Source organism: Natrix helvetica (assembly GCF_964273705.1).
Source record: "Natrix helvetica genome assembly, chromosome: 3".
NCBI classification, from domain to species: Eukaryota; Metazoa; Chordata; class Lepidosauria; order Squamata; family Natricidae; genus Natrix; species Natrix helvetica.
Window position 1 is genome coordinate 92,505,080 of NC_138549.1, and position 57,187 is coordinate 92,562,266.

Here is a 57,187-nt window from a genome sequence, read left to right on the forward strand (position 1 = left end):
TTATATATCCCTAGAAAGCAAAAGATAGAAAGGTGTTACCTGGTGCAAACAAAGTTCACATAGAAAAAACCACATCCAATTTTCTGCATTGTTACAACCAAAAGAATTGCAAGATTTCTTATTTTATACAAGTATGGAAAACAGAGAATGGCTGGTTAATAATATTTTCCATGAAAATGATAGTTAAGATAATTATTATTTCTTATTACATGGAGGTGATTGAATTCTAGCTATAGATATCTAAGCCCTTAGTCTCTGTGAACTATTAACAAATTTCACTTCTTATGTAATAATTGTGCTTTTTTTTATCAATTCAGGGCCATAGCAAATATTTGTTTAGAAAAATGGAAGCTAATGAGTTAAAGTGGTTTCACAATGTAGCAAGCGAACCATCCATGTGACCAAAGCAAAACATTAATCACATTTTAAGGCTGCTTCCTTAAAAACAAGCTGATTAGAGTTCATTGAGACTTGTTTGCTTTTAAATGGATCCTTTTTCCCCACTGCTACTTTTCAATGGAGCTGTTGACAGTGCTTTATTTATAGCTTACAAATAAAGGTGGACTAGATCAGTGATGGTGAACCTATGACCCAGGTAAAAAGTAACACATCCAGGGGTGAAATTCAGCAGATTCTGATTTTGAGTAGTTTGGAGAAGCAGCAAATACCACCTCTGGCTGGCCCCAGAGTGGAGAGGGAATGGAGATTTTGCAATATCCATCCCCCAAGAGTGGGGAGGAAATTGGGATTTTGCAGTATCCTTCCCCCAAGAGTGGGGTGGGAATGGAGATTTTGCAGTATCCTTCTGCCACGCCCACCAAGCCACAGAACCGGTAGTAAAAAAAAATTGAATTTCACCACCGAACACATCACAATGTTTTGGGGGATAAACCAGTATTCACCAATATCTATTTTCAAAATCATATCTGTTCTCACAAATTATTTGCGGAGACTGTGCCGGCCATGCAAGACTGGGTTGTCTCTCACACGGTCTCTGGAAGTCATGTGAGAAAGCTATGCTCTTGCACAGTTTTTGCAGCCACCAAAAGACACAATAATGGGGTGTGTTTTCACACAATTTTCAGAAGCTGCGAAAGAACATTATCTGAAGCTGCTTCAAGAATAGAGGCCTTGTGGGACCTGAAACCAGCCTCGGGTAGTCTGCAGGGGCCTATCAACAGAAAGAGAGCACATCTGAAGATAAGTGGCATGTGGTAGACCCCTTGGAGAACAGCATAAGGTGGCCTTCTTGAGTGACAGTGGTGGAGCTAGGGCTGAAGCTGATGCCTATAGAAAATTATTTCTCTTGTTGCTGGGTAGTTTTGTATGTGTGAGAGAAATGCCAGAAAAGTCAAGTTAGGCCAAGCCGGAAAAAGTTATCTATCACTGGACAGATTGATAAAGTTCTCTCTGTTAGCAAAGAGGCTCTATTGTTTTCTAATAAATTTCCTCTTGTTCAAAAAAAAAATATGTGTAATCAAAATCTACCACTACTGTACAGCACTAGAAGGAGCCCATAGACATAAGATGAACCTCTGGGTTGCAGTTTAACTTCAGCGAAGATCTGAAATTAATCTGGATTGGAATGACAGCAACGGCATCAAGGTTTGCTTGTGAAGAAGTGTGACTTTCTACACAAACTGACCAAGTGGGGATTTCTTGGTACAGGACCTTACTGCCCAGAAATTGACGATTCTGTATGAAAGAATTCAGATAGAGTAGCTTTTCTCAATTGGGATTCCATGAGAGATGTGATTGAATAAAAATGAACATTGTATTTGAAAGTTCCATATCTACAATGGCAGTGTACTGTCTGGGAACAATCTCTTTTAAATACAAGTAACAGGCCTTATACATACAATAACTATAACTATTATTCTCAAAATCTATTCACCATAATCTTCACTTATCCTTATTAAACATTTTCCATTTTTTAATAAAACACACTGTTCAATTTTATCTATACTTGGTTAATGATATCAAGCATTATAAATCTCATATGAACACATTTGTAGCCATTATCCTCTAATTCTATTAATCATGTTTACTTATCCTGGTTATTCAATATTCATTATGTAATTACACATTTATTTCATCTTTATTTACATAACCTCCTCCATTCTAAGTTTCGAACTTCTGCTTCTATTTTCTAACCGTTGGAAGAATAGTTCCCAAGCTAAAAAGCATTCTGTTTCTCCCTTATCAGTATCATCTTTATTGTCATTGTACTTAAATACAATGAAATTGGTTTTAACCTCACTGGTGCAAAATTATAACAGAAACAAAAAAAGAAAGAAAAAGAAAAAAAACTAGCGTGTGCATGGAGTGATTGTGGTTGTATTTAAAAGTCTCACAGCCCAAGGATAGAAACTATCTTTAAACCTGTTTGTTCAGCTGGCTATACTTTGATGTCTTCTGCCTGATGGTAGAAGTGCAAAGAGACACTGACCAGGGTGTGAATCATCTCTGAGTATCTTCCTTACTCTGCTAAAGCAGCGAGATCTGGCGGTGTCACCCAGTGGTGTCAGAGGGCAACCAATGATTTCTTGTGCCGAATTGATCGCTCTCTGTAGTGCCTTCCTGTCCGCAGCTGTTAAACCAGTATACCATACTGTAATACAATATGTGAGGACACTTTCTATGGTGGACCGATAGAAAGAGGTCATCAGCCATTGTTCCATCTGATTTTTTCGCGGGACTCTAAGGAAATGAAGTCTCTGTTGGGCCTTTCCAATCACCAGAGACGTGTTGTTTTTCCAGGTGAGATCTTCACTAATAAGCACTTCCAAGAATTTAAAAGAGGAAATCCTCTCCACACAGCCCCCCTCGATATACAGTGGGACAGGTTCCTCTCTGTGCTTCTGGAAATCTAGCACCATCTCCTTTGTCTTACTAGTATTTAGATGTAAGTTGTTTCTTGAGCACCATGCGGATACCTTCTGGACTTCTTCCCTGTATGCTGATTCGTCCCCTCCAGTTATGAGACCCAGCACTGTTGTGTCGTCTGCAAACTTTATTATGATGTTGGATGAATCAGAGGATATGCAGTCATATGTATACAGCGAGTACAGGTATGGGCTGAGCACACAGCTCTGAGGGGAGCCTGTGTTGAGCTTCAGCATGGAAGGACCCTTACTGTTTGTGGACGATCCATCAGGAAGTCTTTGATCCATTCACAAGTGAGGGAAGGGAAATTCAGGTCAGTCAACTTTTCAATGAGAATTCCTGGTAAGATGGTGTTAAAGGCTGAGCTATAGTCTATAAAAAGCATTCTGACATAATTCCCAGATTTCTCAATATGTAGAGCAGTGGTGATGGCATCCCCTGTCGACCTGTTGCTTCTATAAGCAAATTGGTGTTGATCAAAATTTGGGGAAGACAGGACCTGAGGTGGTGTAGGACCAGTCTCTCAAAGCACTTCATCACTATAGACGTCAGTGCAATGGGTCTATAGCCATTCAAGCTTTTTATGGCTGCTTTCTTTGGAACTGGGATAATTGTGGCTGCTTTCAAGCATGATGGGACTATAGCCTGTTCCAGGGAGAGGTTAAAAAACCTTGTCAGGATCCCTGTTAATTGGTCAGCACTGGTTTTTACCACTTTCCCCAACACCCTGTCTGGACCTGCAGCTTTGTTGGGATTTACAGCCTTCAGCTCAGCTCTCACTTGATGTTCATCCAGGGTGAGTGGCTGGAGATCAGAGGGCCTTTGGGCTAGAGCCATAGAGACTGATCTTTTGACCTCAAAGCTGGTGGAGAAGCTATTTAGCTCTTCTACTAGCAGGGCATTAGCATTGACTATTTTTGTGTGTGTTGCCCTTATAGTTGGTTAGGTGTTGTAGCCCCTGCCACACCTGTCTTGAGTTATTATCTTCCAGATACTTCTCTACTTTTTGTTTGTATTTCTGTTTAGCCGCCTTAATGCCTCTTCTCAAGTTTGCCCTAGCTTCATTGTATTTGTCTTCGTTTCCTGCCTTGAAGGTGGACTTTTGGCCTCTCAGAAGTGATTGTACCTCTGCTGACATCCAGGGTTTACAATTACTGTAAACTCTGATGCGCTTATTCACTGTTACATTGTCTGTGCATGTTTTAATGCATGAGAGTACAGTGTCAGTGAATTCTTGCAGCTCCAAATGTTCAGTAAGTAAGTAAAACTTTATTACGGTCAAAGACCAGCAATACACATTAGTTTTTACAGTATGTTAAAAAGTACTGACATTAAGATATAATTAAAAAATATTGATGTTAAAAGTGGAAAATAACATACATGTTCTCAGATTGTTCGGATCACTCCAAATGTTCAAATATACTCCACCCGTTAGTCTCAAAGCAGTCCTGCAACTGGCAGAATGCTCCCTCTGGCCAGATTTTGACAGTTTTTAAGACTGGTCGTATCCTTTTTCTAAGGGGGATATACACTATATTGCCAAAATATTCGCTCACCCATCCACATAATCAGACTCAATTGTGAGCGAATATTTTTGGCAATATAGTGTACTTTGGGCACAGTAGCAGAGAGATGTGGTCAGACGTATCCATATGGGAGAGGGGGGTTGCTCTATATGCCTGTCTTAAGTTTGAGTACATGTGGTCTAGGGTATTCTTACCTCTGGTGGTACACTCCACAGACTGCACAAACTTAGGGAGAACAGACTTTAGACTGGCTTGATTAAAATCCCCAGCCACGATAAAAGCGCCCTCAGTGTAAGTTTGTTGCTGCCTCTCGATGGCGTCATGTAACTTAGAGAGCGCTGCTCTAACATTTGCATCAGGTGGAATATAGACAGCAGTGATAACTATAACAAATCTCTCTAGGTAAATAAAATGGCCGAAAAATGACAGTTAAGAATTCCACATCTGCAGAACAGTGAGTATAAGCAACTCTACTGTTAGTACACCAGTTATTATGTGTGTAAATACAAAGTCCTCCACCTTTGCTTTTACCAGAGTTGCTATCAAAGGGGGTATGGTGCGGTTAGTTATCTCTACTGACACATCCGGTACAAGTGGATGAAGCCAGGTCTCTGTGATGATTATCACACAGCAGTCATGAATGAGCTTATTCGCTGCCATCCATAGCTCTAGTTCATCAGTTTTGTGGACAAAGGATCTAGAGTTGGTTAGAAAAATGCTTGGTAATGCTGGTCTGTGAGGCTGCTTCCGTAACCGAACTAGTAAACCAGCTCTGCATCCCCGCTTTTGCTTTCGCTCTCTTCGCCGCCTCCTAGGCCCAACAACGATCCATGGAGAGAGACTGCTGGAAGTCGCTGGTAATATCTAGTCGACTAGAAGATCCAATCTTTAATAACTCCCTGTGGAGATAGACTAGTTTTTGCCTAACTCTACTGTGGCACCAGGAGCTCAAAGCCGCAGTGTCTAAGTGCACCGCCATCTTGGGGGGGGGACGACTTAATCCTTAATTTTCAATGTTAAGCTATCCATTTCAAAACATTCTAATATTTTCTTTATTACGTTTTCTTCTGTAGGTATATTATCATTTGTACTTCACCTGATCTTGATTCTATGCCTGTTTATTAAGCTTTAATTGTGAATTTGGCTATTGCATGCAACCATAAAATTGGTTTGCTTCTTTTGCAAGACCTACTACATCAGGGTTCCAATATTCTAACGAGTAGCACAAAGTTTTCTGAATTAATTTGCTGCCACCTAGCAGTGGCTCAAAATATTGCTAAAGATACTGGGTCAAGTAGCCCGGATGCTTTTTAAAGTCACCAGAATCTAGGTCCAGTTAAGTTTGTGATCCAAATGAAGGTGGCGATGGCAAAATTGGTTTAGACTTTATGTGAACCCCAAGTTATTTGGTCAATAATATATCAAAGTCAAGGCGCCTTTGTTACTTGTGAGCATGTATCACTTTTACTCTTTTCAAGCGGCGGGGATGTTTGTGTGGGAAAAAAAAATCCATGCAGGGTTCTCAAACGCTCGAAGCGAATAGAATTGGCCCATCCCACTTTCCATATTTCAGAGGTTGGCGGGGGAGGGGGGAGGAGGAGGAGGACAAGAATGAGCACCGTAACTTAAAAGACACCGATTCCAAGCGGCAAAGTCTCCTGGATGAAGCTGTTGCTAGGCGGCGGGGGCGCGCTCCTCTGCCTCGCGCTTCTCCTCCGCCATTGGCTCTTGGGCTCCAGCGCGTGCCCGTGCGAGCAACCTGCGCTTTGCGAACCTATCTCGAGTCAGTGCGACTTCGAGGTGCCCAGGCGGCGTGGTCTTCCCAAACGGGGCAACGGGGAATTTCAAGGGCAGGGTCGGGGAGATACGCGTTACTGCGATCGGTCCCTGTCCGGTCTTCCTTCTTAAGCTCGCTAAATAGGTTGCCTTGCACTCCGTTTAATGTTTTTGAGCGGTCCTTAAAAATGCCAACGTGCATCAAGCGGAGACCCCCGCAACTGCTGTGTCTCCCCGCCTTTTGGGGCACAGTAGCTAGGGGTGTTCTTAACAACGTAGGTAAAGTTAGTTAAGGATCTAGCATAGCAATCTGCTGAGCTTTGTTGGCACTAATCATGGTCAGGTATTTTGTGTTGTGGCTTAGTGAATCATGGGAACCTGGTTTCTTTGGTGGCTTCGTGGTTCCTGGCATTGTTTGAAGCTAAACAATGGTTTATCTAGCGTTCGGGTTGTTTATTTCAGAGGCGATCAGTGCTAAATCTCTAGACTTTGGGTAGGTGGAAAAATCACCATACTTGAAAACTGGCAAAGGATTGAACCTGAAACCTTCTGTATTCAAAATTAGGATTAGCAGTTCTTCAACTTCATTTAGGACTGATAGATTATGAAAGATTTAAGCGCCTTGGTTGGTGAGGAATGAAGGACAGAGGCACTCAATAATGCATTATATACAACTCATATATTCCACTTGTTAAATGGATAAAGCCTCATATAACAAAATGCTAGTGTGGTGGCAAAAGAAGTCATACCAAACACCCCTTAGAATCTTTGTTATTAAATAGCAACTTAAATCCATTTTAAAAGTTGCCACTCTATATTTTACGAATTGAAAAAGACAGTTTTATATTTGATCATGATTGTTTATTATGGAATGCATTAATTAAGGAATATGCCCACCATACCAGATCTAATTCTAATGCCAAAAAAATGAATATGGCAAGTTTAGAGAAAGAAAGGGAGATTATTATGTGTTTTTCTTTTTTGTTTTTGCTGTGCCTTTCTAGGTCTTTGTATTTGATGTTGGTGGGAAGACCTGGAAATTTTATGACTGGGCACAAATTACAACAGTGGCAACTTTTGGAGACTATGACCCCGAGCTAATATGTTATGCTCATTCAAAAGGATCCAGAGTTGTTTTAAAAGGTTTGTTTTATCCAGAATAACATAAATTGTTAACAATTACGTTTTATGCAGTTTGCTGGTATGGGTCCTTTGTACTGTAGGCTTCGGAAGTCAATTAACTTTATTCCTTGGGCATGTGCATAATTATAACCCATAATAATTATTCAAGAATGATGTTATCACATGTTTATAGTGACTGCCATCAGTTTCCAGATAGCTCATGTTCTCCATTATGTGAAGCTCCCCCCACCCCGCCTACCCCCATAAATGGAAGATATATTAACTGAAATGCCTTAGTTTAAGAATCTATTTTAAATAGAAACATATCCCACTAGTGTTTGAGTAGGTTTGTCAAATAGGTGTCGATTTAGGTTGGCTGTCACCAAGCCAGTCTCTTCATAAATAATATTAAACTGCTCAACTCAGCATGATAGTTTGAAACACGCCTAAAGTGAGGCCACATTTGGAATACTGTGTCCCAATTCTGTCATCCTGATACAAAAAAGATATTGAGATTCTGAAGAGTGCGGAAAGAAGAGCAACAAAAGTAATAAAAGTTAAATTATATGATGAATGGTTGAAACCTAGGTATGTCTTGCCTATCGAAGAGAAGGATCGGGGTGGACATGATAACTGTCTCTCCGTACTTGATGGTCTGTCAACAAAGAAGAGGAGATTGACTTATTCTCTAGGATGCCACAAGGCAGGACAAGGAGTAATGGGTGGAAGCTTGTCAAATAGAGGTATAAGTTACAATGTAGAAGTAAGGACAGTAAGAACAATTAATCAGTGCTAATTTAAATGAATTAAATATATATGGCTATTGGTGATATGCATATGGTAATGAGTATTACTATTTGGAACGTTATTGTTGATTATAACTGTAGTAGAAACACACTATTTATTTTGTTTCGAATCATTTCTTCCATGCTTTCCCCCACAAAAACAATTCCAGTAATTCATTTAGGCAGAAATGGAACTGAATTAATATAGCTACCCTGTTTCCCTGAAAATAAGATCTCCCCAGATAATAAGCCCAATCGGGCTTTTGAGCGCATGCGCTAAAATAAACCCCTCGAAAATAAGCTCTCCCCAAAAATATTGCAAAAAAACAGTAGCAGCCATAAGGTGACCATGCTTGCTGCCTCCTGCACCTCAAAAATAATAAGATCTCTCCGAAAATAAGGCCAAGCGCTTATTTCGGGGAAACATGGTATAATGTAAAACTCACAGTCCATGTCTATTCTACACCCCCCCCCCCCCCGGTGATCTTTTTTAAAAACTTTTTTAGTGGTGCAAACCTAGTGGCAACTAATTGTTATGTGTTGTTTAGGAAATATATCCGTGAAGAAAATTTTAAAACCTACTGTTCGAACAGCCTGGATAAAACAAAAAATCAGCTTGGCTAAAAAGCAATACATGGATGGAATCAATATAGACATTGAACAAAAAGTTAAAAAATCCTCAGCTGAATATTATGCATTAACTGCTTTAGTTAAGGAAACAACAGAAATGTTTCACAAAGAAATTCCTGGTTCTCAGGTAAACTAGAAGAAAAGATTATGCTTTACATTAAATTTTCCACTTAGTCAACCAGTCTTCTTAACACATGAGTTTCTTTTGACAGTATTTACTATTATGAGCACACATTTTAGTGCTGCATATTTGTTGATGCAAATATATTGTCAAAGCAGTATCAACACAACTAAGGGCTTTTCTTCACTGACATTATGGGAATCTCTTTTTTTACTATGTTGTCCTGACATTCCCCTTCATCTTCAAGTCGGCCCATATGTGAATCTTTTTAAAGATATTATATTTTTAAAAAATATTTTTAGCATTTCTAGTTGAAACAATATTTTCCCCTCAAGCAGACAATAACTGTAAGTTTTACCATGGGTATCATCTATTGTGCTTTGCCAGCCATTTTGTTGTTGGGATCACCATTGTGTCCCTCAGTACTCAAAGTTGGCTACAGACTGGAGTAAGGACATTTCATCTGTATCAAGCACTGGTCTCTGTCTTGCTTTCAGCAGCAAAAGAGACTGGTTCTTTCAAACCTGTCTTTCTCCCTATATCTGCCTGGTTTCAAGCTGTTCACTGGCTCAAGACCAACCATGGCTTTATAGTACAGTCCACCCATTAAACCTATTAGCCGTTGTTTGAAATTTTAAACATGGTCGCAGCTCTGCCTTAAATCCCACACTAGCAGCTGCCGGTATTCCAAATACACTCATTGTTAACCATAAGATGTGCTGCTAGATAACACCTTTAGCTGGTTTAAAAAACGGATCAAATCAATTCTGAGAAATCATGGTGATGCATGGCTACTAGCTTTGATGGCAATATAATTGTCTCAGACAGCCATCTGCTGGGAGACCAATGGGTATCATGCAGTTGGTTGACTGCAGTGAGAATAGACTGCTGGACTAGATGACCCAAGGATCCCATCCAGCAGGGGACCACTTAGGTTTTTATGACCCAGGCCTCTGAACTGGAGATTGCCTGTTGGATGAATTGTCTCCCTTCTCCCTGTCTGGTCAGTTGTTACACAAGAAAAAGGAGGTAGATAAAGCAGAAGCAAGTTTTGACAGATGGCTAAACTTGCAGGCATGTCTTAACTATCAGTGAAAACCATCAACAATCGCAATTGTGTTATGATTGACACGTTAATTTTCCACTGGTTTGGAAAAGGTGGGAGGGTAGAGACCAGTGCTACGTGGGAAATGTAGACATCCACCTAATGACTGAAACCCAGAACAAAGGAATTGGGGTTGGTAATAGGAACAGTACAAACTGTGCTGGTTTAGTTTTCTGCTGACTCATCAGGAGAGCGTTTTAATTGAGCCATGATGAAGAACGGAAAGGAGACTAATAATAGAGCTACACTAGAAACAAAATAATTATATTTGGGAAACCACAGGAATCTGAATTTTAATTTTCAAAATGAAATATCATTACACACAAGACATTTTACAAATAGTCATAAAATAAAATAAGATAGTCGCAGGAAAACAATGTAAATAACCCTGTTTTCATTAAAAATATAAAGGAAAAAGAATATTTTACATGGTACTTAAAATGTACAATTCAGATATATTAAACCTGTCCCTTCTTCTAATTCGGAATAACCAAGCTATAACTTGCTTTTTTGGCTATTCAGTGCTAATAAATCATGATGTAAGAATGGAATCTAATAAATTCACATATAGGTAGTCCTCAACATATGACTGGTCACCGAATGACCATTCAAAATTGCTTATTCACAGACAAATCTGTATAGCAATCTTGGGAAAAAATCCTAATATACAGTATAACAACTATAAAAAATAATTTTTCAAAGAGTAGGATGTTGTGATAAAGGAGAGGGCCACACATTCTGTGAAATATAGGTTGCAGATGGAGTGCCTATAAAGTTTAATTGGATATACATCTTTGAACTCTTCAAAGTTTAAGAAACATTTAGAGCATTGTGCTATAAGACATAGAATTTTATCACCAAGTGTTTCCAAATGAAATAGCATAACTTTATTATTTTTAAAATACAAGTAGTTTCCAATTTTTGGGCATAATTAGGATTAGAATTTCCATTGCTAAGCAAGGCAATTATTAAGTGTGTTGTGCCCTATTTTATGCTCTTTTTTTGCCACAGTTGCTAAGTGAATCACTGTGGCTAAGTGAATCATACAGTTATTAAGCAAATCTGACTAGTGTTTATATTGTTTATCAAGAGGCAGACTTGACTGAAAGGAAATTTTACCTAACTTTTTCTTTTTTGAATACATTAGAAATCATTAGCAAAAAAGAGAGATGTACTGCTTGTACTTTTTTAAAGACAGAACTGTGCCCATGTTGTGCTTTTCTTTCTCTGCAGGTAACTTTTGATGTACCTTGGTCTCCTAAATGTATAGACAGTAGATGTTACAACTATACTGGGATTGCTGACTCCTGTGATTTCCTGTTTGTGATGTCTTACGATGAACAGAGCCCATTGTGGTCCAGTTGCATAGCAAGGGCCAATGCCCCTTACAAACAAACTTTAATGGGTAGGAATCAGTTTCTTCAGAATATAAAGTATAATTATTTTATTAGTTTTTTAGTTGGGGGAAAAATAAAGACTAGGCCCTACAAACTCTCTGCAACCAATTTCCAAGCTGGAAGGCACATTTCACTTTTCCAAGTATTGGATCACACTGTACTGCAAAACCTGGATACAGATATTTTCAGGCTACTTGTATAGACATTTCATGGTGTTCTGGTCCTCTTTTTACCTCCCATATGTATCCTTTTGATTTTCAAACTTGTGGTAAACTTTTTGGATAGCCAGATTGTGTTTTTTTATGTTGGTTTTTCTCTTCTCTTCCCTCCCATCCTTTAATTGTTTGCAATTCTGCTTTAGTAGCTCCTGTTATAGGATTGCCCACCCATTCTCAGCACCCTTTTTGCCCCCTAATGCCTGCCATAAAATCATGCTTACCATTTCTATGATGTTATTGAAATCCAAGGTATATGCTGTATCACAAATAGTTTTAGCTTTCCTGAGTATCAAGAATTCCATCTCCCAAATTTTCCACTAATTCCACTAATTTGTATACTTCAAGCTTCCGGTTGATTGGATCAACTCAGGAGTGGCTTATGCCTACTTTTCCTCTCTAATACAATAGTTGGTTGTGGCAGGTGTTCCATTACAAAAACCCAGCTAATGCTTTGGGCAGGGAGGGCATGAAAAAAATGAAAACTCTCACCTTACTTCATAGGACAACCAGTTGTGATTTGGGGGATCTGAATGTTTTTTGCCCCTTTCTTGAGAGAATTGATTGTCAACTTTCTGTCCTTCATATAATTATCAGTTGAAGAGGAATTTTTATCTTATATTCACAGCTGCTAATTTGTTAAGTCTTGGTGAGGAATTTTGTCAAAGCCTTTTTGAAAATCAAAATGAACCTACCTGTTTTTAATTTATTTGTTTGTAGAATGCAAAGTACTATAATCCACTCTTTTGTAAGAGTTGGGAGGCAAAAGTTTAGTAAATGGATTAATAGGAATCATAATTGTGTACAATCATTCTCTGACATCTTTAAATCTATTAACATCTCTTCATGAATAAATATAACATAAAAATATTATATGTAAATTAAATATAAAACTCAAAAACAAAATGCTATATGAAAAAACCTTATTGGTTTAGTTTTACTTTAAACATCTATTTTAATGACTATTTGGGAGAGTCTGTTTGATATTACAAATGTAGATGCCTGAACGTAAATAAGCATATTGAGCATGAGAGTACATTTCTATATTAAATCAGGATATGATCATTATATTCGCATGGGCATTAATGCAAAGAAACTGGTGATGGGCGTTCCATGGTACGGCTATGATTATATATGCTCAAACTTACGTAAGGTAGGAGAAAAACAGTTCATTTCAATGGTTTTGTGGGCATGAATTTCACCCCAGGACTATAAGTTGAACAATGTTAATAACCAGTATGTTTTAGTTTCTCTCATTCTAAAATCTTCTTACAGGAGCTATTGTGTTTAAGCAGAAAACCACAAGAGAAAGCTCCAGAATTAATCAGTGGGGTGGAGTGGAAAAGAGAAATAAAATGTTAAAAGAAAAAAGAATGGTTAGGAGAGCGGCATGGATTTTTTCTCCTTCCTATTATATGTTCAATAAAAAGGGCCACTACTAAAAGAAAGAAATACTGTAAAATAAGAATTGTGGACTTCAGCTCCCGGCTGACTGGGGAATTCTGAGAGTTAGAGTCCACATATCTTAAAGTTGACAAGTTGGACAAATTCTAATCTAAAGTCATATGGGTTTTCGCCTAGAGAAAATAAGAGAAAAATCCCAGTGGTGCTGGTTATATTCACACTCAGGCCCCATAGAAATGATTCAAACACTGCCGAATAAAAGGCTAAAGTGATTGAAGGAACTTCATCAATATTTGAAACTCTGCTTAGGTTGCAGTCTGAAGCATGTGGTTTTGGAATCAGTAAAACCCATTTCTGGGGTAACATTGAAAGACTTGAAGTTCCCTTCTTATCTTAGATAATGATTATTCTTCAAAATACCGATTTTTTAAATAATAATGAACCCAAGCATAATCACCTAATTTTGGAAACTGCGATTTTCTCCTGCATGTGACAAATAAGAATTTATAAAGAGAAGGTTTGCAGTGCCCCTTATTTGACAAATGAATGTGTGTATGAATAACAGAACTCTCTTGAAGTTTACCATAACTACATAATGGAAGTTACCTCCTTTTTCAGGATCACATTTGCTTCTTTGCAAAGAATGTTTTCCCAGGGGCTCCATGCAATAATGTCTCAATGAGACAAGCCCCATACAGAATCATCATGACACTGGAGAAGACTTCTACTTCTGGGATCCTGTGGGATGAGAAACAAAAAGCTCCCTTTTTAGAATACAAGGTAAGTTGTTTTAAGGATGCCTTTGCACAGACAATACACATTTGTAAAAAACAACAACAACATTGAACAGCAAAAATGTATTAGTAGAAAATTTAATGTATTTTTCCTGCTGCAGCTGACTTTCTTTTGTACACTTCAAGTTTCTCTATTTAGATTTTAAAATTCCCACCAGTCTTATGGCTTTATATTTATACACTAAAAGGAAAAGTTACGTATAAATTATGAACAATAGATCACAACTCAGGAAAGAAAGAGAAAGATGGACGTGTAAATAATAAGAAATGGGTCATTTTTTAATTAAAAAAACATGGAGACAATATAGTCAAGATCTCCACAGTCTCTAGTATAACTACATCTTAATTCCTCTTACAGCCAATTTTATCAGTGGCCTTAATCAAAGGAGTTGAGGTTATTAGTGGAAAGAGTATTACTGCACCCTATTTTATACTTCCTGTTCAAAAACACATTCAGGTCCATATGCTTGGCTGAGTGAATTGGTTAACCAGAAAATGTATAAAAAATAACTTTCTGAGTTAATTAAAATTATATTGTTCTTCAGACTATAAACTGAAGCTATTGTTCATAAATTGTTTTAATAATTTATTGTATGATTTCAGAAACTTTCTTATACAGTAGTTTTGATTCAGCCTGCCTTCAAAATGAAACTATGAAGATGCCTATTATTTTCATTTTATAGAGAGCAAAATCAGACTGACGAAGTGATTGAATCTAAAGTAAAAGTATTGCATAAAATGATTCAATGAATCTGTGTCACTACAATCAAGACATTGTGTAGCAATTATCTCTCTTTTCATAGGAATATTAAAATGCAAGACATTCCCTTCCCAAGAAAGCTTTATTTTTCACAAATAATTTAAGCTGGCAAACTCTCCTTCCTCCTATTTCTCCTAATCCTGTGAATTGGATTGGGCTGCGAGAGAGTAAGTGACTGGCTCAACATTATACAGCCAGCTTTCATGCCTAAGGCAGAATCCATTAATTTCACAATAGAAACATGTCTGAAAGCTCTTTTGCTTAGCCTGACTTACCTTGCAGGATTCTTGAGTAAAACTGTGTGACAGTAGCCCTATCAGCTTCATTTTAGTATATTTGATGGATATGTCACAAAGTGGCATTTCTCGTTAGCAGCATTTCTTGACCTGGATAACCCGTTAACACTTTCTCCTTCTTTTGGCTTTTTGTAGGACTCAAAGGGTGCTTTTCACCAACTGTGGTTTGACAGTGTCAAGAGCATTTCTCTGAAAGCAGCCTATGCAAAAGAATATGGTCTGAAGGGCATTGGGATGTGGAATGCAAATTGCCTAGATTACTCAGCAAGTGTTGCAGCTCAACAGCAAACGGAAGCAATGTGGAAAGCCTTGAAAGGCGCATAATTTATGCAAGAGCCAGACTTGAATTCAGACAGCAGTGAACGGTTAATTAAGTTTTTAAATGGGCACAGTAAAAAGCTGTGAAGGCTACTTGCTGTACATTTACCTTGATCCATTATGAGATACGTGCCGCTTTCCTCAGGGTTGAGGTATTTTATTTCTCAATAAGAAAAAGAATTTACATCAACCATTCTAAGCATGCCCTCTAATTCCAGGAAAGGAAAGGGAAAACACATGTCATAAATACAGAAAATAAAGGTTTTTTTATAATTACATAAAAGCTTTTTGCTTAAAGCTTATGACTTATAAAATCAATAATTGGATAGGAAGAGAAGGGAATGAAAAATGGTTGCGTCAATGAACTGTTTTCAATTTACAGTTTGGTTCAGAATATGTTGCTCTGTATACCTAGTGAAGTAGAATGAATTTTTTTTTGAAGCAGCTTTTAATTTTTCAGATTATGTATAATTGTTTTCATTTAATTCTCAGTAATCGTGGCAATTGAAAATGGCAATTATTACTTTTAAAATCAATATATGTTGAGATGTAGGTAGTTCCTCAATAATGATATTGAACTGACCTGAAGCACTATAAATATATTAGAATTCCAGTGAAAATAGAATTATAGTAGTGTGAAATTTACATATAGATGGCTATAAAGTTACTCAAAATAGAAATACCAATTTTAGTTTGTACATTTTATACTTATGGCTTTCGTTTTAAGCTTGAATTGGTTGTTTCCCTTACAGACAATATACACTGCACACTTACATTGTTTTGCCTTTAAGGAGGCAAATAATTTCTGTGGGTTTACATAAGAATCAAAACTCAAACTGTTCATGGTTTGAAAGAAAATTTCAATTTCTTTAAAATATATATAAATACTTAAAGAAAATGTGTCAACTTTTTAAAGAAAAAAAAATTAAAATTTCAGCTTTGGATTTTTAAAAAAATTACAATTGATTTGGCCTTTCAAATATTTTAATGTATTGAGAGCTTATTTTTTATTGGTATTTTCAATCATTCATTAATAACATGAAGATTCTATCCTTTATCCATATTGTACTTCCTTACTCATAACAATACACTAATCGTACCCAGCTTTATGTCTCTTTTCTATCCCAAGCTGGAGGCTATCATAAGACAAAGCAAGCACAGGAGGAAGAACAGGAAGATGGAGGTGTTATTTGTTAAGGAATCCTTCAGGTTCCAGAATTCTCTCCATCTTTAGCTCTGGACAATGGTATTACCCTTGTATAGCAGGTGGAGCTTATGGCTTTACAGTGACAAATTATCTCATGCCTGGATTTCTGCAATTTGCTTCATATGGGACTGCCCCATAGGCTTCAGTTCAGTGGTGGGTTCTGGATTCCGGTTGGAACGGCCCTGACATTACCCACGTGGATGCGCGCAATGCACACGTGCAGCACGCTCATGCGTTGTACTTGCCTGTGACGCTCCAGCTGCTTGGTGGAGCGTCGCGCAGGTGCTGGACGTTTCATGCGCATGCACGGAAGCACCAAAAGCTTAAAGCACAGGTAAGGAGTGCAGGCGGGCGGGTAGGCTCTCCGGAGCACCGTACTGGAGCGGTACCCGGTGCTCTGGGCAGGATCCGGTACGCCCGTACCAGGGCATACCGCCTGCAACCTCCCACTGCTTCAGTTGGTCAAAAATGCAGTAGCCTACATGATGACTGCTAGAATAAAATCAATTTTATACGAGCTGCCCTTGGGTTCTTATGTTTATTCATATTTCTGCCTTTCCTTTAAAACCTCAAGGGGATATTGAAGTCATATATCACCACTATACCAGACTAGCCTTTCATTACCTTCATAATTTAAGATTAAAATAAACGCTCCCCACAATTATAGAGCTTCAACCTTCAATAAGAAATCCCTTATTGAAAGGATTTATTCATTTTAAAATATAGTATACACTAGTATTTAAAGTATTTGGAATGTAAAAGTCAAGTTCCTCTGGGAAGTGTTGTGAAATTTTAATATCCTCTTTATCTTCTTTTGCTCTAAGTAATTAGTACTTTATAAATAGCACATTGGCGCCTAATTCCTTGGTGTAAGGATAGGTTTATAACTTGTCTTTCAGGCTAAAGAACTTGAAGAAAGAGCTTGTCTAGGTTTACCACAATGAGATTTATATTCCAGAAACTTGTTCTCTAAGGAAAGAGATTCTCACAAGAAAAGGTCCCAAATCTAAGTGCCTATTTTTAAAGCAAGCTATTAAATATCCTGTACCTCTAGACTGCTTGGCCTTGTAAAATTGATCCTGTTTCAGTCTTTCCAAAGGAAAACACACTTGCTAATATGGAACAACCACAACAGATTCTGGAGCCAAGGAATATGTGTAGGCTAGTTCATAGTATCTGCCTCTTACAATCCTTCATCTCTTTGTCCTAAAGAACATTAAAGCATTTCCACACATCTATATGAACGAAGTGCCTCATCATTGACAATTGTGATAACACAAAACCCAGACCATTTCTGATACAATGTATGTCATGTTGTTTTTAACAGCAATAGCAGCTTTTGTATCTCTTCAATGTGCTGATGTTGTTTCTGATGTTATAATCACTAAGAAGCTCAAAGCAATGCTGCTGTTAGATGACATTTGCATTGGATGGTATTTTTACCTATTCATATATACAGTCAGTTATACCATTTTACGGTGAATTACGGCAGAGTGTCAATGATCATCTTGTGTTTTGGTAGTATTTCTGTAAAGCTTTGAGAGCTCACTGGACCATATCCCTCCTTCCCTCCCTTTTTCCTGTGACATGGTCACAACAATTCAGAAATAATAATAATAATAATAATAAATAAATATGTTTACCACTAGTTTATTGTTCAGCCCCGAGTCCCTTTGGGGAGAGGGGGCGGTCTAGAAATCAAATAAATTGAAATTGAATTGAAACTTGTTCCTATATCACTTTAATGATGTAATGATTATGTATTAGCCATTAATTTTATAAATCTGTTGCAGGAGGATATACCGTATTTTTCGGAGTACGTTTCCACCCCCAAAAAGAGGGTGAAAATCTGGGTGCGTCTTATACACCAAATACAGCATTTTTGGCCTCCTGAAACCCTGGCCCGTGCATCCCTTTTTTCACAAAAATGGACACAGAGGATTTGGGAAGCCTGCAAAATACTCCTGGAGGCCGGGGAGGGCACAAACGAGTGAAAAGTAGGCTCATTTTTTGAGGGGGGGATGTTTTTGCCCTTCCCAGCCCCCAGGAACACTTTACAGGCCTCCCAAACTCTCTGCATGCCCCATTTTTCACAAAAAATGGGGCGTGCAGAGGGTTTGGGAGGCTTGTAGAGTGCTCCTTGAGGCCGGGGAGGGCAAAAACTTTTTTTTTTAATTTACCTCTTCAAAATCTTGATGCGTCTTATACTTGGTGCATTCTATAGTCTGAAAAATACAGTAATTTTGTTAATTCAGGATTAGTAAAATCGTTGAGACTAGAACACACATTTATTAGTCAATTTTGAAACATCAAGGGAAAGCCCTAATTTTTCTGTTACAAGCAAAAACTTCAAACATTTTAATATTAGAATATAACTGAAGAAAAAAAATCATTTCTCTGGCTTCATTTTATAGTAGTTGGAAACTGGCAGTCTTGATTGTCTGAAAGTGCCTTTAACCCTGAGAGCACAAGAAGAAAAAATGTTTGGTATGAGATAAAAGCAATCAATTCTCTCTATACCAAACTGGCATCTGGATGGAGGAAATTAAATGTCGCCTTTCAAGAATCCAAATAGAATTTTGCTACCTACATTAAAAGTTCATGATCCCACTCTTACTACTTTGCAGGATAATCAGCACCTACACAAACATATATCGTATTTTTCAGAGTATAAAACGCACCGGAATATAAGACGCACCAAGATTTTGAAGAGGCAAATTAAAAAAAAATGTTTGCACTCTGCAGACCTCCCAAAAATGGCCTGTTTTTTTCAAAAAAGGGGCATGAATAGCTTTTAGGAGGCTTGTAGGGTGTTCCTGGGGGGTGCCCCCCCAAAACAAGCAAAAAATGGCCCACGGTTTTGCAAAAACAGGCCCATTTTTTGTCAAAAAAAGGGCATGCATAGCCTTTAGGAGGCTTATAGAGTGTTCCTGGGGGTGGGGGCAAAAATGAGCAAACGCGGCCTGTTTTCCAGTCATTTCTGCCCTCCCCAGCCCCCAGGAGCACCCTGGAAGCCTCCTAAAGGCTATGTACAGCCATTTTGGTGAAGGGGCGGGGTTTCGGGAGGCAAAACATGCTGTATTCAATGTATAAGGCGCACACAGATTTTCAGCCTCTCTTTTGAGGGAAAAAGATGAGTCTTATACTCTGAAAAATACAGTATGTAAAGGTCTATAAAAACAGGAGAGTTATGTTTGCCCAGGTCAACTTCCCATATTCACAGATTCTGAGTAGTTAACATTTGTTCATACAGCTATACCAGGAACCAAAACTGAAAACACACGTTTACTGTTTATAGTTATTGGTTTTTGTACAGTAATAAAAATGTATTGGTATACATGACAATTAATACAAGCATCAAATGAATGTGGTTTACAGTAAAAAAAAAAAAGCAAACAAAAAAACCTGAAACGAGATTGTGAATTAACAAAATTATTTATTTGCAAAACCTTAGATTTGCAATGAGAAGAAAAATACTCAGTAATAATTCTATCTTTGGATAGTTATTGTTCTCAACCCGGGTGTGCTATAGTTATAGCAAACTATTCTGTTAAATAGATAAAAGTCCTTCTACCCCAAGAGATGATAGACAATAGAGGATAAGGGCTTGAAATCAATCTAGGCATTCTTTACCATTTCCCAGGATGTACTCCTTCTAAATATTTAACTGTGAGGCTTTCTCCCTCCATCAACAATGCTGCTGCAATGGATGCAACTGGGGTTCTTCCCTCCGAGCTTGTTATTGCTGGTTTGCAGTACTATTGCCACATCAGAATAGAACCAATGTGTCAAGCCCGAATTGTATTTGGGTGTGGGATTATTGTACCTTTGGGTAGTCTAATTTGAATTCAGTTTGGCATAGTTTAGAGCTGAAGGGGGATAGTGCCTTCAGTCAAAACAGCATACAATAGTTAGCTGACACAATGAGTGAGTGGTTTAGCAGTGAATAGCTTTTCATTACATACAAGCTTTGTTATGTTTAATCAAAATTTAATCAAAACTAGGTTTTGAATAGTTGCAGACTGAAGAATTTCATTAAAAAGGTTAACTAAAATATTTGCTTTCCAGACAGAAATCTTAAAGATGACTGAACCTTCTTGTGCACCAGTTCTGCCTTCAGCGCTTGTAAATCAGAAGTTGCTTGTTTTTTCATCTACAAAAGATCCAGAGATTATGACAGGAAGAATTAAATTACAACTATTATTTTATAGATAACAGTCAACTTTTATGTGGTTTGACAAGTGCAATCTTGGTCTTCAAACTTTCTAGCCTAACCAGTTATAGTGCAATGCATTCTGAGACATGTTAATGCTTCAGGTGATGGTGGATCTTAATATACATAAGGCATCATGTTTGATTTAACATAAATGGGAAATTGGCTAAAGAAACATTAAATTATGATTATTATGATTATAAAGATTATAAAGATTATAAACATTAAATTATTATTATAAAGATGTTGTTATGACATGACGGGAATTCTGGGAGATGAAGTCCATACATCTTCAAGTTGCCACAGTTGAGAAACACTGCTGTAGATTGTACTACACATTTCCAATAGATTTCTATTCATATCATTTTTCTATCTATGGCAAATGCCTAAAATTATTATGATTGTATAATTTGTACAGTAGCATAAATGTGTAACATACTAAAAGAGAGTACAGAGAAGAGCAACAAAGATTAAGGGACTGGAGACTAAAACAAAGAACGGTTGCTGGAATTGGGTATGTCTAGTTTAATGAAAAGAAGGACTAGGGAATTACATGATAGCAATGTCCCAATATCTAAGGGGTTGCCATAAAAAGAGGGAGTCAGCCTAGTCTCCAAAGCACTTGAAGGCAACACAAGAAGTAATGGATGGAAACTAATCAAGGAAAGAAACCAACCTAAACTAAAGAGAAATTTCCCGACAGAACAATTAATCAGTGGAACGAATTCTGGATCTGCTCCAGAAGTGAGTGCTTCAACCCTGGGAGTTTTTAAGAGGAGATTGGAAATGGTGTAGGGTTTCCTGCCTGAGCAGTGGGTTGAACTAGGAGACTTCCAAAGTCCCTTCCAACTAGGGTTAGATGAAAATGTTCTGAGAACCAAAACAAAGTATCTAATGTGGAACAGTGATAAGTCACCTGAAGGATCATTGTTAAATGTAGCTAAAGAAGTATGCGTGTGCAGAGTCCATCACTTTGGTGATTTTGGTAACCAAAACAAACAAGCAACCCTCTCCCCCACAACTGTAATGAAGATTTCTTAACTGAACTGGAGTATGTATACCTTGGAAATCAGCCCATCCTTCATTCTCAAAATATGTGTCAACGACTACTACTATTTTCCTTGATTTCCAATTGTGTAACACTTGGCATATTAAAGGTCAGTGTTAAAAAAAAAACCTTTGATTTGTTACTGGCTTCACTGACTGTGTGTGTGTGTATATGTGTACAGGTGCAAGCACACATGTAATAAATTAGTACAGTACCTTGATTTCTATGACAAGCTTCATTTTGGCATTGTCTAACTTTCTCTTTAGCTGTTCAATTTCCCGCTCCAGGGTTGTAATCTGGATTATTACATTATTCTAGCAAACAAACAACCCCCCAAATTAATTTAGAATATAACTACATATATAAACAACACACTTATTCCGTGATATAACTGTTACTTAGTAATATAAGTTAAACTGATGCCTAGGGGATCTCCAGGAGTTTTTTTTTAAATATATATTAAGTTCTTTCGCACTGAACACCTGTATGTTATCTTTCTTCAGAAGAATATAACTACTATGATGGTATCTCACATAACTGGTCAGATGATGGATTGACCATAGAGCAGAGCAATGCTTTCACACATTGACTAGATCAGTATTTGAAAGTTTGTTTTGCTATTGCCAGCCTAGATTTACCCAGTTAAAAATGGATTTGACTGTCCCTTGTAAAATTGTCATTATTAAAAAAATTGAGAAAATAAGAGAAAATATAATCCTGCAAAGATGAGAACGCCCACTAATAATCTTACTGCCACATTCTATACCAGGTATAGCTTTTGAGTTGCGTCCAAAAACTGCCCCAAGTTGTGTGCATCCATCTGTGAAGTTCCCAAGAGATGACCTAATTAATTTACGAGCCTCGAGACAAAGTTGAAACAAAACACATTCATTTATTAGGATCAACATCTTGGCTTCATCTTCTGTGGAGCCTAAACTTAATCCCACTTAATGGCGTCTGAACTTTACCCCTGTGTCCCCTCCCCTGTGCCTGAAGTCATCAATCACATTTGCCAACAAGATGTTATGGCGGGGTTCTGGACATGCGCATTCACATCCCAGCTACAAGAATATGAGACTTTACTCTAGCCAAAAGTATGCATGGAATTCTCCTTCCTTCTCAAGTTGATAGTAGTCATCGAAACACTTAGACGTTGACACCAGCTAGGTGTTGGTTAAGGCATGAATTACTAACCCTAATGTTTTGGTGCAGATATGGATATAAAAGATGCGACAGCCAAGCTGGGCAAAGACAATCGTGCCCACAGCCTCTATTTTCTATTTAAGGAGAAGCTGTAGTCCAAGCAGACCTCAACTTGCACGCCGACATCTTTACAAGCAGCATAACTTCAATTAGGATAACCCCAAGATCAATGTTTCTAGAAATTAATTTTTATATAGCACTTTATTTAATCTGAGCTTAGTTTGCTCTTTCCAGACTGTAAGTCTCTAGATATCAATTTAAGCTTTCAATAATACCCATGGCTTGACCTGTGATGGCATCATCAGCATACTGATTACAACTCACTACAAACCAATAAATGATCTCCCCTCCCCAAATTCATATAGTTATTAAATAGAAAGGGGGAAAGCAGCCAATTCTGAGGAACCACAGAGTCAACCAAAGCCCTGAATGCTGCTCCCCCATATCTATAAATCGAAACTGTCCATTCAGGTAAAAGTGGAATCAACGCAAAACAGTTTCATTCTCCCAGCCTTCATAGGCAGTCTATAGTCAGTGCTATAGAAGGCCATTGAGAAGTTCTATTGTACCAGAGCAGGTACTTCCTTCATTGTTAGTTTCTGAGAATGCTATCAATTGGTGTGTCACAACTGAGTCTGAATCTTAACTTTTAGGAGACTAGATAATGTCTTTCCTGAAGATTCTCTGAAGCTGAGCCATATCTTTCTGAATAACTTCAAAAAACAAAAATAATTGTTCTTGTTTAATTATTATTGTACAATTATATTTGTGTTCTCTTATTTATTTGTATATTCTCATGGTGGTGTTTCCTTTAAAAGTTATACTAGCTCTGGTAAGTGTGTGCTTTAGACTTCTGTGATTGTTGTGTCTGTGCTCTTAATATTTATTGAAGATATTAATCTTCATTTTGGATGAAATTTTTGTCCTTGGATGAAAGATGTAACAAATACATTTGGCAAGGACAACTTAGACAAATTAACCAAATTGTCTTGATATTAGGAAGTCATGATTCACATGGGAAGTATTTAATTAATTTTAAACTTTATTCTCATGAATTTTATTGTTAAACTAGGAAGAAAAACAATCTTACGTGTACCATATTATAATGAGAGAATGAGGATTTAAATCATTTTAGCAACTTGTAACACTAATTCAGCTCAAGGGAAAAGAACCTGCAAAATATTCTTCATTCTTGGCAATAGAATTTTCTTTTTATTAATTACGACATATTCATAGTAATTTATGTTAAACCATTATTAGAACATAAATATCGTCATTATATAACTTGAGTTAAATTTTTGCACAACTTCAGCTTTAGGCATTTTTAATATATATTAGCAATCAGTCTGTTTAAAACTGCCTTAATGTTCCAACATTTGCTGTACTGATTGACAAAACTTTGTTTTTATGGACAAGGAAACTTTTTTAAAAAAATTACCTTTGAATTAGTGGTTTGTGTTAAATTATTTCGTTTTTTCTTGGTGTCTCTAGCTTCCAGCTGCCTCATTAATTTTTGATGGTGTAGTTCTAAATTTTCCTGTAATTTATTTAAAGCTTCCTCTGAGAAAACTGTGACCTTCTTCATTTCAAAATATTTTTTTTTCCAGTAATCACGGACTGCAAGATGAAAACAACAAAACCTACAGCATATATTCATCAGAAAAGGATTCCATGCAATTCAGTAATTTATTCTAAATGAATGTATATAGATTGCAGGTAAAGAATCAGTGAAGTATTTATTTGATTCAGCAATGACAAGTTTAAAAATATTTTTATGAAACTTAAACCTGATGTTGGACAACATTCAGTTTTTATAGTAGTTGGTCAATGAAAAAATTGGATCTATCACACTTGAACATACCATGGCATCTCCTGAGCTTGTGTTGTTCAATCAGGTTTTTTACTTTTTTAACCAGTTCCTCTCTAGTGTTTTCCAGGTGTCTTCTTTCTATTTTAATATGTTTCAGTTGCTTACGTAATTGATTTCCTGAGGAAGAAGAAATCCCATATTTATCATATTTGCAAAAGTTAAAAATGAGAACAATTCTGAATAAAATTGAAGTAAAAATATGCCATTCTTCTATTGGTTAACAGAGAGTTGATCCACTACAATAAAATGAAATGAACTCAACCAAAGAATGATTTAGTGTTTGGTGCTGGGTTGAAAAGATAAATATCAGTGTATTTTCATTTGAAGCCATTGTCTGCTATGTGGGATCTACATAAACAGATTACAGTAAGCAGATAATATGGAAGAATGATGAGAGTGTCCAAGCCTCTGTACTCTATCAAGAATTTCTTCCCATATTTTGAATCATGAATTAAAGATGAAAAAAACTATATATTTGACCACTGCAAGAACAAATGGAAGAACACTGGAAAAGATAAACTTTTGATGATATTAGGTTAAATTAAAACTGGAGAATATGCTGCAATATAGAATAGAAAAACAGAGTTGGAAGGTACCTTGGAGGTCTTCTAATCCAACCCCCTGCTAAATCAGGAAACCCTACACCACTTCAGACAAATGGTTATCCAATCTCTCCTTAAAAACTTCCAGTGTTGGACCATTCACAACTTCTGGAGGCAACTTCTGTTCCACTGATTAATTGTTCCAACTGTCAGGAAATTTCTCCTTAGTTCTAAGTTGCTTCTCTCCTTGATTAGTTTTCACCCATTGCTTCTTGTCCTGCCTTCAAGTGCTTTGGAGAATAGCTTGACTCCCATTTCTTTGTGGCAGCCCCTGAGATATTGGAACACTGCTATCATGTCACCCCAAGTCCTTCTTTTCATCAGACTAGACATACCTGGTTCCAGCAACTGTTCTTTATGTTTTAGCTTCCAGTCCTCTATTCATCTTTGTTGCTCTTCCCTGCACTCGTTCTAGAGTCTCAATATCTTTTTTACATCATGGGTACCAAGACTTGATGCAATATTTCAAGTGTGGCCTTACCAAGGCATTATAAAGTGGTATTAACACTTCATGTGATCTTTTGGCAGCTGCAGCACACTGCTGGCTCATATTTAAGTGATTGTCCAGTAGGACGCCAAGAGCCCTTCACCGTTACTACTACTGAGCGAGGTACCACCTATACTGTACCTGTGGATTTTGGTTTTCTTGACTAAATGTAGAACCTTACTTTTTTCACCATTGAATTTCATTTTGTTAGACATCACCCAATGTTCAAGTCTGTCAAGATCCTTTGGTATCAACCTTCTTTTGCAATATACATTGCAACAAAACTGGTAATACGTATCCATAATAGAAGTTTAGCCAAACTCCAAAAGGAATGGTTCTTTTAGGTACAATATATTACACAGCAAGGCAATTTTAGACCTTTGGATTATAGAACTTAAGCAGAAGCTAGCAACAGATTTAAGTGTTCAGTATAAAGTATAGATATCTGAATTATGGTCAGCATTTGGGAAGAATATATTACTAGCGACTCCTTTTATGTTTTCAATATGTACATAGTTATTCTTCAGTTTTCTCCTATTTTGTTTTTCCCTTTTATTCATTTTTAACAATAAAAATGTTTAAAAAACTATAAAGGATGAAAAATATATATATATATGCTAGTCTTGTTGTATTCGGGTTTTTTCCCGTGTAAGTTTGAGATTATCTTGGCAAACTTTCAGCAAGGTCTCACTCGCCATCTTCAGTCTGGGTTTTAGGCTTATGTCATATCCCTCTTCACCCAAGTGCCTATAAAAGAAGCCTTGACAGCTATCCAGAACAAACACAACCCCCCCTAAACACATCCTGGACCTGACCAACCACTGCCTAACCAACATGTACTTCATCCATAATGGACAAAGATACAAACAGATAGAAGGAGCACCCATGGGATCACCCCTCTAACCCGTCATTGCAAACTTATACATGGAACATTTTGAAACTAACACCTTAGATAAATCTGACCCAAACTCTGGCTTAGATATGTTGATGACACTTTCGTGATTTGATCAAAAGGGAAAGAAAAACTGGACAACTTCCAGTTTTCTCAACAGCCTACACCCCAAAATACAATTCACATGGAAATAGAAGCAAACAACCAACTTCCCTTTCTGGATGTTCTAATCTACAAAAAACCCAATGGCTCCCTAGGACACACCATCTACTGGAAAAAAACACACACCAATCGCTACTTAAACGCACAATCCCATCACCACCCTGCACAGATCAACTCTGTAGCAAAGACCCTCATCTCCAGAACCAAACGCCTAGCAGACAAAGACCACCTGAAAACTGAATTACACACTCTCACAAACCTATTAATCTCCAATGGATTCCAAAGAAAAACAATTACCAACCTAATCCAAAGGGAGACTCCCCCCAAAAACCGAGATACAGAACAGGACAACGGCATCGCCCTCCTCCCTTATATCAAAGGCACCACAGATAAAATCAGCAAAATTCTCCACAAACACAATATCAAGACAGCCTTCAACACTGACCAAAAAATAGCCAACACCTTAAGAAACCCCAAGGACAAAATCCAGCTAGAAAACCAAGGAGTCTACGAAATACCATGCAAAATCTGCCCTGCAACATACTGTACATAGAACAAACAAATAGGAGAATAAATGCACGCATCGCAGAACACAAGAACGCAGTAAGAAGAAAAGAAAAAACGTCCTCCCTTTTTCAGCACCTTAAAGCTACAGGACATGAAATTAATTTTGAAGGAACCAGGTTAATCTCCAAAACAGAAGGAACCAGGTTAATCTTATTCAACAAGAGAATAATTATAGAAGCTATCGAAATAGAAAAACACCCCCACAACATGAATAAACGTGATGATACCCCCCGCCTACCAGACATCTGGAAACCAGCCCTAGTCAACAAACGAGCCCCACCCACCACCCAGGCCATTACAACACGAAACAACAATAGACACATAGCCAGCACCAATCTACCAATCATGATACAACCACACAACCAATCATTCCACTTACTGAAACAAAGCCAGCACTCCACACACCCTCACCAAGATCTATAGAAAGACGGCAGCTCCGATCACACTTTAAGCCCAAAACCCAGCCTGAAGATGGCGAGTGAGACCTCGCTGAAACGTTGCCAAGACAATCTTAATCTTATACGGGAAAAGACCTGAATACAACAAGACCAGCATACCTACACACGTGAAAATCTACGAAAACATATTTGTAGCTAAACTGTATGCAAAGTAATGAAGACTTGAAAAACATGTTTAAAGGATGCCTAAACTGATAAAAATAATAATACTCCTAGAATGTCTCTTGGACAATCTCTCTGAAGAACACACTTTTATTTTTGAAAAAAATAATAGAAACTATGTAAGAGTCATTTATTGCTAATCTTATACAGATAACTATCTAAATGTAAACACAAGGAATGCAAAATGCTACCCTATTTCCCCGAAAATAAAACCTCCCCAGATAATGTGCCCAATTGGGCTTTTGAGCACATGCGCTAAAATAAGCCCTCCCCCCAAATATTGCAACACAGCAGCAGCCATAAGGTGACCACGCTCTCCACCTCCTGCACCTCAAAAATAATAAGACCTCCCTGAAAATAAGGCCAAGTGCTTATTTCAGGGGTCAAAAGAAAATAAGACCCTGTCTTATTTTAGGGGAAACACAGTACCCATTCACAAGAGGTAATTACTGTTGGCCTTAGAGGAGGAAGAGGAGGTGACAACTTCAGGGAGAAAAACAAACAACCCAGTTAATGGTGATTGTCATCAGTGGACACAGAATGAGGACCAGTTGGTGGGAGAAAGGAAGAGAGGGTAAAGAAAAAACAACAACAACTATGTAGACTGAGTACAATGCTTCCAATCCTGAATAGACATACTCCAAGTAATATTCTTTTTACAGCAATTGCATGTGGGTTGCAAAAGTCCACAGCACCACAAGAGGGCAGCAAACTTTGTCATATATAGTTCTCATCAGAAATTTTACATTCAACTATCCTGTGCTTGGTAGATATGGAGATAGTGCTAGACAAATTCTATACCTGGAAAAAAAACCATTTAGCCCTTTCCAGAAATCACCTAGACTAAAAGAAGGCATGAATTACACTATCTGAATTATTGCCTTAAAAAATGGTTGACAATCACAAATGACCCTTTAGAGCAGTGGACCTCAACCTTCCTAATGCCGTGACCCTTTAATACAGTTCCTCATGTTGTGGTGACCCCCAACCATAACATTATTTTGTTTCCCATATTTTTTTGAAAATATGTTATTTCCGATAGTCTTATGCGACCCCTGTAAAAGGGTCGTTCGCAACCCACAGGTTGAGAACCACTGCTTTAGAGGCTTTTTGATTATGTTTAGTAGACGTGTGAATACTGTACACACCATTGCTTTCGTTGCCTTCAAGCAAACCTGATCTCTTTCTTTAAAGGTAAGAGGGCAAAGTCTCTACGATCCCTGCTGCTGAAACCTTTTGTGAAACCCCTAATCTCATGAGAGGTCTTGGACAGATTTCCTCACCTTCTGTTGGAAAATCTTTGTGAGGAAGTTGAGCTCTATTTACTGAGACAGCCAGAAGAGGTGGAGTAGGAGGGGAAAGATAGTGACTAGGATATGCAGAGTCATTTAGGTTATTCCCATCAGCCTAGGATCAAATAAAAATGTATCAATGTTCAGTTTTATCTTTACGATCTAAGAACTCCGGGGCTGAAAAAATCATACACGTACAAAAAGAAACAAGATGGGCCTTTATGACAATCTTAACAGATGAGCCAAACCATAGGAAGCATTATTAAATGACTTTGCCTGAGGATGTCTAGAGCCAGCCCTGAGATCATGTGTATCTTGCATTACAGAAAACTTTTTCATTTGAATCATCTCTCAAACATTAAGAGTGCCTAATCTACTTTAGATTTTGAATGTAGTCCAAAGGGTTTTAGTCCTAAGCAAACAGATATAGGCTCATTCTGTCCTTATCTGATACTTTATTATATCTTGTATACTTTATTATATATTGTATACCTCTATTATATACAGAAAGAGACAGTACTCGCTGCTTGTAATGTATGTCCTACTTCAAAAACAATACAAAATTGGCTAGATATGAAATGATTAATCACACAAATTATATGTAATTTTAGTAAACTTTAATAAATCTTAAATCAAAATTAATTCATCCAAAGAGACAGAAATGTGTTAACAAACCATTTTAACCAACTCAGCTAGACTCCCCTGAGAACATACCTGATTATTCTGCATAGCAGCAGTCTTGGTAATTCCAGGATGTTGTTGGCTGCAGATGAAATCAAGGTAACAGCTACATTAGAAATAAACCTTTGATTAAACTTGTTGGGGTTACAAGTTGCTTTGATTGAGTTATTAATCTGAAAATTAGGATAGTGAAATCAGACGGGAAGAGCCTTTTGGTGACAAACTGGATTAACAGCAAGTATTCTAAAGTGCACTAACCTCACACACAGGAAATTAAGCTAGGTGAATTAGTTCTGATACTTAATTATACTTATCTGAAAGTTAATTAAAGAGCTAGCTTTTTCCATTATTGAATATGTTAGAAGTTCTTAATGTGACTTCAATGATTGACATTGAATACTGTCAGCAGAAATAGTATATTTATTTCCTTACCTCCTCTTCTTGGGTGAGTATGTTATGTCTCGGGCTTCCAAGGATTTTGAGATTCCAGAATCAGCAGTAGTAGTATGCCTTCCATTTCCAATCCCTGTCAAATTCCCTCCATTTTCTGCATTTGTGTCCAACATGAGAGAAGCCTCTTCTGCATCAAAAGTCAAAATATTACCTTGCCTGTACATGAATGTGTATGCAAATATACAAATAGCGGAATGCAGAACTTTTACTTTTGACAATTGCCAACTAACAGCCATAATACAGAGCAACATTGGCTACTTTTTGGTAGTCATCAAAACAAAAATACTTCCAATATTTTGAATAAATGAGATCCCAAACTCCACATATTTTCTGAATTTGGATGCTTTTGCAGATACAGTTAAGATCTCATCAGATACATGCTATCCACACTATCCACATCCAAAGATCACAAACATACTGTGGTGTTGTATGCTCCCTACCTAATTACATCGATTGTCTTATAGTTTTCTGTCTTAGTTGTGACATGAACCAGACAGCTCTGGTTAGTTCTAAACCCCAAACTACAAAACGCAATCTCAACTCTCAGATTGAAAGTTAAATGTAATCACATTTTTCTCTGTTTTGATATCGCTGCAAGCAATAATTGGAGAAGAGAGAACTGTGGCTATTTCCGGTCCTCTAAGCAGCAATTTTTTAAAATTAGATGTGGTATTTTACAGGCATTTTACAAGAGAACTAGACTAACATTAATATTTTCCTCTTGATTGTATGATGTTGCTCTCAGCTTGTTTCCAGTTCATGATTTAAGAAATCATCTATAATTAGTTTGTATACCAGTAGTTGGCCCCCCTTAATTTAACACTCCTGCAGTGCAACTTCAAAATGTGTAATATAATACTTTGCTCTCTGTGAACTTACATGTGAAGTAAAATGAAATGACTACACAAAGCATGTTTGGGGCAAACTGGAAGGTGCTGGCATAGCCCCTCCATTCTGGTCTTCAATCAGACCACTAGATGGCCATTTCCACCCCTAGATTCTCCCTTCCAATAAGTGCTATGCAACCATTCTCAAAAGCCTATTTTTTAATCAAATCTATGAGCTTCCAGCCAGATGTATGAGGGGGGGAAGAGGAAGGGGGGGGGAGAACAGATGTCTCCCATTTGAGGAAGAAGAGGGAACATATTTTGTTCTTGAATTAATGTGATTTCTACATCCCCCTTGACCACTTTTTCATGGCAGTGTTTGCCTCCTTTCTTTCCAAACTATGTCTGCCCTGTATTTTTCTAAGATAATGTAAAAAACAAAATCCCCCAAACCCCTAATATAAGAAAATTGCAGAGATACATTTATAATTGGGATTTACCCCCCTATATGTTCCTTTATTTCACTTTCTTTTGAATTAGAAGGATATCCAAATGAGATACAGGAACAGAGGCAGGCAAACCGGTCTATAGAAGCCCAACAGGAAATCCCCAAACTGTGAAACTGGGTAATAACAATGAACCAATCCCATCTATACTATAGTATTTCAATTGATGGATATTTTCCTAATATTAGTGATAAGTTGAAAAGAGTGGTAGCAAAGCCAGAGGAGAAAACAACTTTATGTATCATATCTAGTACACTTCAAAAATCAGACATGGTTTGGCAGAGAGTTATAATAAGCACAATGAAGGTAGGATAGAATGAATGATCTGGACAACCAATGTTATGATGGCATTGTTTTCTGCCAAATCAAAAAAGGATGGTTTAACTCAATGACACATAAAATAAACATTAAGTGTGAACCTGATCCCCAACCTGGTATAAGATGAGGTCCTACAGTCCCTCCAAAAAGCATCTACTAACTACAATGCACTTATCCATCTGAAGTAAAAAGCTGGTTGCGGCCTGCTTTTGAGATCATTTTTCACCGGGAAACTTCCTGAAGGTTCCTGAAGGCTTTGGAGGACGAAAAACGCCCCTATGGACAAATCAGAAGTCACTTCCAGTTTGCTCGTAGGGTCGTTTTTTACCTTCCGGAGCCTTCAGGCTTCCCTGAAGGGCTAAAACCGGCCCTATGAGCAAACCAGAAGCCCATTCCCAAACTTCCGGTTTGCCCATAGGGCTGGTTTTTGAGGGGGTGGGGAGGCTGTTTTCGCCCTCCCCATGCTCCTATAAAGCCTCTGGAGCCTGGGGAGGGCAAAAAAAAGCACGCCAAAAACGGGGGGGGGGGGGAGCGCTGGTCATGCACACATGCGTGCTGGGGTCGTGCACATAGCATTATGGGTATGGCACGCCCATGCATGACCCCCCCTGTGCTCGGGGGGGGGGGTTGACATGCGAGCCAAAAAAGATTTGCCATCACTGCAATAAGGTATACCTTTTGTTTTCTGTGAGATGTGACTTAATGGAAACTGGTTGTTTTCCTCCTTTTCATGGTTCTGATCTATCTTTGGAGATGCAACTGTCTTTCTGTATTTTTCATCCTTTCCTGGAATATTTTGCCTTTCTGGGATTGAAGAATCAGTCTTTTTCTGATACATTTTCACTGGTGCTGATTTCTTTGCAGGGTACTGTTTTGATGGAGCAGATTCTGTTTTGTCAATGTTACAACTGATTTTGCCTGAAAATGACACAATGATATATTAATATATATAGATTGACATACACAGTATTGTAAACTTCAGAAATCACTTTTTATTTTCTAATATAGAAAGTATATTTATTTATAATTTAAAGAAGACATGATATTAATAAAATGTAAGACAAATCTTTTAGATATCCTATTTTCTAGAATATATGTTAGAAACATACCAGATCAGATTAACAAACAGACAAATATATGTTTACAAATATATGTATATATGTTTATGTTTCTTTTGGCATGTTCTCATCATACACTACATAGTAATAATAATAACAGGCAAGAAAGACCAAAATCCAATATGCTTATGTAACATGGAAGAGATGTTGGACACTGCCATAAGTTATTATAAATTATATAAACATAAGGCAATCCAAAAGTTCCATTGCTCACTAATTGATATGTTGCTAGAAAATCCTTAGATACCCAATGTTCCAAGAACTCATCTTAATCAATTATCTCTGTACGACAAATGTAACAATACAGAATTTTAGGAATTGAAACCAAAGAAAGCAGAACAGGAAATATTGCTATAGATTTAATAGCAAAACTAGATATATCTTGTTTGAAAAATTACAATGACTCTTCTTCCCATTAGTGCAAAACAACATTCATTACCTTACTTTTAATTTGACTTTTATAGTTTTCTATTTAAATTCTAAAGTCTCACCTTTCCTTTGTTGTGAACTACATTTTCCTTGAATACTTTCATTCTTTTCTTGCTCAGAGCTTTGCTTTTTATGTAGAGCTGGAAAAGTTTCCTTTTCATTCCACTCACCAAGACCAGCTTTTTCCCAAGTTTGACTGAGATTGTTTTTGAAGGAGCTATCCAACATTGCTGAGTTTGGATAAATATCAGCATTTGGAGAAATTAAACTATGTGGTCTTTCATATGATACAGATGTAAGCACATATTCTGGATTATTATGGTGTTTCTCTGGAGTGGATGACAAAGATGAATAAATATTTTCTATTCCTGGTAACAAATAAAGTTCTGGATGAAATGCCTGCAGTGTGGAATATGGTAGAAAATAAATAAGAACTAATTTTAGTTTTCTTCTTAAAACTGAAATAATAATATACTGTACATACATACGGAGGAGCAAATGATTTCAGCTTCAGTTCCATCTCTTGTTTTGCTTTCACCTTGAAAGATCACAAGAAAGACAATATTATCGAAATGCTTTCAATCATCCCATCACCTTTATTTATAGAAATAGGGAAAAATTCCAATTTCACATGAATAAAAATACAATTTTGCCTCATTCTTCTGAAGTTCTGTAAAACTCCCAACATGTACCAGGAACAACGGTTTTGTAGCAGACATCTTTTCTTCTCCAGTAAATCATGTCCCAATCATAAAACATTAGTGGTTTAAATGTCATATTCAAGAGTTAGCAAAAAATCATAGATGATGTAAAGGATATTTGTATACGATTGTATTTGTTTGCTTAGAGAGACTTTTTTGTATTATTCCATTATTCTATTGATTTTTAATTTTAATTTTCATAACATTTTTTTCTTCTCAATGTGATTGTCTTATACATTGTTTAAAATGTAAGTTTAAGTGAGTTTTTAATATTGATTGTCAATTGTAATTAACACTAGCTATAATTGACATCAGTGAAGAAGACTGCATTATTAAATACAAACCTCTCTGTTCATGAGGCTAACTGCAAAGCTGTAACAATTATTCCTGAGAAGTCAGACATAGTACAGCAGTTAGAAATGATTTCATTGCTGATACTGCAGTGAATGAGGTTGCAACTGGATTTCCTTCCTCGTATAATCCAGTGCGTACCAGTAACCGGTGTTGCTTCTGTGCTTGTTTTGAACTTGTTACCATAAATCACAGGCGTCAGTTAGACAAATGAAAATTTAGTCAAGGTTTATAATTAGGCAAGTGAAAAGGAGAACTGAATATGATTTGTTGTGACAGTTTTATCGATTGTTACCAGGACCACCATCAGAGTCAGATCTTTCAAGCAGTTTTTAAGCGAGATGGATAAAATATTATTGCACATTTATTGTTCATGTGGAATAACCTGAAAAGCATGTGGCAGATCAGGCAATTTAAGGACACATATCATGTTTCCCACAGCTAAGATTAGGAAAAAAAAACCTGGTAAAAAACAACAGTGGCAGGAAATAGCAAAAGCACCCAAATGTCCTTATCAGTGAATGCTCTAGTTATTCAAAAGAGAAGTAACATTTAACTATTTGGTTTCAGAATTATTACCACTACTGCATCAGTAATTGAAAACAAAGCACTACCTATATGTTTTTAGAATCTCTCAGCATCTTAATTAAATTAAATGCACCAGTATATACTACCCAAATCCCTGTGACTTTGGCTATAGGAAGCTTAAATAACCTTTCAGCTTCTCTCATGGAAGTTTTTACTATTCACAGAAAAGCAGCCTTTTAAATGGGAACAAATCTTTAGCTCACTTTAGGTTTCTCATTTCCTCTGCAAACTAGTTAGAACTTCTAAATTGATAGGTTGCTCTTGGAGTTATATTATGCAACCTTATAGAATTTTAGTATGTACGTTTTGATACTCATTTTGATGAGAGATGCCTCATGTGCAGTTCCTTTCCCCAAGCAATAGTTCATCAGGCTTATTCTGAATCTCCCTTTAAAACATTATTCATTTTTTTTTAAAAAAACCATCATTCTATTATTGAACATATTTTCTTTAAAATCCATGAAAATGGCTACTGTTCAGAAATCCCCCCTTTCTTAAGACTTCTCTGAACTATTAGCAAAGAAATACGCTGCCTCATAGCTATAAAATAAATCATTTTAAATTATATTGGCTTCTCCATTGCTCCTGCTGCTTTGTTGTATAGTTTCATTTGGAAATGCTTATTTTTCCCCGTGATTATTATAGGCCACAGAAATATATAAATATCTAAATATTTCAAATAGAGAAAAGTTTATAAATTGTTATTTACACAGTGGTTGGCAATTGCCTATGGGCATTCTAATCCATGAAATTCAGGCAGAATAAAAGGACTTGTTATTTGCTGCCAAGATTAGTTTCAGATGTCCTTTACAGGAGGCCTGCACCGTCGTTAATAAAATGTCAGAATATATTTATTGTGTCACACAGTGCTATTCAGAAGTCATTACCCCAATATCATATTATTAATTTTGTTCCTAGGTGAGATTCTTGGCTATATTATACATGTTGATAATCCTGTAGGATAATTAGCAAGAAGCATGAAGTACTTACCACCACAAGTTTCTCTCCAATGCATTTTAGAAAGACATACTTATCTATAACTGCATCTTCACCTAGGTACTCTCCAAGGTTTTCTCTTAATGTTTTCAATGTCATATGAGGTGACACCCTAGATTAGAATATCAGATTTTATTGTTGTATTAATAGGGATATAAGATAATGCTTATGTTGTACAGTATTTAGTTTTAGAGAGGTGGGAATAGAAAGAGAATAAAACATAGAAGGCACTTCAATGTTAGAATTGAGATATTAACTCTTATTGTGGAACTGGTACTTTTAGCAGCATTGAAGATTGCAGTGCAATTTCATTAAGTCTTGTTCACTTTTATTGAAATAATGAAAAGAAAATATAAAATATAAATATAATACTATTATTATACTATTGCATCTCACCTTATAAATCCAGCTGAAAATAATTTGCTAATAACTTCTATAGAAACTGTATTCAATTTGAAATTCCATACTTCTTCTGGAACATAAAATACATGCAGCTCTAAAAGCTAAAATATATATAAAAAGAAACTGTTTAGTAATTAGCATGGGCAATTTTAATAATGGAGTTTACATTTGACAATATATGTCAATGATTTATTCTTAGGCAAAATGGTGCAAATTATGAGAATCATGCCATAAATGGACATATAATTTTTGGAACTTACTGTTTAAATATTTCTCTCAATCCAAAAATCATATGCAAAAATGAACACTTTTGACAAGTTGCATATAAAAAGTGTACCTCTTGTAAAACTTGTAAAAAAGGTTATATGTTGAAATTGTATACAAAGATGTATATTGGGATGACAGTAAATAAACTATTCTGACAGAGATAAACATTTATGTGCAAATATGGGCCGCATAACAGTAACAGAGTTGGAAGGCACCTTGGAGATTATCTAGTGCAACTCCATGCTCAGGCACGAGATCTGTACTAGGGATTCGAATCGCCGACCTTTCTGATCGACAAGCTCAGTGTCTTAACCACTGAGCCACCTAGTTTCATGATACTGTTGTGAGCAACTTGGAACTAGAATCACTTGCATTTATTTTGATTTGGATGTCATAATGCTTACAGACCTTGTGGATGAATATTTGATCTCTTTTGTCCAATTAGAAAGGAGAATTTAAACCTGAAATAGAGCAAGACCTTTGACTAGATGAGACCAATTTGATTCCCATCTTTCTAGGTTATAAAAGAAGCAAAAGGTGAATGATATGAATAGACCACCTATCCAACACTTTCCAACAAAATAGATACCCAAACAACTTTATCAAAAAGTACCTGATCACTTAACCCTGGTAGGCTGACCAGCACAACCTACACAAGCTATGAAAAGGATGACACTACCATAGGCCGAAATAACCAAGACTAATTACCCATATAAGCAGGGACCACCAAACAATCAAACAAACAAAAACAAAACCCTTAATCAAGGACTACCAAGGAGAAAAATACATGCCCACCAAAGGGTAAGCTAAACAGGAAACCTCATATTCATTAGCACTGATGTTGTCACCTTATTAATTAAATGTCTGCAAAGAAATAACAACGCTCAGAGACCACCAAGGACTTCAGAGGTATTTGATTAAAAAAAAAAAACTCCTTGAGCTCTGTCAAGTTGGATAATTCCTAGCCATTGTCCCTATATTCCATTTTTGGACAAAATGCTGTAATTTTGCTGATGTTCAAGGTCCAGTTTAATCTTTCTAGATTATCTCAATTGCCAACCTAAATTCAGTCTATCTTTTGTCTTTTGGCAGAAAAGTGACAAGGAAAAAGCATCTCAGCTGGTTTTGACTAATTTCTTACCAATTTTCCTAACGATATGAAGTTCCACAGATGTAGGGAATAAAAAACTATTAATAATTGATAGTTTGTTTTATCCTTCAGGTTTCCCAGATACAAACTGTGCAAGGGTTTCAATTTTAGAACCCTTGCTTTCATGTAGATTCTTACTAGCAATCAAGGATTCTGATTTAAAAGTAGTGCTTATACTCTGAAGCTGTACAAACAATTAATAATAACTGTTGCATTTTGGTCTAACTGAAATGTCAAAATTGTCTCTGTGGCAGACACATGTACATCACACAGTAGTCCAAATAAGACTGGACTGCATCCCATTCCTAATGAAGTGATACCACTGTCATCTGATCAAATGTGATTATATATCCCTGTAAAGGAGGTGCAGATGTTCCTGAGATAAATCATTCCTAAATATGCTTTTTCTTGTTTAAGCAAATTATCATCACTGAAGTATTTTGATATCATTCAGAAGATGACACAGGGAAAGAGTTAGAAGCTCCACTCTTCCATTCGTTCAATCCTTTAAAAATATGCATTTTCCTTAGACTTGAAACTGGTATCACTAGAAATTTTATTGCCTGTATTCAGGTCCCTTATCAGGGATAGGAAATCTGTGGTCAAAGTGTTGATGAACATCAAATCTAAGAATCCTTTCACCGATCATGCTAGGAGGGAATATTGCAAATTGTGGACCAACTGTATTAGAACAATCATACAATCTCTATTCCTTATGTGGGTGTTACTTTTCCTGCATAATTTCTTTACTTAATATTAAATTAGGAAAACACAGGTTTGACATTCCTGAGAAGCAATTCCTCTTTTTAGTATATTTGCATTATAATTACTGCTACTAATGCCGGGTCAAATCCAGGAATAGGGTAACTGTTCACAGTGTGGTACTAGAGAACCTGACACTTATATTTTGGTCTCTATTAGTCAAAGAACACTGGAATAATTGCTGTGTGTACCTAGTAGCAGGTGCAACCATATTAATTGAATTATTTCTGACTGCAGAATCATTACCCTGTATTTAAAGTTAAAATGGTGCCAAATAAAAGAACAGGTATGAAACCAATCGTTCTTGCACTCTCGATGGAAGAAAATTATAGTAATAACTTGAGTAAAAATGATAAAATCTTGATCACTGCCTTTGTCTGTAATTAGCATAACTAAATACTAATGTTTTGAAATATTAATTATAATTTAAATTTAACCTATATGTAACACCATTTTTGACATTGAAAGGATTGGAAGCTCTAACAGATCTAACAAGTTTTTAAATATATTTTTATTTTTATCAACCAACAATGGAAAATATTGCAGTATAACATACATAAAATTTATCAGTGATTATTACAATCCATTATTTCTTACCTCTGAAGTGCGTGGTCTGTTTTGATTGGACAGCATATTCCTTGATGTCATTTCTGATTTATACAGAATTTTGGATATTGTTTTTTTTAAATCACATATTGAATTCCAAGTATTATTTAACACTGTAATCATAAATCCTATAGGTATTTAAGTTACAATATTCCACATTTTAGAATTGTTTCCATATCCTGCAAATTTGGATATAAAACAGAGACAGCTTCAGGGTAGAAAAAACTTTTGTTTCTTGTTAACTGAAAGGAGCCGAACATTTGCTAATGTAGGAATTGAACCACCTTTGAGGTGACCACTCCCTCTGTGTAAGTAAAATCACCTTAGTAACATGATGAAGTACCTAGCCAGGACTGTGCACCTGTGATTTGCTGCAGTAATTCAAGTCTGCTTTACTTGTAATGGTTACATCAAGGTATGTGTTTCAACAAGTATTCCATAATCTGGGCACTGCACTTTAGGGAATGGAAAGGCTTGATCAGAACTCTATGTAAACGTCTACTCAGTACTATGAAGAATTAAGGGTCTTGCTCCTTGTTTTCTGTTCTTTCCCTTCAATAACAGCAGTAATTATATCTAGTTTAATTCACATTGACTAAAATATATACTTGACCAGACAGGAATGAATACCAACCAACCTTAAACACAATATTGTGGTTCATTACAGCATGTTCATGTATATATTTATATAATACCCGACAAAATCTTGCAGACTCTAAATAGTGTTGAAAGGAAAACTCATCTGATTCAGTTCCAGTTTCAATAAACTCTTTATCTCCTTAAGTGCTGGCATCTGCTGTGGGTTATTAGGAAAGGCTGGGGGCTGCTTTCTGCCTCTAAAAACATGTTTCTCCATTTCTCCTTTAGGGAAATATGATATTCTATCTAATATTTACCAACATATTTCATTCTTCTGGGGGGGAGTGGGGGCTTCCCACAACAGCTTTCAGGAATACAATAACAATTAAAATATCATGGTTAGTATTCAGATGCTTGCATATATATATTATTAAAAACATATGCAGTAAACCAAAATCCCAAACACTATCTGGAAGTCCTCTTTTCAAATGATTTGAGAAAGCAGTTTGGGTAGGAACTAAGCCAATCTCTTTATGAGAGGACATTCTAATCTAGAGGAGTGGTGCTGCTACTGGGAAAATTATGGTGACAATTCTAAGTCTAGCCTGCCTCATCATCGTATCAAAATGAGAATTTACCAGCTGTTTACTCAGCAAGACTTAATTCATGAGGCTAATTCTAATGGACAAAAGCAGTCCTGAAAAAAAAAAACGTGGTGCTAAGCTTTGGGCCTTATAGGTTCAAACCAGCACCTTAAATTGGAAGTTTATAGTGGAAGCCAGTGTAGGATTCAAAGTGAAGGTGTAATATATGCTACTTGTAGAGTCACCAAGCCAACCTTTCCTCTCTCACCAAGTAGAACCATTCATTGAAGGAGCAGAACCACTACACAACAGTACCACCAATTCCCAATTACTGTAGTCAGTCAAGAAGTGTATCAAGGTCACTAATAATGAAGGCCACTGAAAGATCTAAAAGAACTAAGAGAGGCATATTATCTCATCTAGGTCCCAACAATTATATACTGTCTCAACCAAAACAATCTATACCATTCCCTGACTGACAAGGGGCCAGAAAATCTGTTTCATTTAGGCTTTGCAATTGATTTGTCCTCATTGCCTCAAAAGCCTTTGTTAGTAAAAAAGTGAAGAGACCAGAAAGTAGTTTTCTAACCTCTCTTGATCTAGATTCTAGAATATGTCTTTTAATGAGAGAGTGTACCAAAACCTCTTTTAAAACTAGCGGCAGTGGCTCCTCCTACAATAAGGTACCAACAATTTCCCAAGTATAGGAACTATCCCTCCTCCAAATACTTGAAAAAGGGAAGAGGGGCAACAAATCTGCCTCCATGTAGCAGAGGACATCCTAGACAGCATCCAATCTACTTTCTCAAATCACAAACCAAAAAGGAATATCAGATAACATGGAAGATAATTCCGTACTCACTGGTGCTGCATGCTTCAGGGACTAGGCCAGTGATGGCAAACCTTTTCGGCACTGAGTGCCGAAACTGGAGTGCATGTGTGCACATGCAATTGGCTGGTGTGCATGCGTATGGCGGCCAGCTGCCCTTCTCGGTTCTGGCGCACGCACGTGCCAGAACCTGGAAGAGATCAGCTGACGAATCTCGAATCTAACCAGTCTTCCATCCTTCTGAGGTTGGTAAAATGTGGACCCAGATTATGGGGGCAATATGCAGAGTCTGTAAACCACTTAGAGAGGGTTATAAAGCACTGTGAAACTGTGAAGTGTTATTGCTATTTGGTACCAGCATTCTCAGTTAAGGAATACAAGTAGGAGAATTCAACTACATCCATTCCCAGCTTATAGACTTTTCATAGCCATATCGCTGGTCAATGAAGAGCCAAAATATTCAATTAATCAGCTTAAATTCTTATGAACTTAATGCAAACGATATACAGGCTAGATTTGCTGTGCTAGCTGTAGATTAACTATAATCTTCTGATTAAATCTCAATTACCTAGGTTTGCACAATACACTTAAGCTATTAATTGTATTTACAAGCAACATGGCAACATTCATGCAATTTACAGTAAGCAGAAACCAACTCCATTATGACTTAACATGTTTTGTGAATCATGCTACAAATTTGTTTAAAGCCTGAACTGAATGAAGCTCACAATCTATTGACATAATATAGTTCTGGTCACACACATTTTCTTCATTTTAAAAATTCAATTTAGGGCAGTGGCTATCATGTTTATTAATACTATTGTTAAGTATTTTTGTTATTGCCATTTCTTTCAATTAAATAACTGTTGAGCTGTTTGTCCTCTCAGTAAATCCAAAGATGTATTGTTGATACTATAATTAATAGTACCAGGAAAGACTTGATTCCTGCAAGTGAGGCTATTGTTAAAACTGCCACTTAGGGTAATCTTAAACGTCTGGGATTTTTTAAAAAGTGCACAATGAAGGGGTTTACTTTCACATAAATTTGCACAAGATTATACTGGGCAATGGAAGAGAAATAAATAACAGCCTTGGCATTCATTAATTCTTTAAAACTGAAATTGGTAAAAGTTTAAGTAATTTGCACTAAAACAAAAAAGCGTGCTGACTGAAGAGAGGGAGAGGGGGGGAAAACGAGACGTATTTCTTGAAGTTGTTCCTTATTGAGGTACGTGTAGCAAAATCTTCCTCAAAACCTTGGGCAGTCTTTCACCATTTGGAGAGAGATTGTGGTTTAATAATGTCAGGTTTTGACCCTAAGTGTTAAACGTGTGGAAGGCTGTATGATTCTTATCTATTAGCTTATTGCCTTTAAACTCCATCTCGATGACTTCAAAGAAGAGTCCAGACCTCATCCTTTAAAAGCCGGCTTCACAACCGCTCACCCATCAGGGTACCATGACAGCTTCCCACGTAACAGGAAATTGGTTTGTATCTTCGCTTCACTCTGCTCGCGCCCGAGAGCCGTTGAAAGTGGCGGGAGGCAAAAAAAAAATCAGAGCAGGGCAGGGGAATTAAACAGGGAGGTCCCGTTTTACGGTGAAGCTCAGTTATGCGTCGTTTTACGATGAAGCTGAGCTATACGCGGCCCCCGCTGCGACAGGTGGCAGGATAAAAAGTGGATTACACAGCGGGTGGCGCCTCGCCGCCGGGTTACAGATCAAGCGTTAAGTTAAATATTTAACAAACGTGTTTGAGGAAAATCTTGCTTTTCCTTTGCAGAACAGACTGAACACCGCGGGCCCGTTGGAAATGAAAGTGCAGAGATTATAATAAAACTATTAATATTTGCAGTGGCAGCGGAGCTAACCACCTTAACCATGCATCTCTCCCGGCTGCGTAGACGTCTGTAGTTGTGAAAGGTGGGGGAAATTTAGTACAAACCTACAAATGTAGCCATTTGCAGATTATCGGCGACCGGTTCTAATTTTCCAGTCCCAAGGCTCGAATTTTTGCAGTTGAGACGCGCTTTCCCGCTTTTTCTCGGTCCCAATGCAGCACTCGATCGCATATACCCAAAACCAGCCTCGGGCGACCTAATTGGCGCGCAAATAGAACACCCAGCTGGTTGTTTGCACTGACTGCCGAAGAGGCTGGGGAGAGAAACCATGCACAAACGTTTAAATATGTAGTGTTGCTTGAACGTGAACGAATTTACAGGCTCGCCAACACTAGTGCGATAGCGTTGACTGTCAGAATTGGTGTAACGTGTCCTGTTTGTGCTGGGGGTTGGACTAGATGACCTACAAGATCCCTTCCAACTCTTGTTAAATCTGTTCTGTTCTAAGATTAATATAAAGAAGAGAGCCTACTCCATGCAATTTTTTTGCAGCAGTTCCGTCCCCCAATTCTGACAGTGCAAAGGCCGCCTTTATGTCCGAGGGCGCGCGGGCGACGCCCCAAAGTTACTAGTAAGGAAGCCGGAGAAAGCACGTCGCGCGGCCGCGTCCCACCAGCAGCAGCAAAGACGCGACGACTTTTTTTTCCTGCCGCTCGAGACAGGACTCGAAGCCCCGCCCCGTTCAAGCTTCTCAAACTTAAGTTTTCAACAGGCAACTTCGACTTCCGCTTCGGGCGAGGGGCGGGGGGGGGGCACGCGAGGCCGAGTTTGCGCAGGGAGTCCGCCAGCGCGCGCTGTGCCTGAGTCTCTCACTCACCCCTTTCTCTCTCTTGAGTCTATGGGCGGGGGAGTTTTCCAAGCGCCGGAAACTTGCCCGAAAGTTCCGAGAAGCAGCCCCCCCCCTCCCGCACAGCGATCTGCCCGTTTGCCAGCAGCAGCAGCGGCTCTTTTACGAGCTCAACGTCGCGCGGAGTTGGAGTTGAGTGAGGGAGGAGGCCATGTCCGGCGCCTCCAACGTCGCCGCTATGAAGAAAGTGGTGCAACAGCTGCGGCTCGAGGCTAGCGTGAGCCGCGTGAAGGTGAGCCCCGGAGTGGGGCGGAGACCAGGCCGTCCGCCCGTCGGAGCAGGCTCGGCCGCCATTAGCGCACCTCGGGAAAAGGCTGCGTGGGCGCTCGGTCGCTGAGCCGCCTCAGAGACTTTTACTTCCTTTCTCGGGCCTGAGGAGACCTGAGGAAGAGTGTCCCGGGGCTGGTACAGAGTGCTTTTTCTTTTAAAGTACTACTTAAAGAGGTGGCCCTAGGATTCCTGAGGGACAACACCCTCTTAGAGGCCTCCGCGAAATCGAAATTATTCGTCAAGTTAGGTCGAAAAATAATACAGTATTAAAATCGGGCAGCTTAGGAAAGTAAATGCGTCAGTTTGAAGTTTAATGAAGTAAATGTCGATTAAAAACAACACAAGCAAACAAAAGCTCTTTGGGGTTTCTCCATAATTTTGAAAGGTGGGAAAGGATCAAGAGACAAAGTTGAAGAAACACTGGCCTATGAAACGCCATACAATTTAACTCGGGTTTAAGCAGCCCTAATCATAGTGTGTGCGGCCCCTCCCTGGCAAGCCAGACTTAACCCGGCTGTTACTGATTTTATCATAAATACATTTGGAACTAACCCCCCTCCCCCCAATCGTATTTTCACCCAAGCTGTGGGAGTTGGAGGGAGGGCACCGTGTTGCCGAACTCGGGCCCAGTCGCATTGTCCAGTTTTCCGCTTGGATCAAGTTTTGCTGATTTTGATCCTTTTGCCGGGTTCGTTCAGGGTTTCCCCGTTTAGGTTTGGAGTGCTGTGAAAAAAAGGACGCAGTTTTGTCATCTTGATCTAGAGCTTTTTTTGTTCTTCAGAGGAAAAGAAAAAAATAAACGCCATCTGGCAAACCAACTTGGGACTCCACCCTTGTTGCAAAATGGGGAGTGAGTTATTGGCCAGGAAAAGTTTTCCTTGCTGGGTTTTGTTTTCCAAACCTGAATCAAAACAAACTTTGCTTTATTGGTTAATTAGAAACAATTGATTGTAAAATGCTGCTTGCTACCATCTTCATCATCTTCAGAACCCAAATTGTAACATTTGCTTTCTTCATTAATCAGGAAGACTCATAATAAAATAATATTGCTTGCCAACGCACATTTCTTAAGCATCTGAGACCCTTCAATTCTTTTATAAGAATTCTGAAGAGCAAAAAAATGTATTGTCATATTTGACAATAGACAAACATGAATTTTAATATTGAAAGTTATCTTGTTGAGCAGTTACTGAACTTTTAATATACTTTAGTAAACTGACTAAATTTTCATTTGATGTTCCATCAAGAACAGTATGCTCTGGAACAATGCAGTCTCTGATTATTATACAACACTTGCACTGTAAAAGACTTGATATAAAAGCTGATGATTTTAAAAGGCTGAATCTGGGAGTTATATCAGTTGGCAGAATTTTATGAGATTTTGAAGAATTCTTGCCATTGACAACAAACAGTCTGGTTGTGAAGATGTTTTTGTATGAAGATAGGATTTGACAATCCCAAATGTCAAATATATACTGTTGATAGGACAATTTTGTAATTAATCTACTGTACACATAGTCTGACATCATAATTGAGCCTGGAATTAGAGTCGTAAGTTGTTACAGTCATAAATTGAGGTATCATGTGACTAGATTTGAAGTTACAATTATTTTTCCTATAGTTGTTAACCAAATGCAGCAGTTAACTCAGGGGTGTCAAACAGGATTTCTTCGAGGGCTGGATCAGCATTGTATTTGTTCTCTGCTGGATGGAGGGGGTTGGGGGAGATGAGAGAGATGCCTCCTGCAGCAGTGCTGGCCAAAATGGGGCGTGGGTGGGATGTGCAATCCTTACACCCCATTTTGGCTGCCAGAGGCAGCTGCGGGTGAGTCCTTTGCTATTTCCAGGCCAGCACCACGGGCCAGATCTAACCACCTTTGAGTTTGACACAGCTGAGTTAACTGAATCCATTTTTCCCAATCAGTGTTTTTGTCAATGTCTGGAAATAAACATGAGATGTCTGGAAATAAACATGAGGCAAAAAACATAAATTGTGGTCACATAATCACAGGATACTACAAATGATTGTCAAGGTGAGCCAGTTGGCCAAGTGCTCAAAATGTGATTACATGATCATGGGTGTGTCTGCAGCTGCTGTAACTTCAAAAATTATAACTAGCTCTGGGTAAGTCAGTTGTAACTTTGAATGGTATAAAATTATTGGTTATAAGTTGAGCACACCTGTATAGTGGGGTGGAAAAACACATTTTTAATGTCTGGCCATTTTTGACATTTGATATTAATAAAATCCATTATTACATTATGTAAATGTAGTTTTCTGTTCATAGGTTTCACAAGCTGCAGCTGATCTGAAGCAGTTTTGCCTTCAAAATGCACATCACGATCCTTTATTAACAGGAGTTTCATCAAGTACAAATCCATTCAGACCACAGAAAGTCTGTTCTTTTCTCTGATTTGGTGAGCCACTGGAAACTTTCACTTGTAAAGCTTCAAGTTTAACTACACTTCACTTTACCTAGAGCAGGGGTGGTGACCTCTGGACTCCCCCCCCCCCTCTTGCAACCTTACACAGTTTGCTTGGTCAGAGTTGTAAAAGTAATCAAAAATTATGTTTCTGGAAAAAGGAAATGAACACAAAATAAATAAAGAGGCTTCTTTAAAAAAATAGATTTTCCCCACATTTCCTTTAAAACCTAGAGAACCATAGCCTGACTTATATGTCTCCTAAAAGACATTAAGTGTCAGTTTCTCTAGCCATCCAAAGGTTGCTACCCTTGTCCTCTGGTATAGTAAGTAGTTCATGACTTATTCTTCAGAATATGTCAAACACTTTCCTGTAAGCTGATTTTATACAGGACTTCTGGGAAGTAAGTCCCTCTTTATTCAGCATTTACTTCTTTGTAAGTACCAGATTGTACCATAGGTTTTTACTTAAATTTGTAGTCTAACAAAATATATTTTTATTGAAAGATACATGACCAATATTTCACAATTTATTAAGATTTTGATTACTGAAATAGTCTTTCACAGGAAAGTCTGTTCTTATTGAAAGAGGTAAAAATTCCTGAATGTTCAGCTTAAACTTGCAATAAGTACATGCCAAATACAATAACTACATGCCAACAAGTAGTTGGACATTGCATTCTACTAGGATATTTTTTCTCTAGACAATTCTAAAACCCTGGCATTTCCTGATGATTTCCCAATCAGATGGTATCCAGGTTTAACTGTTTTAGTATCCATCAGACTTGGCTAGGTGCCATCACCTGATATCTATTATGGAAATAGGATATAGGTCAATGATGGTGAACCTTTTTGACACCGAGTGCTACGCTCGTCGGAGCTGCAACCTGGAAGAGGAGTGGCCCAGGGAGCATATGTGCATCGGGGAATGAACTTCCAGTTTCCGTTATGCATGTGTGCAGTGGCCACTGGTCTTCCGGTTTATGGCACGCATGTGCATGTGAAGATCTGCTGGCAGGCATGCATGGGCATGCCAGAAACTAGAAGACCAGCACTTCTGTTTTCCGGCAATGCCGCACACGCGAAGGCCAACTGATAATCATGTGCGCCATGAACCTGGAAGAACGGGGACACCGCACATGTCAGGCAACATGACTCTGTGTGCCACTTCAGGCACATGTGCCATAGGTTTGCCATCACAGATATAGTCACTTGATTGTGACTATTTGTTTAGAATCATAGCTTTGATGATGGCGCTGAAGAAATGGTAGTTATGACCAGGTTCTTGGACAATTGGCTATCTCAGTGGTCATGAGATTGTAATTTGGATATATGGTAACAGGTTCATACTGAAGCAGGAGCAGTTGGAGCTCCCTTCAATCATGTGATTGTCATTTGCTACCTTTACTGACAGCTTCCCCAGAAAGACAATTGGGAAGCTGATAGGGAAGGTCACAAGTCACTGAGGTCAGTCTCCTCCATTTGCGCATCCTTAGTCCCTCTGCTTGCGCTGACCACTTGTGCACCTCTTTCCACATGTCAAAACCCATGCTGTACCTTTGGTTGGTCTTGTAGGTCCACTGACTTTAGCTGTGGGAAGTCAGAAGGTATTTGCCTCAGCTAGCGTCTGTGGGCTTCAGTTAACCATAGCAAACTGGACTGCAGAGATTGCCATCATTAAGTGATGCAGTGATGTTTTACAACATCACTTAGCAATGGAAATTCCAGTCCTAATTGCCATTGTTAAGTCCAGGATTATAGGTAGTTTGAACCCTGGTAGTGGTTTTTATATAATGTGCCCATTTTGTATTTCATGATTCATTGATTTTCTTTTATTGTCCTTTTATGCCATCAATTAACAGTTTTTTGGATGGTATTTTGTCATGTTTAATGAATAAAGTATATTATTATTATTATTATTATTATTATTATTATTATTATTATTATTATTATTATTATTAATAATAATAATAATCCCTCCCATAGGGACTGAACAACAAACATATGAATTTGAGTATTCACTTATTACTGAATAGGACAATAGGACAACAATCTCATGTTTGTGTTTTTTTTTTAAATAAGCCCTTGCTGAATATGAAAGATTAGAATTACATATGAGAGTGTGCTGTTAATGCCTCTATGGAATTTGGTTAAGAGCAATTTAAAAATTATGTGGTCACTAACTACATAAGCCATAACTACCAAGCATGCTTAGCCTGACCTAAAGTAGCATTAGACAACACAACAAACTAAGCATTTCTGGTTTGCTGAAAAGAACCATCGTGGCTGGTAGTTTAATCATCTTTACCATGTCTTCCCCTTCTAATTTGTTCTTTAGTGAAGTAAAAATGAGTATTTCTGTAACAAAGCATGGAATAACTCATTTTCTGTCCCTGTCTCTGAAATACACATGTACACAATAATGGGAAACAAATCTTAGGGGAGTTAGGAGCCCATTTTATGCTGTTTTAATGTCCTCTTTCTTGGTTTGGTAGCCAATAAAGGGAGTAAATAAGTTTAACCACAAAGTAATGTTCACTTCTGTTAGCTTGCATTATAAATGAACATAGCCAGCAACTGATTTATGTGGCTTATTTTAATTTGTTGTGTTGTATTGCAAACTATTAAAATTTTGTCGTACGTTTAAACATTTGAATGTAAGTAGCATACAATTTATCTTGGCTTTGTTCAATGAGTTTATGTATTCTATTTCTTGCAGATCTAACAACTTTTCCTAGCTGATTATGTTGAATATGGAAATGAAACAAGATGGCTTGGAGCCTGTACAGAAACTTTGTATTAATGTGCCAACTTTGAGCTTGTAAGATTGCTATTGTTTCAAACCCCCCTTAAAATCTACCTCTCTAACAAGCTGTATGCTAGTTGCTATACGCTGTATCATGAGGGAATCAATTTTGTATTCAAGCAATAGAGTTGACATGATTTTGAATGTTAGCGTAAAGTATTTGAACTTGTCCTAATACTTTGAACTGTGTATCCAAAGCTTCACTATTGTTCTAAAAATACTGTAAAAGTTAGTGCATTTTGTAAAAATGTTCTTGCTTTTCAAAACAAAATAGCATCTTTATCTAAACAAATTAACGGTTTACAATCAATATAGATTTTGTTCTTTCTACTTTAGTTGTTATATAGTCATAACTAATTTAGAGTAAATTGTATTTGCCTCTAGAAACATCCTAAATTGTGAACATCCTCCTATAAAACAAAATAAATGCCTTGTTATACATTACTTACCAATCTAATACAATTTTGTTTCTTTGTTTTACATCAACCCCGAGTGGCATAAATTAGTCAAAAAGGAAACCAAAATATTAAAATTGATTACTAAATACATAACATAGAACAAGAATATTGTGTAGATTTCTAAAAGTTTTGGAACAAACTGAATAATCTTAAATAACTGACTGCATATAGTTTTTCTTATTTACATTTGCATAATTATCATGCCTGACAAGTCAAAGCAAGATCTGAGTTAACCAAGCTGACTATCAGTTTATATCAGTGCAGAGGTGAGTATCTCATCCATTTGAAACAATTATTCCCTGGAGACCATTGATTTAATTTTTGACCTATCTAAACAGAGTGACTTCTAAGGTATAATTCAGTTTTATATCTTCTTTTTCTTCTTGTGCCATATCCGTCAACAGATGTTGTCTATCATGTTGGTTTTATCCTATTTTATCAACAGACACACAAAAAAGTGCTGTTTTGTTCAAACCAGTCCCTTAGATTTTGAAGCCATGATCATCATCTGCCTGGACCTTTTGTGCCTTCAATCTTTCCTTGGAGGATTAAGTGACGCATGCCGTATATTTCTGGGTGTTGCGTCACATGTCCAAAATATTCTTTCGCTTTTTTATGGTTTTGATTATTTTCCTTGGCTTTCCTAGGCAGCTTAACACCTCATTTCTGATTTTGTCAAGCCAACTTATACGTTAACAGCCACCTGTAAATCAACATTTCAAATGCTTCTAGTCTCTTCAAGTGGCTTTCTGTCAGAGATCAACTCTTCACTCTGTAGAGGATAGAAAAGATGTAGCATCTAACAAGCCTGATTTTCAATCTTAGGCTTATGTCATGACTGCAGAAGACATTTTTCATTTTGAAGAATGCTGTTCGAGCTTTATCCTTGTTTTTACTTCAGTGGTCATATTCCAGCTTTCATGTAAATAGAACTCAAGTACATGATTCTTTCAACTTTTTCTAGTATATTCCTTCCAAAGTTATTGGTAAATTAATGGGTTGTTTTCCGATGACCATGATCTTAGTTTTTGAGATATTCAGGCCGTATTTTTCTGATATTTCTGTGACAAGGATTTGTTGATGAAGAACTCAAGTTTTATATCTAAAATCCTTTTTTTCTTTGTATATCTGGGGACAATTAGTTAAAATTTCATTAAGATGGACACAGAAAATGGGGTGTTCCCTAATTTCTTCTCCCTTTAAAAAAATAAGATTCATTTCCCATTTATTCCTTGTATAGGCACTTGAAGAATATTTCAGTTCCTTATCTAATTTAAAGAAAACTTTAATTAAGCTTACCGAAGATCAAATAAACAAAATCTGTATAGCCATTATATCTGAATTGTACTGTTATTTTTCTGCGTTAATTAACTATGCTTGAACATTCAACAATACATGGTAATAGTATTTGACATGTAAAATGTTTATTTGTGGCAAATAATATATTCAACACAAAACCTGATTTTAACATCCAGTGCTAGATATACTTTAATTCAGAATAAGATATGAAAGAATTAAATTACAAAGCATTATTTCTGAGAAGGCTCCATGACTTCTTAACAAAAGGAGATAGTGGCTGATGCAGTCTACTGTATTCATTCTTATAAATGAAATTTCCTTCGGCTTGTGTCCATTTCACGGCGCTGAAAAACAATAATGTTCATTATAGTTTGCTAAAAAAATACAAATATTTGTGAATTCCTGTAATACAATTCAGATTATGGAGCAATAAGATAATACCAAATTACAAGATTTTTAAGCATGCCTGGAATGAAAGTAATTAGGTTAATATATCACAGCAAACTTAAGCCAGCCTAGGTTTAGTCTGGACCTTTCGAGTTTAGACTTACTTGCCAAGCAAGAATGTCTGTTAATAAAGATTTATTGGATATGATCTTAAGCACATAGGCAGTCGGCAGACTTTTACACACCCTTTTATCTAGGCACATTCCTGTTTTCTGACAACCTTAAAGCATTGAACTCAAATAGAAACCTTTTTAGTATGTCATATAAGTGCAAAAGCTTCATTTATCTCCCACCACACCAGCTTATGTATTTACACAATTCCTATATATTTGTTATGCTTTCGATAACCTGTTTTTGAAACCTTGTTTTTCCAAATACTTGTAAATAAATAATCTTAAAATGCATTGATGTGGGGATACAATACTCCCTTGAAAACAGTATTGTTGTAAATAGGCAAGAAGCTCTGGCTGTATTAAAGGTCATAAACATTCACAGCACTCTGACCTCTGTTCCTTTTTGATTATATTTTGAATATAATTGACCGCTTTTGACAGGTGACTGCATTGTGCACCACAAAAGTACTTTTGAAGGCTAGTGTCTAATATGGACTGGGCATGTGCCAAAAATAACTTATACTGGTAACAAAATTATTCTATTTAGAATGCAATTATTGTAATCTAAGCTTAACATTTTTGAGTGACTTTATTAATGAAATCATTAAGGAAATGTTGATGGGTCAAGTATTTAAAAATATCTCAATTATAATCATAGGTAGTGAGAACATGAGAATAATTCTACTGGATCAGACTGAAGGCCAGCTAGTCAATATTCCATTTCACTGAATGCCCACCAAATACAATTATAGGTAGTACTTGATTTACAGCCATTTGTTTAGTGACTGGAGTTATGAAGGCACTGCAAAAAGTCACTTATGACTGTTTCTCACGTCAACTGTTGCAGTATTTTTATAGTCACAGGATCAAAATTTGGTCACTTAGTGACCAAAGTGTTTAGGGAAGTTGCAGTGTAGTGGTGTCCAGTGATTGCTATTTTTGGCTTCCCAGTCAGCTTCCAGCAAGCAGAATCAATGGGGGAAGCTGGATTCACTTAACAACTGTGATGTTAATGAGCATAGACTTTTTTTTTTTGCAAAACTTGATGCAACTTTTTAAACTGCTTGTGTTCTAGTCTAGTTGTGTTTCCTATGTGGTTTACTTGAGAGGGCTGACAATATCTATGTCAACTTGCAAATAAGAAATCAAGCAGCCCTCAACTGCCACTCACATGCACCTAATGTATATAGGCAGATTGCCCGCATGTCTGCAAGCAGCATCCACTATTGGTCACACATGTAACACTTGGTAAGAAATTCTTCAACTGAAAATTTTAGCTGAATAGCAGTATATAAAATTCTGCAATGTTTTGTTGAGGAATAATACCTTGTGAATCCATTCATATTCCCCAAACTTGGAGTCAAAAGTTCCTTTTTGAAGAGACCTTAATTTTAGGGTAAAACGTGGGCCTAGTTCTTGAATGGCCACTTTTTTCTCATTTTTGAAGATGTATCTGTTAAAGGCAATACACAGCATTAACAAAGCTGTCATACAAAAATAACTTGTAGCATAAATGTTCAAATACTTCCTTACCTATGAAATCTGAAAAATATATAATCACGCTGATTGTGAAATGTAGCTACTTGTCTGCCAACAAAGTGAGGATCATGAGGAAAGAGAGAAGCCAACATGCGACCAATGGAATGGCCCAAACGTGTTGTAAAGTTATTCAGGATTACTTCAGGCTGATGTTCTGTGGGATTTTTTCCTTTTCGCTAAAAGAAAACATTGTATTAAATATTAACATTAACAAGCAGAGAAATTGACCATTGGAGTAAACTCACCTTTATTTCTTTTCGTAAACGAACACTGCTCATCTTAAAGTGAGCAGTTGGACCTTCAGGCAAATGACTTAATACAAGCCCATCTATTTCAAGTATGTTAAGATATAAATAAACATGTGAATATAACTAATGCAATTTATGCAGAAAATTTTTTCCCCAGAAAATCCATACTGTAAAACAATATTTTTTGTACTTTGTACTTCATGTCCAGCTTCAGTTTTAATAAACATGCTATACAGAAACAAGTACTAAATCCCTTCTCTTCCAATCCAACCATAAATCTGCTGCTCTAATAGAGATGTGTATACAAATAACATTGCATAGTTTTCATGAAGGATACTTGGTATTTTACGATCTTCATTAATAACAATCAAATCTGTAAAATCCCTTGAAATACACTGTGGAATAATTTTTTTTAAAGCCAGTCCTCTTCTATAATAAACATGTGAATTTGGAATACAGGTGGCTAGCTGTTCACAGAATCTCACAGTTCTCTGCCAAAACAGAAAAAAATTCAAGTATAATTCAAAACCTGTAAGAAATATTTACCCTCCCTGTCACTGATGAACTTAAAAAAATAAAAATTCAATGCCTATTTAAACTTAAAACTTTTAAGTTTACCAATGACTGATTATATCAATCAACTTTGGTTATAATACAGCATCCAATTTAAAGCAACAGTGACTGATTGCTATATAATTACATGTTTACTATTCATTGTATCTTACTCTCACAAATTATTTTACAAAGCAGTAAATTACAGCTAATATAATCCACAATCCATATTTTAAGTATAAGTATAATCTTTATTGTCATTGTACTAAATACAACAAAATTGGTTAAGTATATTCATCAATCAAAGCAAAATATTATCAATCTTAAAAAATAATTTACCCCACGAGGTCTGTCAGATGTAGTGATAAGAATTTTTGGAACAGTTTGCCTGTTGAAGTAAGGAGCAAATTCATCTATAGCATCATCTAAAGTAACCTGGGAATATATAATAATGACATTTGTATGTGAGACAATCTTAAACATACTCTTGCATCAAGCTCTTAAATACAGGATTGCATTAAATACAGTAGTGTAGGCTTTAGGCTTTTTATTAGCGATGTTTGAAAAATTGGAATTTAAGCTTCTTTGTCTAGGGCAGCATCATCTGTCAGCAAGTTTCTAATCTTTACATTATATATGTAATTATAATTACATATATGAGATTTTAAATATGGCTCATTTGCAAGAAATTTTTCAGATAGAAAAAAAGATTTTTTTGGAAAGAAGAGTCTGAAGAATTAAACGTTGAAGGAATGGATGCATGAACTTCAAATAACCATCCTGCAACTGTTAGGTTACAGAAAAGTGAAAATGTGTGCCCAAATTCATTGCCTAATTATTTATCTAGCATTTATTTCCTTTAAAATGCTTACAGAAAACTACCTCTTCATCATTTGGATCAACCGTGGTTTCATCATATACACGCTGGTTTTCAATGGTTTTTGGTTCTGGTTTTGGTGGTGCCTATAAAATAGAAGTTGAGACCTGAAATTGATGAATTTCATATTGAACAACTGTTCCATTTAAAGACTATTGATGTAGTTTAGTAATAGCATCAAAAATATTTTTAAAAATGTAGACAATTTGAGCTATCAGCTGAAAGATGTATGAATTATAGAACAAAATAAATGGAAAACAACAGATTACCCAATTGGTAGTCAAAGTTTCAGAGTGGTAGTGCAGTACAAATATTAAGTTCTTGAAAAGGGCAAAATCCTTGCTAGGGATCATTAAAGGAACTGAAAATAAAAGTAGCACTATTATTAATGCCTTTAAAGAAATCAGTATTGCAACTATAGTTAACATTACAATTCTAATTATGACATCACAAAGAATATGTAAACCAGAGAATGCTGCAAAAAGTTGGATTTTGGTCTTATAAAAAAAGAAATAACTGAGCAACATTCAGATTTTAAAGAAAGTAGATTAGAAAAAATGTCTTTCTCTCTTACAGTACAGAGACTGAAAAATATAACTTAATTCAAAAGAAAAAGTCATTCTTGACATAGCCAGACATAAATTGGAATTTATGATTACAGCATACAGAGGTGAAGGTGGAAGAGAAGGCTATCATTGATTACCAACCAAGACAGTTATGCATAACATTTAGTAATAGATGAGTAGATGAGCCAATTCACAGGAAACATGAAATTGTATTCTGCTTGTGGGCTCCCCCCTCCCAAGTAACAGAATGAAGTGCAAGAGCAAGTTACAACTGATCTGATTGTATCTGAACTCTTTTACTCACTCCTCCTCTTTACCTTATCTCCAAGGGCTTCCCGCTCCTTCTTCTTCTTTTTCTTAAGGGCTAATTTTTCCTGTAGGAGTAAGGAAGTTGAACAAAAAGAAATTAATCACATGTCAGCACACAGAAGAAAACCTACCATGCATCGCTTTAACAAATTTCCAAGTCTGGGTGCTCAATATTCTTCTCATGCGTCTGAGGATAACAATTTGCTTATCAATCTCTGAGCCCCTACCGAGCAAAGACTCGAAGGGCTCCATTTCTCTTATTTTATTAACATCTGCCCACCCTTCCCAATTAATAAAACGACTACCAACCACCCACCCTCCTTACTAATGAGCAAGCTGGTGCTTAAACGCGAAAGCGACTCAAAGCTCTGCGACCCCACACCTTCTTCTGCTGTTGCTTCCAGCGCAGGAACATGAAGTGGCGCCGCTGCTTGTTCTTAATTTCGGAGACGCTAAAAGTTGGCGGGAAGGCAGCCTGGCTGGGTTCCGCGGGGTTTCCATGAGCCTTCTCGCCATAAACAACCTCGCTCGTTGCGTCAGCATGAGGTCTCCCCTGTATAGGTTTTCCCTCCTCAGAGCCGGCCGCCATGCCGTCGCTTCAATAGTTGATCTTTCACCTCTTCGTTCTCTTCCGGGTTATCCAGAGTTCCGCCGTTTGCCTAGTGCGCATGTGCAATCTTTTCCAATTCCCCCCCTCTCCCCGCCCGATTTGAGACCTGTGTGGTGAAACGTTTGTTTAACCAAATACTCCTAGTATAATATAATCTCGATCTTGATTTGTATGTTCCTTCTTTTTAAATTAAGGCAAACATTTTCTATGTCTTTCAGGCAACTCGCCAAAAAAAAAACCAAAAAAAACCCTCAAACCAAAACCCACCAGCCAGAAGTTCGAGATGTGCATGCGCATGCTCAAAGCGTCCTCATAGTTGCCGAAAATGGACAAGACAGGCTTGGAAGATAATTTGCGCATGTGCGAAATTACCAAGAGAAGAAGCTGTATGTTGAAAGGGAATTCGGGTTTTTCGTGTATCTGTGAATTTCTGATGTGTGGGAAATGAGCCCTGACGTTGGAAGTTATACTTGTCAC

At 37.2% G+C, this 57,187-nt stretch overlaps 4 protein-coding genes across 9 annotated transcripts; 2 read left to right on the forward strand and 2 right to left on the reverse strand.

Moving 5' to 3' along the window:
• Positions 1–6,015: 6,015 nt before the first annotated feature.
• Positions 6,016–21,774, forward strand: LOC309388894 (di-N-acetylchitobiase-like). Of its 5 annotated transcripts, none has more exons than XM_081946630.1 (8): positions 6,016–6,212; positions 7,193–7,331; positions 8,644–8,852; positions 11,185–11,356; positions 12,619–12,716; positions 13,586–13,747; positions 14,953–16,676; positions 20,411–21,774. In XM_081946630.1, exons 1-7 carry the CDS (start codon positions 6,075–6,077, stop codon positions 15,139–15,141), a joined length of 1,107 nt encoding a protein of 368 aa, XP_081802756.1. In that variant the 5' UTR covers positions 6,016–6,074; the 3' UTR covers positions 15,142–16,676; positions 20,411–21,774. The 5 variants fall into 5 exon arrangements, with proteins under 5 accessions (XP_081802756.1, XP_081802757.1, XP_081802759.1 ...); XM_081946631.1 differs by lacking the exon at positions 20,411–21,774 and adding an exon at positions 17,242–17,946; XM_081946633.1 differs by having other exon boundaries at positions 6,059–6,195.
• SPATA1 (spermatogenesis associated 1) lies at positions 19,254–39,803 on the reverse strand. Its single transcript, XM_081946626.1, has 13 exons — positions 39,445–39,803; positions 36,663–36,769; positions 36,261–36,378; positions 34,115–34,168; positions 33,693–34,029; positions 32,759–33,001; positions 30,412–30,559; positions 30,013–30,061; positions 29,290–29,413; positions 24,668–24,793; positions 24,245–24,423; positions 21,819–21,917; positions 19,254–20,495 (listed from the first exon to the last, which is right to left on the reverse strand). Exons 1-13 carry the CDS (start codon positions 39,574–39,576, stop codon positions 20,391–20,393), a joined length of 1,821 nt encoding a protein of 606 aa, XP_081802752.1. The 5' UTR covers positions 39,577–39,803; the 3' UTR covers positions 19,254–20,390.
• A 3,031-nt stretch (positions 39,804–42,834) lies between these two features.
• Positions 42,835–50,136, forward strand: GNG5 (G protein subunit gamma 5). 2 transcript variants are annotated; one of them, XM_081946104.1, is made up of 5 exons: positions 42,835–42,932; positions 43,228–43,367; positions 43,841–44,424; positions 46,751–46,880; positions 49,606–50,136. In XM_081946104.1, exons 3-4 carry the CDS (start codon positions 44,344–44,346, stop codon positions 46,874–46,876), a joined length of 207 nt encoding a protein of 68 aa, XP_081802230.1. In that variant the 5' UTR covers positions 42,835–42,932; positions 43,228–43,367; positions 43,841–44,343; the 3' UTR covers positions 46,877–46,880; positions 49,606–50,136. The 2 variants fall into 2 exon arrangements, with proteins under 2 accessions (XP_081802230.1, XP_081802231.1); XM_081946105.1 differs by lacking the exons at positions 42,835–42,932; positions 43,228–43,367 and having other exon boundaries at positions 43,838–44,424.
• Positions 50,137–51,612: 1,476 nt separating this feature from the next.
• RPF1 (ribosome production factor 1 homolog) lies at positions 51,613–56,779 on the reverse strand. Its single transcript, XM_081946103.1, has 9 exons — positions 56,483–56,779; positions 56,109–56,165; positions 55,231–55,311; positions 54,688–54,783; positions 54,134–54,287; positions 53,794–53,876; positions 53,543–53,724; positions 53,336–53,462; positions 51,613–51,793 (listed from the first exon to the last, which is right to left on the reverse strand). Exons 1-9 carry the CDS (start codon positions 56,687–56,689, stop codon positions 51,752–51,754), a joined length of 1,029 nt encoding a protein of 342 aa, XP_081802229.1. The 5' UTR covers positions 56,690–56,779; the 3' UTR covers positions 51,613–51,751.
• Positions 56,780–57,187: the final 408 nt, after the last annotated feature.

What these genes read in the sequence shown, in the direction of transcription:
- SPATA1 (XM_081946626.1), bottom strand. Translation starts at nt 39,576, where the DNA reads ATGATTACAGTGTTAAATAATACTTGGAATTCAATATGTGATTTAAAA. An exon ending in AATCATTTGCTCCTCCGTAT is followed by an intron (nt 34,030 to 34,114) that starts GTATGTACAGTA and finishes TCCACACTGCAG; the next exon opens with GCATTTCATCCAGAACTTTA. An exon ending in CAAGCTCAGGAGATGCCATG is followed by an intron (nt 24,424 to 24,667) that starts GTATGTTCAAGT and finishes TTCATCTTGCAG; the next exon opens with TCCGTGATTACTGGAAAAAA.
- LOC309388894 (XM_081946630.1), top strand. Translation starts at nt 6,075, where the DNA reads ATGAAGCTGTTGCTAGGCGGCGGGGGCGCGCTCCTCTGCCTCGCGCTT. An exon ending in TTACAAACAAACTTTAATGG is followed by an intron (nt 11,357 to 12,618) that starts GTAGGAATCAGT and finishes ATATTAAATCAG; the next exon opens with GATATGATCATTATATTCGC. An exon ending in CTCCCTTTTTAGAATACAAG is followed by an intron (nt 13,748 to 14,952) that starts GTAAGTTGTTTT and finishes GGCTTTTTGTAG; the next exon opens with GACTCAAAGGGTGCTTTTCA.
- RPF1 (XM_081946103.1), bottom strand. Translation starts at nt 56,689, where the DNA reads ATGGCGGCCGGCTCTGAGGAGGGAAAACCTATACAGGGGAGACCTCAT. An exon ending in TTGATCCAAATGATGAAGAG is followed by an intron (nt 54,784 to 55,230) that starts GTAGTTTTCTGT and finishes ATATATTCCCAG; the next exon opens with GTTACTTTAGATGATGCTAT. An exon ending in AATATGAATGGATTCACAAG is followed by an intron (nt 51,794 to 53,335) that starts GTATTATTCCTC and finishes ATTGTTTTTCAG; the next exon opens with CGCCGTGAAATGGACACAAG.
- GNG5 (XM_081946104.1), top strand. Translation starts at nt 44,344, where the DNA reads ATGTCCGGCGCCTCCAACGTCGCCGCTATGAAGAAAGTGGTGCAACAG. An exon ending in CTAGCGTGAGCCGCGTGAAG is followed by an intron (nt 44,425 to 46,750) that starts GTGAGCCCCGGA and finishes TTCTGTTCATAG; the next exon opens with GTTTCACAAGCTGCAGCTGA.